At 42.7% G+C, this 72,089-nt stretch overlaps 1 protein-coding gene across 1 annotated transcript; it reads left to right on the top strand.

The window, feature by feature from the left end:
- The first annotated feature begins 6,455 nt into the window (after positions 1-6,455).
- Positions 6,456-49,221, top strand: AGXT2 (alanine--glyoxylate aminotransferase 2). Its single transcript, XM_049648919.1, has 14 exons — positions 6,456-6,525; positions 10,684-10,769; positions 12,479-12,663; positions 15,445-15,568; positions 17,145-17,239; positions 19,065-19,158; positions 19,806-19,899; positions 23,730-23,830; positions 24,661-24,753; positions 25,371-25,503; positions 27,525-27,616; positions 29,626-29,775; positions 40,967-41,065; positions 49,038-49,221. Exons 1-14 carry the CDS (start codon positions 6,456-6,458, stop codon positions 49,152-49,154), a joined length of 1,533 nt encoding a protein of 510 aa, XP_049504876.1. The 3' UTR covers positions 49,155-49,221.
- Positions 49,222-72,089: the final 22,868 nt, after the last annotated feature.

Consider the following 72,089-nt stretch of genomic DNA (forward strand, 5'->3'; position numbering starts at 1 on the left):
AGCTTTCCCAAATGAAGCATGAACCACAAATCTCAGTGCCAAATATCCATATTTTCTTTTGTTTGATTCTTGCTACTTCGAGTTATCCTATGTCTTCACTTAAAACTTCAGTTGCAATTTAATCTTCCGTTTTTCATCTCGTATTTGTTGCATAAAACATTTCACACATGCTTGAGAATTCCAGAGGGTGGAAAGTCTTTGTTATCAAAAAGAGTCTTTGATTTACCAACACCCAAATTTCACAAATACTAACATTTTACCATATCTGTTCCATACCTTAAAAAAAAAGAGGTAAAACATCACAGATGCAGTAGTTCGTATCTTAATAATCAAATTCTCTCCCTCTTTCCAGTGGCAACTACATTCCTACAGATGTCTATCCTATCTGGCATGTTAAAAATGCATTTTCCTTGAATATATGCACCCATAGAAATATATATATAATTATTGTGGGTGCCTATGAATTATTTTACATAGGTAACAACATATGCCATATGCATGTTGATTTTTTTCTTTCAGCATTGGGTTTTTGAAATCCAAATAGCTCCAGTTTATTGGATATATACACGGGGTTTTTTTGTTAATCCCTCTATTAATCAACTTTTCATTTCCACTATTATAAATGGCCATGTAAGAAAGCATAAGAGACTCTTGAAAACTGAGAACAAACTGAGGGTTGATGGAGGTGGGAGGGAGGGGAGGGTGGGTGATGGGTATTGAGGAGGGCACCTTTTGGGATGAGCACTGGGTGTTGTATGGAAACCAATTTGACAATAAACTTCATATATTGAAAAAAAATAATAAATAATAAATAAATAGCCATGTAAGAACATTTTATGCAGGCTTCATTTTTTTAAGTATTTGCCATATTTTCTCTAGGATATACATCTAGGAGTGTCAGTATTGGGTCACATGGAACACACACCTTAACGTTTTCTCACACTTGACAAATTGTTCTCCAAAGCAGCTGTGCCAATAAATATCCCATCAGCAGTGCAGGAGATTCCATTTTTTCCTTAATCATTACCTGAGGTTGTCAGACATTTTAATTTTTGACAACTTGATGGGCAATAAAGGATACATTGTTGCTGTTTTAACTTTCACTGTACTAATGAATTCCCTCAGTATCTGAATAACTCATCCTCTACCTGCTTATCTTTTATGCCATCTTTTGTCATCTGCTCAGTTTCTCCATTTGTCTCTATATATCTGCATCTGGACCTCTACTCTGCGTCGGTGGTCGGTTGATCTATCCCTGCCTTCATGTTCCCTGTTTTATTACTCTAGTTTTATGCAATCCTGTTATCAGGGAAATTAATTCCTACACTTCTCTCTCTTCTTCAGAACTATTCTGGCTATGCTTTTGGCCATTTATTCATTATGTGAACTTTGAGATAAGCCTATCAACTTTTTTTAAAAAATTGTGCTGGGAATTAGATTTTGTTCATTGAATTTATGTGTGAATTCTGGGAGAAATTACATATAATATAATAATATATTATTTAATATATTATAAATATATAATAATATTATATTTATTTATAAATTTTTATAAATATTTATAAATATATAAATATAAAATATATTTTATATATAAAATATAAATATTTATAAATATTTATTTATATTATTTAATATATTATAATTTAATTATAATATAATTTATAATATTGTGTCCTAATGATGAACATGGTTTATAAATTTTTATAAATATTTATAAATATATAAATATAAAATATATTTTATATATAAATATAAATATTTATAAATATTTATTTATATTATTTAATATATTATAATTTAATTATAATTTATAATATTGTGTCCTAATGATGAACATGGTTTATCATTTCATTTACTTTGGTCTTTAGTAACACTTTATCCTATCCTTCATAAATGTCTGCATGTGTTTTAGTTGATCCATTCCTGGATACCATATAACTTTTGTTGCTATTGTAAATGGTATCTTTTTAAAAATTATTGTATTCTGAGAAGTTGTTGTTTATATATAGAAAACACAGATTTTTAAATATTGATTCTGTATCCTGAAACCTCATTGAACTCTAATCTATTAGTTCTGGTAATTTGTACTTTTTCTTGGATTTTCCATTTTTATTTATGTCATCGGAATGTCCCAACTTTGTTTCTTCTTTCCGTCTTTATACCTCTCATATGTTTTTCTTGGTCTGTTTCTTGGAGTTGGATTTCCAGTACAATATTGATTGTAGTGTATATTCTTTCTTATTCCTGACTTTAAAGAGAATTTTACTAAAAGTTTGCCGTTAAGTATAGGGCTCCCTGTGTATTTTTGCAGACACCCTTAGATATATTAAGGAAATTCCTTTCTATTCCTAATTTGCTAATAATTCCATATCTTGAATGGGTGTTAACACATCTACATCTACTGATACCAATTTTTTTCTATATCTGCTGATACAAAAATGTGGCTTTCCTCCTTTACTCAGTTAATATACAAATTATTGCAGAGAATTAATTTGGAGAAAATTCTTTAAAGTCAAATTACTCTCACATTCTTGGAGTGAATTCTACTTCATCATGGTATATTTTTACAAAGCGTGCTTCATTCATTTCATCTCTTTTGCTGCTTGAGATATAATTTTCTGAGGTGATTTATAAGTAAGTCAAAATCTTCTAGGGTTATAGAAATTCCTCTTTCTCCCTAGATGTCCATCCACTGATGAAAGGATAAAGAAGACACACACACACACACACACACACACATACACACACAAAATGGAGTTTTACTCAGACATCAAAGAGAATGAAATCTTGCCATTTGCAGCAACCTGGATGGAACTAGAGTATGTTATGCTAAGTGAAATAAGTTAGAGAAAGACGAATACCATATTATCTCACTCACATGTGGAATTTAAGAAGCAAAACAGATGAAGATAGGGGAAGGAAAGGAAAAATAAAATAAGATAAAAACAGAGAAGGAGATAAACCATAAGAGAGTCTTAACTATGGAGAACAAACTGAGGGTTTCTGGAGGAGGGGAGGGGCATGGAGGATGGGCTAAATAGGTGATGGGCATTAAGGAGGGCACTTGTTATGAGCACTGAGTTCTGTATGTAAGTGATGAATCACTAAATTCTGCTCCTGAAACCAATACTACACTATATGTTAACTAACTTGAATTTAAATAAAATTTTAGAAGAAAATCTTTGTAATTTTATCAGTTTTTGTTTTGAGGGTATATTATTAGGTGTATGTAGACTTAAATATTCAATCTTCCTAATGAATTATCTCTTTCATTGTTAAGAATGATGCCCCTTATCCTGAATGATTCTGTGTCTCCTTTTTTGATATTAATATTGTTCCACTAGCTTTCTTTCCACTGGTTAATTCTCTGGTGGGTTTCTTTTCAATTTTCTTACTTTCATTTGACCTATGTCACTATGTTTTAAGGGCATCTCTATGAACAGCACATAGGTAGATTTTGTTTTCCCATGTTATTTGAGAACTTTTTCCTTTAGGGGATAAGTCAGTTCCTTTCGCTCTTCCAATGCACCCTTCCTTTGTTTTTATTTTGCAATGTGAATCAATTTGCAATTTGCAATTTAATCAGCCAATCAGTAATAATAATTATAAGAACGGGATGTAAATAAAAGGTCTTAGTTAGATAATGCACTGTATCTGAGGGCTTAAGTTTAAGTAGGGGTGGCTCTTCTCCCAGTCAGGAACAACCACTGTCACAGCGAACCAAATTCTAGTGAGCCTCATCCAGCTGCAGCTGGAAAAGACTCTTGGTCTAGTTGTAACTTTCAAGGGAATAAACAATCTGAGAAGTCCAGTTGCTAAGTGGCCTATGCAAAAAAATGAGAAAATAAAAACTGTGTTCCATACATTTTACCAAAAAGAGATTAATTTGGATGCTCAAGAGCCTCCTTTTAAATACGAATCTTCCTCAATCATCTGTCAATCACTTGACCATACCCATTACTGAGCAACGCTTGATGAGCATTGTGCCTGACACTATATCAGGATACAGGAAGTGTTGTAAGTGTTCTCTCTGCCCTCTTGGGCGTTACAGTCTAGACAGGCAGGCTGGGGTAATCACAGTGTGTCCAGCTCTCCAGACTGACTTCTAAAAAATATTAAGCCTCAGGGGGCGTGGGTGGCTTAGCCCGTTAGGTGACTCACTCTTGATTTCAGCTCAGGTCATGATCTCGCAGTTCCTGAGTTTGAGCCCTGTGTTGGGCTCTGTGCTGACAGTGCGGAGCCTCCTTGGGATTCTGTCTTCCACTCTCTCTGCCTCTCTCTCTCTCTCTCTCTCTCTCTCTGTCTCTCTCAAAATAAATAAATAAGCATTAAATAAAAATCAAATAGGGGAGCTTTGGTGGTTCAATTGGCTGAGTGTCTGACTTCAGCTCAGGTCATGATCTCACGGTTTGTGAGTTCAAGCCCCCCGTTGGGCTCTGTGCTACAGCTCAGAGCCTGGAGCCTGCTTTGAATTCTGTGTCTCCTTCTCTCTCACTCTGCCCCTCCCTTGCTTGTACTCTGGCTCTCTCTGTCTCTCAAAAATAAATAAATTTCACATTTTTTAAATTAAAAAAATAAATGATTGAATTTAAAAAAAGACGAAGTCTAATAATTCCAAATGAACTTGGTCCAAAGAGTTCTTCCTCCTAAATAAGTTAAAGACTTGGACTCTGCACCATTTTTCAAGAAAATCAGCGCTGCATGAAACTCTAAGGGTCACAGTATGTGAGCACATCTCCACACAGCTATTCTCCTCGAACACAACCATCTCTTTCCTTCATTCTGAGCATTCTGAACATGCTGTCACCATGAAATGAGACACCTGAAATATGAGATTTCAAGTAAATTGGATTTATCTGAAATCCTTCCAGAATTTTCCCTCCTCTTCAACTCCATGGCTCAAAGATCACTTTGCAAGAGTTGTTATTTATCCTCAGTCATTCTCAGGGACCCTGCTGTGTCATTGGATCAAAGAGCAAAGTTCACTCACAGTTAACTGACAAATTGTTAGTGAACCTGTGCACAAAAAAACAATCCTCTACAATTATTAACTGGACAACCGAATTTGTCAAGTTAATAATTTTCCCCCTTACTTTCCCATGATTTCCTGATTATTTCCATAATTATCAATTATCTTTTTTCAAGAGAGATTCTAATATTTCCCTAGCTGATAATACATATTCTTAAGCTTCAAGGTAATTCATTATCTGAGAAATAGTGATGGCAAAACCCTCTTAACTGACGTCCGGCTCCTCCTATTGACCAGTCATGTAAACTGGGGTCGTTCCTCATCTTTCTGGTCTCATTTATGATGGAGAAAATTATACTAATTTGCGTGAAGGGAAGAGGAGAAACAGACTCAGGGCACAGGTCTCTTAAAGTCCCTGATAAGTCAGAGGCAACATCTGTTGAATACTAATTTTGCCTGTGAACCTCAGGTAAGATCTTAAATTGCTATTTCAAGGGACTCCCGGACAGACGGTGAAGATCTGAGGGAGTCCAAACTTCTCCCTCTCCCTAGCTTTCAGATTCGGTGACATCACTGTAAGTCTAAAGTGATCCAAAGACCCAACATCTTGGAAAACATTCTTGTGCAATGTTAGTTGATGACATCTAACTGGAGTGCATTTAAAATGGACGTACATTATTTTTTTTTCTTTTTTTAATTTTGTTTAAATCCAGGTTAGTTAACATGTAGTGTAATAATGGTTTCAGGAGTAGAATTTAGTGTTTTGTCACTTACACATAACACCCAGTGCTCATCCCCACAAGTGCCCTCCTTGTGCCCATCACCCATGTAGCCCAACCCCCCACCCACCTTCCCTCCAGCAACCCTCAGTCTCTTCTCTGTATTTAAGAATCGCTTGTGCTTTGCCTCCCTCTCTGTTTTTATCTTATTTTTCCTTCCCTTCCTTTCCTTCCCTTCCCCTATGTTCATCTGTTCTGTTTCTTAAATTCCACATGAGTGAAATCCTATGGTATTTATCCTTCTCTGACTGACTTATTTTGCTTAGCATAATGTACATACATTCTGACCTAGAAACCTCTCTTCAAGGATTCATCCCAAGGGAAAAAAACAAAACAGTTTAGAGCACAAGATTCTACACCCCAGGATGATGCAGAAAACACAACTGTCTGTCAATAGGGACTCACTAAGCAAAGTATACAGAGACTTCCAGTTTCCACTTCAACATGTAAAGAGCTTGGAAGTGTCACCACCACCCTGACAACAGGAAGCTGGACAAACTGAAAGCCAATGGCTTTTCTGGAACCCATCGGGGGAGGGAAGTTGCCGAGTGACCTGTCACTGTGAAATCTAGGGATACAGGCAAACCCTGAAAGTCACAGCCTAGACCTTCTTTACCTGGAGCAGCTGCCACTGGAGCCATTACTGGTAGAAACACCTTATGCAGTAACTTTAACAAATTGCTGGGGGCTGAGGGTGGACCAGCATGAGAGTGAGAAACTCGCTGGTTGCCAGAGTCAGAGGACGACCCCAAAGTGCTATGAGCCGTACCTACAGTAGGAATATCGCCAGGCTGTCCTAGTGAAGGTCCCTTCATCGCGCTGGCTGGGGAAGCAGAAGAGTAACCATTGTGAAATATGTCCAGAGACTTCACTTTCCCAAAGATCTAGTCTCTGGGGGAAACGGCTTGGACAGAGCCTTGCATCAGCTGCGAGAAGGGCATCTCTCCAACTCCAGCCGTCTTTCTGCTTCCTACCTCACCTAAGGGAGGAAAAAAAGAACACAGCCAAGGTTTCAGCTGCCTCGAGAGAGTGTTGTTGAGAGCATCTGGGTGGGACACCTGAGACATGGAGATTCTAAGAAAGAATCCAGTGAATCTAGTTAAGGCCCCTATGTAAACTTCCAAGACTCCAGCGGGTAGAGGTAGAGACCTACTGGTCTTGTGGCTGCCACCCAGGACAAGCCTCTTAAGTGACCCCCCTCGCATCAAACATGCCACCTAGAAATCTGGAGCAGCCTGCCTCTTCCATCAGTCTGTCCGCGCCCTCCGCATACAGGGGCTAGTTTGTGAACCAACACCTTTTCCCCACCAAGCTCCACCTGCCCTCGTTGCTGTCCCCACTTGTCACTGCCACGCCCAGGCACGCGGGCTCCTGGGCCACAGCAGTGGAAAACCTGGGAGAGAGATACTTATAGCAGCCCGGATGGGTCTTAAAAAAATAGCTGTGAGCGAAAAAGAAAGCATACATTTAGATAAACTAAAACTGCCTCTGCTGCAAACATTATGGGCATTTCCCAAGAGTACAAAGCAACAGAAAGACATATATTAACCCCATGAAATAGTTGCCCATGGAGATTCAGGGTGGGGTCAGCAGGAGTGTAAGTGGGAATTTTAGAAATTGAAATATAATAAAATTAAAACACCCTAACTCCTCAGCTCTCCCCTTCTTGCCCTATTAAGATGCACAGTTGTCCAGGGCCTTCCTCACTATTGGGTTCCCTTCTCCTTCCCTGAAGAGTACCAACTCCTTTCACTTTTGTCCTCCTTCTCTTCCAGGAGAACCCCAATACCAACACCCATTTCTTTACCCACTCCATGCACATCCTCTTTCTCTCTCTCTCTCTTATTCACACCCCTCATTTCTCAACCTCTATCCCCTTCAACGATACCTTGAGCCTTCCCCACAGCCACCACCACCCTCACAGAGAGACGTGCGTCCTGATGAGAACCTGCTGGAACACAAAACTAACAAAACTAGTCCAGAAGACCTATACTTTGTCTGCCCTCCTTCTTTCTCCTTTCTGTCTCCCACTTCGTTTTCTTTTCTCTGCCCTAAGGCACCGGTGCCTGCCCTGGAAGCTCTGGGGCTTGGCCCAAGTGAAGGCAGCAACCGCTCCAGAAACCCCTCGAGCTCCTCCCCTTCCGTCCTAAACTCAAAGTCCATCCGGCCAGTGAGCAGTTCGAGCCCTTCCCCCGACCTGCTTCCACAGGCACTGGCTCCCTGGCTGGGAGGGAGGACTCCTGCCGGGAGACACTTGCTGTGAGCTTTGCACCTGCAGACCTCCTCTTCCAGGATCCCCAAGATGTGCCCTTCCTTGAGCCGTGAGTGGAAACCAGGGGCACGGGGGTGAGCTGAGGGTTGGCGAGAGGGGCTGGGCTGGGCTCAGAGTCTGTGGCCTGGGATTCTGGGATTAGGTCTGCATGGGGGCTTGGATTCAGGCCATCTGACAGAGCGATCCTTCCCTGAGCAGCCCCATGCCCCCTGTCCATGCCCAGTATTTTTCAGGGCCTGCTCTTGCCCTGAAATGAAACCCATGGATAATAAAACCCAACTATGCACAATTTCAGAATGAAAACAATGCGGTATTTTAGCTGTAATATAAAGAAGAAATGAAAGCAATTCAAAATTAAGCATTAACTGCAATAAGCAGATACTCAAGGATGATGACTTTAAAAGACATAAAGCCTCCTCATGAATGTCCACCATGCCCCAGGAGGTAGTATCATTGCCTCAAGCACCCACCTACAGTGCAGAGCCTGCGGGGAATTCTCTCTCTCCCTCTCTTTCTCTCTCCCTTGCCTGCACATGCTCTCTCTCTCTCTCTCAAAATAAATAAACTTAAAAAATAAATACATAAAGGTTACCTAATACACTATGCAGGAATAAGGCATAGTTAGTACTTTAATAAATCACCTTAATGTTCTATGAACTATGTCCATTGTGTATTTTCAAATATTCCTTCCTTCCTCTTCCCTCCCTCCCTTCCTCCCTTCCTCCCTTCCTTCCTTGCTTCCAACATGATTTTATGTATTCCATTTGGAGCTCTCACTCCACCGTCACAGTCCATTCAGTTAGGTGAACCAATGACTGAATCGACCTGCCTTGACTGTTTAAAATCTAGGCTCTTCTTTACGCAGTCCTTCTTCCCAACTCTGTCCCCACTGCCAGCCTACTATCAGAGTTGCTATAGGTTTGGAGTCAAGAGAGCTTCCAGCCTTCTCAATGGGCTGCTCCAATTGTGCAGGCAGGAAAATATGGGACTGAAGGAGTGAAGGGAATTTGAATTCGTAGAAACACTCGGTCTATTTTGTTGCCGTTTCAGAAGAGTAATTAAGGTAGGTAGACACAATGAAAAGCTTTTCAAAAGGTGAAATTCTCAGAAAACTTAAGGTGTTACTTTTTTCTCATTTCTTTGCTGGCTAGCCGAAAGCCATTTGTTTTTAAAGTAAGAGCAAATTAATGACATTAGTGATTATTTAAGGCAGAAAAGTGAATGGGATCTCTTTGAAATAAAACATATTCAGAGCTTTTCCTTTCCAGCTTCATTTAAAACACAATTGTTCATTGTGTTTCTCAGGACTGTGACTTCACAGCCACACAAAATACCAACATTTCATCTACGGATTCAGACCTTTATGCTGAGTAAGAGACATCATTTTCTCAGCTCTCTCCACATGTAATATCTTGACACTGACCTTAAGTCTTCAAAATTAGCTGTATTCTTTTCCACAAGGTTTCTAGACGTCTCTTCCCACTGTGATATTAACTCTATTGTCCCATCCCACTGCTATACACAGGTCAAGATCTGTGCTGGAAAGGAAGGGTGAAAGTGGCCAATGAATGAGAAGAGAAGTAGGCTGGGAGCCAGAAATTTGGAGTTTCATTCTTGTTCTGCAGCTAGCTAGCTTGGCAAACTTAAGCAAATTAATTTACCACTTGGGTCTGCCTTCCTCGTCTAGAACATAAGCATTTTGACGACAAAAACCTGAGGCCCCTTCCAGCCCCAAATATTAAGTGATTCCTCTGACTGACCTCATCTTTGCTTTGCCACGGTCTGGTCTTGGGTCCTCATGGTCTTTGTGTTGTGTTCGGGAGGAAGGTCTTTGTGTTTTGTTTTGTCTTGCACATCGCTATGCACGCATTTGTTATTATAGGACACTGCCTGGCGCCTGACTCTCCTGATTCTCTACAAGACTAGTCAACAGCCATTTGTTCACTGTTTACGGAGAGCCAACCTGGCGTCAGGAACTGAAATTGGCACCAGGATTCAGGCACCAAGCAGCTCAAAGCTTAGAAAGCACCTCTATTGACACAGACGATATATTCGATCCATGCACCACAGTGGCAGCAGTCTGACCAACTGAAGAGAGAGATTAGTCCACCTGGCAGGGTGTGGGGGGAGATTGTGAGGGACCGCAGTGGGAAAAACGATGGCTTCTTCCAATATCCCCCATGATTTTTTTTTTACTATAGTTGAAAGAAATTCTCCTTTTTTCCTCCAGAAAATGTGTCATTGAGATACCTTAGTTTTTAAGTCCTAACTAAAGGTTGATTTAAAGTATTTTTTAATTTATTTAATTTATTTATTTTTTAACATTTTAATTTATTTTTGAGACAGGGAGAGACAGAGCATGAACAGGGGAGGGTCAGAGAGAGGGAGACACAGAATCTGAAACAGGCTCCAGGCTCTGAGCTGTCAGCACAGAGCCCGACGCAGGGCTCGAACTCACGGACCACAAGATCATGACCTGAGCTGAAGTTGGCCGCTTAACCGACTGAGCCACCCAGGCACCCCTGAAGTATTTTTTTAAACTAAGAAATAAACAAAATTGCCTAAAGGTCTTGATTCAGATTACTTAGTATAGGTGATTTTTACAAGCAGGCTAGTTTGCTGTTCAACTGTGGGCCCTAAGTTCACTTTACCCTTAATAGGTGCTTTCTGGACGTCTGTGACCAAGCTTGGTCTCCACACAAAACCCAGAATGCCTCCATGTGACTTCACACCTGAAAAATACCAGGTAAGAGTCAGAATTTTCGGGAAACCCAAGAGGGTGGTTCTTCTTGAAAGGGCAAAATTGTTTCCTCAAGAAAAACCCGCCAAGGTCCTGCCTGCCGCTTAGCCAGGGCATCCTAGATATTCTACCTACAAGTCACTAGGAGCATCTGAACCCTCTGACTCTGCTCCGTGCTGCTGCATGAATGGGTGTGTGTGTGAGAGACACAGAGCAGAGACTGAGCGACCTAGAGTACGAGAAAGAGGCGATCCATCTGTATCACAAGGATACAGATGTAGACACACACACACAAATACATATATCACATTTGTGGTGCCACAGATTTGCTTTTTAAAATGTCCTAGGGGCACATGTGGGGCTCAGTCGGTTAAGTGCTTGACTCGTGATCTCAGCTCAGGTCACGACCTCACAGTTTGTGAGTTCGAGCCCTGCATGATGCTCTCTGCTGCCAGTGTGGAGCCAGCTCCAGATTCTCTGTCCACAAACCCCTCTCTGCCCCTCCTCACTCGTTCTCTCTCTCGCTCTATCTGTCTCTCTCTCTCTCTCTCTCTCTCACACACACACACACAGACACACAAATAAATAAAAACATTTAAAAACATTTTAAAATATAATTTATTGTCAAATTGGTTTCCATACAACACCCAGTGCTCATCCCAACAGGTGCCCTCCTCAATGCCCATCACCCACTTTCCCCTCTCCTTCACCCCCCTATCTACCCTTAGTTTGTTCTCAGTCCTTAATAGTCTCTTATGGTTTGCCTCCCTCCCTCTCTGTAAAAACATTTTTAAAAATCAAAATAAAATATTGCTCTGGGAGCATCTGGGTGGCTCAGTCATTTAAGCCTACAACTCTTGATTTCGGCTCAGGTCATGATCTCACGGTTTCATGTGTTGGATCTCCACATCAGGCTCTGCACCAACAGAGCACATCTCTCATCCTCCCCCACTCACTCTCTCTGTCTCTCTCTCAAAATAAATAAATAAACTGTAAAAATAAATAAATAAAATGTTCTGATTTTGATTACCTCATATGGCACTACGCGATCTGACCTTCACGAGTCCTTCCCTCCAAACTAGGAAGTTATAATTTTACTCTCAGACTAAGAAATATCAGGCGCTCTCATGCTCTCTCTCCCTCTGTCTATCCCCCCTCCCTTCCTTCCTCCCTTCCTTTCCATACCCTTTATTCTACATGACACTCATAGATTAGAAATTGTAGATTCAGCAGTCGGGACGGGCCCACAAAGAAGAGCAGTATAGGAGAAAATTTTGATAATTAAAGACATGAACACCACCAGCGCCTCATTTGTTTATTCTCAAAAAAAACTGCAGGGAAAAAAAGAAAGAGAGAAAAGACATTACTGCAGACATTTACTTCCAAAGTCTTTTTATTTTATTCTACAGCTAAAAGGAATTCAAAGACAAGACTTTCCATTTAGAGGTAGAATATTTCAGCCTCCTTCTTCCATGTATGATCTAGAAAGGGATCGAAGGAACACATTAATAATGTCCTGTACTTGAGAGAAAGGACCTGGGGCAAAAAGGGGACATGGGGCAAATACAGCCACTTGTGGGCACATCACAGCAGCCTAATGCTCGGTCAGTAGAGAGGCAGGCACACAGCATGTGACCTGCTGTTGATCTTGTAAGAGATGTGGAGCTCTTAAGGAAAAGGGAGATCTTAAACACTGAAATCTTGCCTTTTCACAGTCCCTCGCCTATGACCGCGTCCTGGAGGTCCACAGGCTGCATCTTCCTCCTGTCCCGACTGCATATTTTCCGAAGCCTTTGCTGCTCCACCAGGGTCACATGGAATGGCTATTTGACCATGAGGGAAACAGATACCTGGATTGCTTTTCTGGGATTGTCACCGTCAGTGTTGGTCACTGCCACCCGTGAGTGTCCTCAAATTCCAGTCTTTTTACTCCAGAAGAAAATATGGAGTACAGGCTAATGCTCATGTTCGTGATCCAGAACTCTGGTTAAAAATTCTCTCTCCTTAGGCATATCCCAGTTTCTGGCTGACACGCTCCCTGCTATTTCCTGGGTAACAAAAAAATCTTCGCACCGCACTTTCTGTTTTCTTGACAAGGCAAAGGTTATTCATTCCCAGGCAGCATGGCGTGTACCACGTGATGGGAGCATTGCTGTGTATGTGTGTGTTTGCCCTCGCTAGAAACAGATTCCCAAAGAAAGGCAACACACTGAGGAATAGGCAGAAAGAAGGGAAGGGAGGCAGTTCTCAGAGAGCTGTGGGGCAGGTGTGTGGGGTGTGGGGTGATGAAACGAGAAATCACTTCTAGCCTAAGTCTCTCCATCACCCCGACTGATAGATGAGGCAAGAAAGGATGGTAAGAGAAAGATGGAATCAGAGCTGGAAATTTACATTAGAAACATATGGATGCATCAATCCTAAGATTCTATGGATCTTTGGTCATCAGTGCACCCACACAAATGTTCTCGGCAGGGTCTTCCGTGGTCCTGTTGGTTTTGATGCCATTATCTCATTTTAATGCCTATTTTTCTCTTGTCTTTCATAATCTGACCAACAAAACTCATGTGAAGCGGGACCAAAATAAAGCAGCAAGCCAAAATAAATTGAATAAGTTTGGGTCCTTCTGTCAAAAGTAGGAGCAAAGGGTCTTCTGGAGCCGCTGTCGGGTGGTAGGAGTGAGTTGTAATCCCAGAGTCTGGCCTCACCAATTCCTCCCACAGCCTTCCTATTTCTGTCTCCGGGAGTCACTGGTCCCATGTGAGGTTCTAAGGAGCATGTAAAATAAAATTCTGGTGCAGTCTAAAACATACAATAAACACACATGAAGGAAGGAAAAGATAAACAAAGTAGTGAAACGTTTTACACGTTCTCATGAATAATGTTAGGCATCGTCCCCGTTAGTCCACCACTCACTGCTTTCATGACCTCTGTGCTTCTTCTGATCTCCCTCTGACCCTGAAGCTTGCCCTCTGACCCCCTGACTCAAGGGGCCCCAGCCTCTTCCCTTCGCCCTCTGCTCTTCTCTCTATACCCTCTTCGTGCATTAATACTCTGCCCATAGTCTCAGCTCCACCCCTTTTCCCCATCCTGATCATTTTGTGACATTTTCAGCAGCCTCCCCCAACTCTCTCTTTCATCTTGCTCCCTCGCCAAGCTACTATAATAACTCTAATAAGCCCAGAGTGGGCATTAAGGCACCCCACATTTCCTGCAGCCTCCAGAACACCCCCACACACACACACCCCATGATATTCCACCATCAGCTAAAATCCAACATTAGCGCCAAATCCATCAAACCCTCTACTATAATATTTCTGTTTCCATATTCATGTATTCAAAGTGCACAAGTGAGCCTCCTACCATGTGAAGGAGCTGGGCGGCCACTGGCTGCATGTCTCAACTAATCCATGAGTTTCCCCAGTGTTACAGGCAAGAATGGTGAAGTCATCTTTGACTCTTCCCTGCCCAGAGGCAACCTGATACTGAGATCTAGCTTTCCCTCCACTGAAATGCCTCTCCTACTGGCCCCTACTGGTTCCCACCAAGCCCAGTCTCTAGAACCTCTCTTTCTGGCACACCTGGAAGGCTACCTTGACCTCATGACTGGATTCACCATTACCAGTCTTACCCTTTTCAATCTACCCTCATGGGGCTCACATATTTACTTTACAAAAAAATGCTTTCATCAATTATCTGTTAACTGTAAGAGTTCATTGATTGTCTGCAATTTTCTAAAATGAGTCATAAAACCCAGACCACAGGAGAAGTTAATTGGTAAAGTGCCCCATGAAAAAATAAGTTTTAAAAGCCCTGTAAACTCCATCTCCCTCCTGGGGAGAAATAGTATGTATTTGTCTAATAAAAGCACTGGCAAGTCCTGCAGTAAAGAAATCTGTTTGAACTGGTACTTCTCAAAATCACTTAATCATTATTTATTTAACCACTTCACTGATTCTTTTTTGAGAGAAAATTATTAGTAACAAACAGAACTGGTGTGTACCTTTAGCCATTGATGCCCTTTGGATCAAGTTTAAACATCCTGGCTTATGTTTTCAAGGCATTCCTAGTCAGGTCCTACCTCTCTATGTACCCTAAGTTCTTACTATCCCTCAACGCCAACCTTCTGATCCTTCACAGGATATGGTTTCATAGTTACAAAGCGTTCATCCAAAGTGACCACTATTAGGAAGCAGATATTGGAATCTCCTCTGAAGGAAGAAGGCCTGCTCTTGTATACATGTGTTTGATGTATCTGTAACTCTTTAGAAGAATAAAATGAAAAGACACCTGGGCTTAGATGTAGTCCTCTTTAGTTTGGAAACTGTTCAAAGGGTATTTAATAAGAAATCCTAATCAGAAGAGAATCTATGTCCCAAACTCCCTCCTAAAATAGGACTTTATTTTCTAAAATCTGTAAGGGATAATCATTTGGTCTCCTTTTGAACACTTCCCTTGGTGAAGACCCCATTACCTTTCAAGGCACCCATCCCATTGCCAGACAGCTCTACTGGTCATAGTTCTTCCTCACATGTGGATGAAACCAGCCTCTTGAAACTATTTGAGAACTAGCCATAGATTCAGGGTCAATGGCTGGTGTGTGTGTGTGTGTGTGTGTGTGTGTGTGTTTTGGAGGAACGTGCCCACTGGCTGCATGGGGAACTCAGCTCTTGTGTTTATCCAGGAAGGTGAACGCAGTGGCACAAAAGCAGCTTGGACGCCTGTGGCACACAAGCGCCCTCTTTTTCCACTCTCCAACCCATGAGTTCGCAGAGAAGCTTTTGGCACTTCTTCCAGAGCCTCTAAAGGTATGATGATCCCAGCTTAAAGGAACAGGGGTCTCATGACCCCAGGAGAGCTTCCCGAGGAAGCAGGAATATGAACAGGGAATTTGGTCCACGAATCGAACATCTGAAATAGCGAGCTAATAGCCATTTCTGAGAGCAATCGAGGAGAAAGCGGGAACTATGAATTGCTGGTGAAGCCAGCCAGTGTTCACTCATCACCTCCAAGCCTCTGCCTCTTCTCGAAGTTCTCCTCACTGCCACATCTCTGCAAAATCACTTAGCAGAAGCCCCAGCCCTCCTTTATGGACACTGTCCTCTATGTTCCTCAAGAGGTTTTCATCTCTTTGCTCCAGGGCTCCTCTACGAATTCATTTGTATGTCTCCTGTTATAGAGTGGAGCCAATTTTTTTATGTTTATTTATTGATTTTTGAGAGAGATGAAGAGAGCACTAGGAAGGGAGGGACAGAGAGAGAGGGAGAGAGAGAATCCCTAGCAGGCTCTGGGCTATCAGCGCAGAGCCCGACGTGGGGCTAGATCTCACGAACCACGAGATCGTGACCTGAGCCGAAATCAAGAGTAAGACACTTAACCAACTGAGCCACGCAGGCGCCCCCAAAGTGGAGCCATTTTTTGATAAAATTAATATCCTGTTCAGTTCATTTGCTCTAAGATGCACTTAGACATTTTTTTGCTAAACGAGATGTTTTTCTGCATCAGAAATGACTGGTTTTTAACTGAATTGAGATGTTAAAATGTCGGCCAAGATTTGCACTTCAGGATTCAATAAGTTAGTATATATATATAAGAATATATATAGTACCTGTAGATATATATAATATAGATGTATAACATGTAAATATAGTACTATATATAATTACGTATAGTGCCCAGTACCTGGTATTGGTTTTTCTTACTATAGCTTCTCTATCTACTTCACCCTCTGCAAGAGATGAAGAAAGCTGGGCTAGAGGCAACCTAAGTCCAGCCCAGTCATGCTCACAGAGGCGCAGAAGCAGGGACATCAGCAAGGACACAAGCTCATGCTCCCCAGGCCCCGAGCCCAGAGGACCCAGTTCCCTTCAGTTCTCCCCTTTCTTTTAGCCAAGAGGAGCTTCGTGTTTTGTGTGTTCGCTTGTTCTCTCAACATTCACACACACCAAACAGACAAGCAGAGACATCCTCTGGGGCTACAGGACCAGGGAGCCTGCCTTGTCCAAGCCTTCAGAACCCTGTCGGGTGGTTGTGGTTCAGGAGCTAAGCAACCTGGTCCTCAGATCCACTCACCCACTAACCACTACATACCCTTCAGCGGGTCTCCCCATCTTGGCATTTTGTAGAGCATTGAATAAAGCCAGTGAAAGTCGAGAAGTTTCACAACTGGGACAATCCTTAGCCAGTTTTGTATCTTTAGCACTTAGCAGCTGCTCACTGAAAAGCTGTAGAATTAATATAGTACTTGAGTGATAGAGCTGCTTTTCTGAAAGGAACCCTCCTTCCTAATTAGAGGCTGGGACACAGTCTTAGCAATTTTGCATTAATTGGGGAAGAAGGACATAAATTAATGTATGAGGCCTTGTGTCTTCTGTTTCCCTCCAGGTCATTTTCTTTGTGAACAGTGGCTCCGAAGCCAATGACCTAGCCATGCTGATGGCCAGAGCACACACAAATCGCACAGACCTTATTTCTTTCAGGTAATCACACCTTGGAATATTCAACTTTGATAACATTGACTTACCCCAATACTAAATGCGCGTCTTTAAAATATAGCATGGGGAAGGTGGAGGGGCGCTTTCCCGGGAGTGACATTCTGATTTTAGAGCAGTATCAGTGAAATGAATTTTATGACTGGAAAACCCCATCTAAACTGGCCTCATTCAAGGTAGGGGTCCCTGACTGGGGTCCCTGACAAGGGTAAACAGCTTGGAGTACTACTTATGTCATAGATCATCTGATAAAATTAAATAGATGGTCATTTGACAGTTTTTGGACTCTGAAGGTGTGGTATTGACCACGATATATGCCAAGTGGTGAATAACTGGTCTATATGCGTAGATGCTCACGGCTCTACCATATGACAGTGGACACATTTTCATCTCTGCTTATGATCAGGAGCCCTCTACTTACTTCCTAGTGCCAGTGGCACCAAATTTTCACCTCTTCTCCTCCCTAAGTTCAGAGGATACATATTGAACCTGTATATTTCTACTTCTCTGGGTGACTTTTGAAAATTGACAATGTAACAGATTAATTATAAACCCTTGGTAGCTATATTAGCATTAAAAACAATAGAAAACTTAGCATTTTGTTTGCAGTTTCTTCCTTTGGGTAATTTTATATAACACCTTTTTTAATGTTTATTTATTTTTGAGACAGAGAGAGAGCATGAGATGGGGAGCGGCAGAGAGGGAGACAGAGGATCTGAAGTGGGCTTTGTACTGACAGCGGACAACTGATGTGGGGCTCAAACTCACGAACCATAAGATCACGTACTGAGCCAAAGTCTGATGCTTAACTACCTGAGCCACCCAGGTGCCCCTGTATAGCACTTTCAAGCATTATCTTTTAATAAGGTTTATGTCAGAGGGTGACTTATAGTAAAAGTACATGGAATGAAGAGATAGTCCCATTCTTTTACCTGTCTGGCCATAGATTCTGTCTCATTTCCAAAGAAGATCTGATGACCACAGCACATCCAATACTGCACATTCCATATAATATGCCCCACAGTAACTATAGGCATAAGGAAACATTTACTGTCAAAGAAATATGGCAATAAAAAATGTGACTGATGTTTTACCCAAATAAACCTCCCAGAATATACATATCCAGATAAGTATTGATCTATTCAAAGTGGACATGTGTTGCTAGGGTTCAACACACAGTTGTGTTTTCTCTTTCAAGATAGATGACCATCCTTTTGAATAGCCTTAATAATCCTAAATCCTCATTTAAGGGTGATTTTGATTTGAGAATTATCAAAACCCATTTGAAGCCAAGATGGGTGATCAGAATGATTTATACTAACTGTGGTAGTTTCAGGTTCAAAAAGAAACAAAACCTGTGTTGTTGTTTTTTTATACACCAGATAAAGTGGCTCATGAGGCATTTGCATGACAGCGACATCACAGAACAAATATTTGGTTTCTCAAGGTGACTGCTTAAAAGAATAATACTCATTGAATATAATTCCAGACGTGTTGCTAAAAGATGAGTCTCTTTGCTTAAGAGTGACTAAGTAGGGCAGGTGCCAAGGTCAGAGTTCTTGCCCAGATACTCTCCAGATCTTCCTTTCACAATTTCATGTCTATGACACCATCAGAAAAGACAAATAAGTAAATTCTCCTGGCATAGGCTCAGAAGGTTTCTTAGAAATCATTGGAGTTACACATTAATGGTGTTCTATGTTGTCTCCATAGGCTTCACGGATCTTCTCTTTTGTCCTACACAATAGTCCACAGGCCAGCAATCAAAGAAAACTGAACCTGACCCCATCTTCTCACTGTTTCTTCTCTGCAGAGGTGCCTACCATGGGTGCAGTCCATACACACTTGGCTTGACAAACGTAGGGCCCTTCAGGATGGAGCTCCCCAGTGGGCTGGGCTGCCAATCAGTGAGTTTTGAGATTTTGGTCTGGTTTCTCTAAAGTCTGCTCTGCACGTGGTATGACTGATCAGATTTTCCCAGTATCAGGATCAGAAACGCATATGAAGAATATCATTCATCAGGGGCCAAATTTTACTTACTTGAACCAAAGCCCCCTTGGAGGAAACCTTTAGTAGAAAGGCCTTCAGACTCTGAGCAATTAATTACAGGGATTTTTACAACTCGCTTTGCTTGAAAATAAAATCAGGTAAACCGCAAATAAATGCATTGAGATTAGTTCTCAGAGCCTCGAATGCATAAGATTTCTACAGACCCATCCTTGTACTCACCTTTTGTTCTCACTTGCTGTACCCACCTGAACATCAAATCAGATACCTAATTATTCCTATTCTTTCAGATGCCCTTACCCATATAACTCTTGAGCAAGTTGTTTCCAGGCTGGCACTGAAGTCAGTTTCCTTTGTAAAGTGCCCACATAACTGGTTTCTAAGAAAAAATTATCTTTTCAAACCAAAGTATTAGGTTTTTGTCCTAAGTGGGAGAGGAGTATGGGAGGAATCTCAATATCAAATTAAGAAGCCCTCCTATCCTGACTGGTATCATATGTGTCTTGTCCTCACAGTTTTGCCAAATGCCTTCTTTTGTCATTTGCAGACAATGTGCCCAGATGTTTTCCGGGGCCCCTGGGGAGGAAGCCACTGCCGAGATTCTCCAGTGCAAACAATTAGAAAATGCAGCTGTGCACCAGGTTCAACTGGGCAGGGAGGGGGGTGCGGGGTGGCCGGGAGGGTGGGTGACGAAACCAAGAAAGGCCGAACCGTTACTCAGTGAACAGATTTGACCCAATGGAAAAGGGAAGAGCCAAAGGAAACAAAACTGGAAAGCAAGGCCTCGTAGCGTCAACATGCATCATGCCTACTACCGCTGTGCTCTCTGGCTGTGAGGGGAGCATCTCTGGCCATCAGAGCCAAGCTAAACAAACTCCCACTTGATACTTCATTAAAGGAGTTCCGTCAGCTCTGTTAGCAATAGCTCTGCTATCAGCTTGAAAAGAGAACAAGGTTGGTGGGATTGTTTACCAATTCCCAAAGGAGGAGGGGGAGAGGGAAAAGAATACTTTCAGCCGTTTCAAAACTCCTGTCAGGAAGTTCCCCCAAGGGACTCAGAATGCCAGCCAAAATGAGGGCATCTGTCAAAACTTAAAGCCATTGCCAAAGTCTGTAGACATCTCTGGCAAATGTTTTAAAGGCATTCTCAAAAGGAGAGTTCCCATTTACCAACCGCATTTATATTTGCATTCTCTACCTATTCTTACCAGAGGGGAGGGATGGAAGCAGCAATTCTCTGCTAATCAGCAGTCTCCCCTGTGCTTGTTGGCACAGTTCAGGACCTCGGAATAGCTGCTTCTAAGTAGTGCTGAAAGAAAGAGCTCAATACTTCTGCCCAAGACGCTTAATGGAACAGTTTTGAGTCACTCGGGTTGAAAAAATGCAAATGGAAGTCTTAGAAATCAGCTTTGAAAGGAAGAAAGAAGATTCACAGTCACCTTAAAATTCAGATAGGATAATGGCAAAATGGAGACAGGGGGATAAAAGAATGAGCATTGAAATAGGATGCCATGGTCACAGAACTTAAAACTCTAAGGAAATTTAAAGCTATATTAAAAAAAAAACCCTCCCCTCTCCACTTTAAAAAATCGGGAAACCAAGGTCCACACCTGAGAGGCAGCAGAGGTAGGACTTGACCCCAAGCCTTCTGACTCCAAACCACTGCTCCCTACCTATGGCCACCCCTGTTCACACTGGCTTGCCAGCAGGATTAACCCAGGCTTAAAAATAATTCCTGTTCTGGCCAGGATCGAGGGGACCCACGAAGTCAGGAGACCTGGATTCCACTCCCAGCCCCAGCTGGTTCAGCTGCAAGCAAAGGCTCCATCTGTCACCTCGGCTTTCTCATTTGTAAGATACAGATGGCAGCAGCTGCCCCCAACCCCTCACTACAAGGCTTCATGAGATCAAGAGAGGAGAGTTTTGGGTACAGAAAGGCAGATAATAGCAATACCAAGGGTACCTGTAGAGCCGGACCCACATATCCTACCTGGATGGCATCGAGAACTAAACTCGGTTTCATGCACCTCATCGACCTCAATCTGACCACAACGCGGGCAGCAGAGAGCCTAGCAAGCAGAAGCACTCAAGAGCTGGCCATCTCCTTCCGTCCCTACTCTGTGTCCCTGCCTTTCTCCATCCTCTCTGCCTCCTCCCTCTTCGAGGCTTTCTCTGCTTAGGCCAATTTGAAAATACTAGAACCCCATGGTCATCTCTCCAGTGGCCTCCGGAGGCTTAATGATAGTGACAGACATACCCTTCTGCTCCTCTGAACTGTTGTCTTTGGCATATCTGAAGTCAGCTGTTTTCTTAACTCACATCCTCAAGAGACACAACTGATACATGTATTCAAACAGAATTGCAATACGAAAAGAGACTTCACACTCCTCCAGCACTTTGGGGAACTGCGCAGTGTTTGGTCTTTGTTGCAAAAAGGTGTAGTCACATGTTTGCAAATGCAACCCAGCTCGTAAAGTACTTTGAGTGTAGAAGATTCCGGTTCTCCGTTCCTCTTAGGGTGCGTTCACTGGGCGCTTACGGGTACCAATCTTGGTGGAAGTCCTTTCAGTTCAGGATTAGGTCATCATTGCCCACATGGGCATAAGCAGGAGTCCAGGTTGTGAAGCTGATGTAGATGTTTCTGTGGTAGATTACATCACCTTCCTCTATCCTTTTGCCGGGATTTTGTCTTGCCAAGTGTTCATTCCGGGCCCTGAATTTAGGACGGAAGCTGTGATGACATCCACCTCCCAAAGCCCACCGCCCCACAATGCCCCAGACCTCGTCCTCGTCATGTCATTGTTCTTCACCTTTTGCAAGATGAGCTTCCTTTTCCTGAAACATTGTTCTTCCTTGGCTCTTCACTCTATTTAACTGTTTCTATACCACCAGCTAAAATAAAAACTCTCCATCTCCACTCAGTTGTTTGAATGGTATACAGGGGAACATCCACTCATTACACCCTCATTGTCATGGTGATGCCACCGCACCATGTCTCTCTCCAGAGGCAGCCTGACCTGGAGTTACATCAATGAGCTCAGGAAGTAAATGTGAAATGAAGTAAACAGCTGATTACAGGAGGTGACCCCTCTCATCACTGAACTCGTGGGCAAGCGGGGGACAAATCATGAAAGGTCTATCACAGGTTCACGCAAAGCCTGCTCTCAGTTTGGTTTTGGCCAGATGTCAGCCATCGGGGTTGACTTTGCTTCATGCTCCCCCCTCTCTCCTTACAGATGGGCGTGCTAAATTTCCAAATTATTTCTTTTCATATGTGATCCATCCTTTAGAGTCATCCCAGGCTCTCTGCCTTAATAAAAACTAAAAAATGGACTCTCTACAAGCGTGGGTTTACTTGTCCAGTATATCCTCTCCTCAAGCAACATAAGCGATGCTAAAAATATGCTTTCTGGATTTGGTGTCCTTTTCCTTCCTTCTTTCTTCACACTTCCAGCCCCTAATTCCAACTAACCTAGCCACGCGAGTTTTCCCAAACATCACATGTACCTTAAAACATGTTTGGGGCCAGGTAGTGTTTTTTCCAGTTTTAAATGAAAAGCTGAAGTATAAAATATATTTATGCTTCAGTTTTGATGACGATGACGGATATTTTCTGTCCCTAATCTCTCCACTTCAGGAGACAGGTCTGTGTCCATGCGTCTAAGCAAGCACTAGGATGGTGTGTGGTGACTCACCTCTCAAATTGCTCTCATGGTTACTGGGCCCAGGGCGTCCGTCACATCCACATCTCCCTCTGTGCTTCTCCTGCTGTTCAAGGATACGAGTTTAAGTTCAGAAACTGTGTGGTGCTGTTTAGAATCAAATTAGAGGTGTGGGTAAAAATTCTGAAGTTTCAGTCACGTATGGATGCCATAGATCTGGGACCCTTAGTATTCCAGAGAAGGCTTCCTCTCCTTTGCTACCATGGATGGAATTTATCCGGCTCCAGTGCATTCCTCTTTAGACTGGATTCTAATTCTTCTGTAACCATATTTATTATCTCGAAAGATTGAGACGCTTTGTAGCTTTAAAATTGTACATCAGATTAAGTGGCAATAAAAGGTAGAGTTATTATCAAATAGATTAAATCCACTCCCCAATTACAACTGAATTAAATCTACCCCTTTGAGAAGATGGTATCCTTAGGTGAAACAGCTGTGTATATCAGACTCAATGACACTTTGGGGCATTTTTCCCCCAGATGGACATGACTGAAGTGGTTCATTTATGCCTTACAACTATCCTCGTCTCTCTGCTCAAACCAAAGTACAGGTTGTTCTGAAAGAAAGTTCACCCTTCAGAAATTTATACCCTCATATCCTGTTTACTGTATTGTAAAGATTCTAGTCAATTTACTCATCGGATATTCTTTTTTTCTGTGCTCTTCCCATTCTTCTGAATGTCATTCTTACGTCTTCAAATGCTATGTTTTGCTTGTTTGTTTGTTTGTGGTTTTTATTGTTCTTCGCAGACTGCTGCCAAGCAAGAGACCAGTATATTGAACAGTTCAAAGATACTCTGAACACTTCTGTGGCCAAATCAATTGCTGGATTTTTTGCAGAGCCAATTCAAGTGGGTATATTGACCTTAGACGTTAATTGGGCTTAAATTATCAGAGAATTTTAATTCATACATTCATACATTCTAGAGAATTCCAAAATATTTAGGTGACCATTGCCATGTCTCTCTCCAAATTCAATTAATTCTCTCAGTCCCCTTGAAAGAGAAGGGCCCTGATTTTCTTTTTTTTTTTTTAATTTTTTTTTTAACATTTATTTATTTTTGAGACAGAGAGAGACAGAGCATGAACGGGGGAGGGGCAGAGAGAGAGGGAGACACAGAATCGGAAGCAGGCTCCAGGCTCTGAGCCATCGGCCCAGAGCCCGACGTGGGGCTCGAACTCACGGACCGTGAGATCGTGACCTGAGCTGAAGTCAGATGCTTAACCGACTGAGCCACCCAGGTGCCCCGAAGGGCCCTGATTTTCAACTGACCTTCAAAAACTGTCTCCTGCATTGCCCAGCTGAAAAGATAGATGAAACTATTGAATTCCTAAAATTCTAAACAAAAGGAAACCCCACCAATGTTTAGTTGCTTTAATACCCACACTGCCCTGGGGTGATTTTCTTCAGTGTTACCAAATCCCTTTAATCTACTTTGTTTCCAATCTCAGAAGAGAATAAACATTTGCATCCTTTTCCCAAAAGGCTTGGCATAAGAGTAATGGCCCCTCTCTTCACACATTGTTGGAACAGTTCTAAAGACCATTTTAAAAATTGCTAGTATTACTAATGCTAATGATGATAATGATCTTTCTTTCTTTCTTTTTTTCTTTCTTTCTTTCAACTCTTTTCAAAGGGCTATGCTGTTGTTATAGGACTCCTTGGTTTGGTCTTTTGCAGGGGGTGAATGGAGTTGTTCAGTACCCAAAGGGGTTTCTAAAGGAAGCCTTCAAGTTGGTGCGAGAGCGGGAAGGTGTGTGCATCGCGGATGAGGTGAGTGGCTGTGGAATAAGTGTGGTGTAGGGCAGCCAGGACAGGAAAGGCATAGGGAGAAAACTTTTTAAACCTTCCTCTGCAACCCAAGATAATGAAGCTTTTGCTAATTGACTGGTTGGTTAGTAGATTAACAAGTATAGAACTTTAACAAGCACAGAACTCAAATATCCAAAATGAAGCCTATCAAATAAGTGGCTAACAGGCACAGCTGATGCTGTCATCACAGGTGACATGCTATCAGTCAACACACTTTTTAAATTCCCATTACGGATTGCATCAGGGACAGTTCAAAACCCACATAGAGAACTTCACCTCATAACCAAGTTTTCAACTTCGATTTGCCAAAATAGTATAAACCAGCCTAACAGCATTCATCTTAATAACGAAACGTGTAGCACTGGGGATCCAAAATCCAAAAACCTAGTAAACAGTTTCTGGTAACTAAAAGCTCAGACCCAGATTAAGTGCTGTGTCCATGTTTGTACAAAGATGGTGAAGATGATGGCCGGCAATGATGATACTTAAGAAGAAGCGGAGGAAAGGGAAGAGACCAGAGTCAGAAAAGCCAGCATTACTTGAAACGTTTCAAATGATTTTGGATCTGTTTCTATCAGGTGCAGACGGGATTTGGAAGGCTGGGCTCTCACTTCTGGGGCTTCCAAACCCACGACATCCTGCCGGATATTGTCACCATGGCTAAAGGGATTGGAAATGGCTTTCCCATGGCAGCAGTTGTGACAACTCCAGGTAGAGCCTATGGGCAGGCTGCATTTGCTTCTGGGTTTCCTGTAACAGTGACGGCAGAAAACACGTGGTTGGGAATTTCTGTGGGTTGAAGACAGCGATGGGAACTACACATGCATTTCCCTAGCAATGATCATGAGAAACAGCCTGTCAGACTGTGGAAGAGATGGAAGAATGCCATCCCTTTGTGATCTTGCTGTAGGGAAGATGAATTCTCCTACCCCCACAATGAAGCGCAAGGTTCTTGCGCACTGACAAGGTATCAGCAACCGTACCACAAAAACAAATCCCACACAAGAGATCCTTTTTAACCAACCTGGAGCTAACTGAAATTTCCAGAGGAGTCTTATTCTGAAGGAGACTCTTACTTGGCCTAACTACGCCAATATGTTATAAACTCAAGGTCCAGAGTGACAGGTTTCTGTTTACGTCTCATCAACAAAACAGACAAATGCAGTACACTCTCACTTAGCCAGAATATTCTATAAAGCGAATACAAGAATGAGCCATATTTTCAATGTTGGTGAGGTTTTACAGAAAATGGTTTTTATGAATTGTTTATTGTTAAAAATCTTTAAATTTTTCCGTTTTTCCACCAGTAGTATCCGCTTCAGCGATACTAAAGGATAATTAAGTACCCTGTGATATCTCGCTGTTTTATTGAATGAATAAAGGTATGATACTGAGTCCAAGTTGGTATGCTCGCTGCCTGGCAAACCAGTCATTTGAGTGGCCAGATGTTGGGGTCAGAAAAGCCAACAAACTGAGAGGATGGTGGCTTATCATCCTAAAGAAACTTCTCCACTCGGGTCAATGTTCAGACTTCTTGTTTGTTAGCAAAAGGGGGAAGACAAAGGTGACTGATGTCTATAGACATCTGAAGAGGTCTTATAACTCTTTGTCTTTGATCATTTGATCTTTGCCTACAGGAATCTGGTCATGCCATTCCTGTAAATCTTGAACATAGCATAGTCATTTCTGTCTGCACTTCCTTATCTCCTCAAGTGATGTAGGTTTCCAGTGAAAAAACAAAAAAGGAGTCTTTGCAAATCTCAGCTATAAGCAAAATTCCTTCTATGATTAACATGCCTACTGGCAGAGTGAAGCAGAAATTTCTAAGATACAGGTTACAGCAGCAAGGGGAATAGAAACAACATGGAGTCAGACATGCTAAGTTTCTCCCTGTTCTAGGTACTAAAATGTGGATGTAGAAAGGGAAATGTAATGAACCAAATATATGCTCACCCTGAAACAATCCAGGAATTATGTTACTAAAACCTCGATGCGAGGTTTTTTAAAGATTGAAACCAAGACTATAATACAGAAAAGAGGGTAACCAAGTGAAGGTCCCATGTAAATTCCCATAAATCAAGTGTTAAAGTACTTTTGAATTCACACAACACATTAAAGATTTTGTTATCACACTTCTAATTCAGTAAATAAGCAATTTTTCCTTATCCACGGAGTAAGTGGATTGGTCATCTGGGGCTACCATAACATAACACCACACGCTGAGGGAATTAAACAGCAGATATTTATTTTCTCATAGTTATGGAAGCTCAAGTCCAAGATCAAGGTGCCAGCAAAGTTGGCTTCTGGTGAAATCTCTCTTGCAGATGGCCAACTTCTTGCTGTGTACTTGCAAGTCCTTTTCCTCTGAGAGAGAGAGAGCGCTCTGGTGTCTCTTTTTCTTCTTATAAAGACACCAGTATTATGAGGGCCCCACCCTTATGATTTCATTTAACCTTGATTACTTCCCTAAAGGCCCTATCTCCAAATACATTCACAATGGGAGTAGGGCTTTCACATAGGAAGAGGAGTTTGGGGGGGGGGGGGGGGGCAAGGACACACACATAATCCCATTCATAACATCCACTATCTGGTGAATGAAGAATGAATTGGATTCGATGCCATGAAACATATTATTAATATGACATGATAGTAAATATAATTCAAGTGATGTGGTGGGAGATTGTAGATAGGAATGTGTCACTCTTTGTCCACTTTTCATTCTCCCCCTCTAGAGATAGCCAAGTCTCTGGCTAAATGCATGTATCATTTCAACACCTTTGGAGGGAGCCCCATGGCCTGTGCCATTGGATCAGCCGTGCTTGAGGTATGTTCCAGCAGCCACGTCATTCCTCTCATTTCACAAAATGACTACTTCAGCACCAGAGACACATTATCCAAACTCTATGACATCCCATTATTAACGTGAAGAGTTCATTACCACTCCACAAATTTAGATTTCCACTGTTTATTCTGCCCCTTCACCCCCTTTTTAAGATCTATTTGGGATGCTTGAAGTATTAGATACAAAATAATACATAATACATCTCACATGCCTAGGAAATATAAGAAAAGCTAGCTAGCTGGTAACACTGGCATTTCCTTTTTATATTTCTGTTATTTGATGGATAGTTACCAACTGCCATCTTTGACTTCAGGTTAATTTTGGTCCTTTTCTTTATATGTTCTTCCTTCCTTTTTTTGTACAGTTATCAGCTGAAAGACTAACAAGAAACTGAGTTTTATGGGACAAACTACGTAATTTAGCTGTTGTTCAGCCCTACTCCATTGATTTTCCCTGGTATCTTATCTGTTAAGTGCCCTTGCTGATATGCACAACAGCACTTGTTTAAGAAAGTGTCAGGTATTACTGAAAGAATGTCCAAGAAATGGGTAACAGTGGTTGTTTGTGGGTAGAGAAATTTGGTGGCTGGGGGACAGGGGTCAATGAGAATTATTCTACTGATTTTTTTAAATTTTTTTAATGTTTATTTTTCAGAGAGAGACAGAGAGACAAGTGCGAGTGGGGAAGGGGCAGTGAGACAGAGAGGGAGACACAGAATCTAAAACAGGCTCCAGGCTCTGAGCAGTCAGCACAGAGCCGGACACGGGGCTCGAACTCACAGACCGTGAGATCATGACCTGAGCTGAAGTCGGCAGCTTAACCGACTGAGCCACCCAGGCGCCCCTCTACTGATTTTTGAACTAGGCACATGATTCACCTATTCAAAAAATTTTTAAGTATTTTTATTTTGTTTAAGTATTTTTAAATAAAAATAAGTAAGTAAAAGCTTCCCTTGCTAATTAAAAAGTATCTTCAAATACAATAAAATCACAAAATGAAAAAGTGCAGTCAGGAATGTGTCATTGACTTTGTTTTGTAGACATTGCCAACTTTTTAAAAGTGTTGTGTCACCTTGACCAGGTAGAGAGGGTATAGGTGAACAAATAGGTTAAAAACACCGAGAGTCATGGATTCATGCAATTATTATCAGCTAAATCTAGATGTAGTATATCGTGGGTAGTCAAGAATCACGGTCTCTGCCATGAGTGGAAGTAGGTGAAAATATTTTTATATCTTCAGGGCCCTCACAGAGCTCCCCTCAGCTCACAAGGCCTAGGCCCTGTGGCAGGACAATTGGGTAATGACAGCCTGTGTCTGACTGAGGGCTGACGAAGCAAAGGTCAGTAATCTCCCAGTGGGGCAAGAACCTGTGACATATCTTTCCTCAGAGAGTTTGTCTTCTTAATCACTGTATCCCAGTTCTCAGCGAAGCTGGCAATAATGAGCCTCAGGATTATGGAATCTGTGTTATACACTGCATTGAGAAATGTCTTTTATCTTTCCTAAATTTATAAAATTTAAAAAAATTGTTTAATTGAGAGAGAGAGTGCAAGAAGAACTCAAAGTGACAGGGAGAGAAAGAGAGAGAGACAGAGACAGAGACAGAAAGAGAGAATCTTAAGCAGGCTCCACACTCAGTGCAAAGCCCGATGTGGGACTTGATCCCATGACCCCAGAACTTTGACCTGAGCCGAAATCAAGAGTCAGACCCTCAAGACTGAGCCACCCAGGCACCCTATTCTTTCCTAAATTTTTAACCACCCCTGAAGATGAGAAGGGTTTGGGGAAAGTATTCCCCATACCAAGACTCTTTTACACCTTACAGCAAATCGTTTTGTAGTACATGGCATGGTCACACTAGACTTTGGGTTCCATTTGTCTGGTCAAGTTTCCATAAAGAAAGTCATGCACATCTACTGTTCTGTGTTTCTCAGTCAATTTAAAACTTTTTTTTTTTAATGCAAGGCCACTTGGGACTTTTCTCTAAACAGGTGATTAAAGAAGAAAATCTACAGGAAAACAGTCAAGAAGTTGGCACCTACATGCTACAGAAGCTTGCTGAGCTGCGGGATGAATTTGAGATTGTTGGAGATGTCCGAGGCAAAGGCCTCATGATAGGAATAGAAATGGTGAAGGATAAGGTAGGTTTTGATCTGCTGTGCTCTCTGTGACTTCTTGGGGACAGCAAGAGTTAAAGTCGGAAGCATGGTCACTACAAGGTCACTTCATTCATTCTCAGGGAGAGAACACACAAGGCCAGGGACGCTCAGCAAAGCCCATCAGAGATAAGTAGGGAGTACAATATGCTAGCACGTCATCAAGAGTTCTAGGGGAGTGAGGGAGGGCATTTGGAACAGGGAGCTGATATTTTTCCTGCCAGAGTAGGCAGAGAGCATTGGTGATGACTGAATATTTAGAATTAGACATATGGGGAAGGGAGGAAGCTATCTGGAGAGGGGCAGGTGACCCAGAGAGTTCATGGAAGTAAAGGAGAAGGCCAGGAGTGGGTTGTGGTGATGGTTTGGGGTGAGGATGTTAAGGATCTATAAGGTTTTGTGTTTGTCTGTTTGTGAATATTTTTCAATCTCCCAAGTAACCAGGCAGGGTGTGACTTTCCGATGACATTCCCCACTGTGACCTCAAACTCAATATAGCAACAACTGTACTTAGCATTTTCCCCCAAACCAGTTATTCCTCCAAGTTCACTGTTTCTGTTTCTCACCCTCCACTCTTCTCCCAGTTCCCCAGCCTCCATGCCAGAAAATAGCCTGGGACTCCTTCTCTCCCTTGTTTCTAGTGCCAAGTCCTGTTGATCCTTTCTTGACCATGTTTCTCAAATACTTCCCTGTGTCTCCGTTGCTTCCCCTACAACCCAAGTCCCTCCCCTCCATAAACACAAAGTCTAGACTCACTGAGGCAAGCAACAGGGAGAGAATCTTAGCACTAAGCTGAAGAGTCAGACTAACCCCTTTTCTAGCCTTCTCCTAAGTGGCTTCTTGCTATTTGGTCTTAACACAGCATCCTAGTTTAGGATGGTTGATGCTCAATTATTTTAGGGCTTACACCAGACCATGGATATAAGACTCTTCCATTAATGCCACACAGTGGGGCCAATACAAGGCTGGAATGTTTAAACAAGATTTTAAAGCTAAGGGAAGACAACAGCAAAATGAGAGTAAAATGAGACTCAGCCCTCTGGCTCCCAGGTCACAGCATCCTTAACTTCACCTTGTGTCCCAGTCAAGGTCTGTGTTAAGGCTCAGGGGAATCCATCCCAGGCCCCAACCCAGGACTCCCCTCAAAGCTATCTATGCTCCAAAGTCCAGACTCCACAGAGGAAAACCCAACAAGAGGGGAAGAGTTCTTCTCTTTCCCACTGTTCCAAATCTAGCTTCTGTGTGCTCAGAGACTCATGAACAAAAAAGTTCATCAGGACTTCACTTGTCATTGTAAAACATAGGGATCCTCCTAAATGGCCATTGATACAGTCCAAGCTAAATTATGGTACATCCATCCCACAATAGTGATATATGTGTGACATGGAAAAATGTGCAAACTCTATTATGGAAAGAATAAAATAGGCTATACGATACTATCTATTGAATGAGTTATTTTTCTCTTCCTCTGCCACTTGGTAGTTTTAAGCATGGACTCTGAAGGCAGACCACCCAGATTTACATCCCAGCTAGTCCATTCCTTAGTTCCGTTCAACGCCCGCTCAATGCCATTCACTTCCCTACATCCAATGTCACCCAAACTGTTCTCCAAGCGTGGACTGCAAGACTCTCCTCTCTATATCTACCTATGGAAATCTTAGCCTTATTCAAGATCCAGTTCTTCATCACACCTCCTCCCTAAAGCTTGCCTTTGATTCTCCCCTAGACAGGGGCTCCAGGCCTCAGAGAATCCCTGTAGCATCCACTGCTTAAAAATCTCATTTGAAAAGATCTTGCAAACCATGTATTTGTTGATTTGGTTTTCATGTAGAGATAACTTCTTCTCCTAAGTTATACACTTTGAGTCCAGAAATCATGTGGATGATAAGTATTTTCAAAGTGTTTATTGAGTGAATTCTGGTCCTGCAACACTTCAGACCGTATTCATGTAATTAAGTAGCTCAGAACTTGCCTTAACGCTGTCCACTGTCCACCAAAACTAAAACCCCCATTTCCTGTTGGTGAGGACATAAATTAGTAGAGCCTTTAGACAGAAATTTGTGTCAATCAGCATTATACACACACACACACACACACACACACACACACACACAAGTTAGCCAACATACAATGTAGTCTTAGCTTCAGGAGATTTCCATGATTCATCACTTACATACATCACCCAGTACTCATCCCAAGAAGTGTCTTCCTCAATGCCCATCACCCATTTTCTCCAACCCTCCAAACTCCTCCCCCACCACATCAACCCTCAGTTTGTTATCTGTATTTAAGAGTCTTCTATGGTTTGCCTCCCTCCCTGTTTGTTACTTTTCCTTCTCTTCCCTTATAGTCTTCTGTTAAGACTTTCTCAAATTCCACATATGAGTGAATCATATGATATCTTTCTCTGAATGACTTATTTCACTTAGTATAATACCCTCCAGTTCCACCCATGTTGTTGCAAATGACAAGATTTCACTCTGCAAATGATAAGATTTCACTCTTTTTCACTGCCAGTAGTGTTCCATTTATACATTTACCACCTCTTCTTTATCCATTCATCAGTTGATGGATATTTGGGCTCTTTTCATAATTTGGCTATTGTTGATAGCACTGCTATAAACACTGGGGTACATGTGCCTCTACAAATCAGCATTCCTTTATCCTTTGGATAAATTCCTAGTAGTACTATTGCTGGGTCGTAGGGTAGTTCTATTTTTAATATTTTGAGGAACCTCCACACTGTTTTCCAGAGTGGCTGCCCAGTTTGAATTCCTACTAACAATGCAAGAGGGTTCCCCTTTCTCTACATCCTTGCCAACATCTTTTGTTTCCTTAGTTGTTAATTTTAGCCACTCTGACTGGTGTGAGGTGGTATCTCAATGTGGTTTTGATTTGTATTTCCCTCATGATGAGCAGTGTTGAGCATATTTTCGTGTGTCTGTTAGCTATCTGGGTATGTTCTTTGGAAAAATGTCTGTTCATGTCTTCTGCCCATTTCTTCACTGGATTTGTTTTTCGGGTGTTGAGTTTGGTAAGCTCTTTATTGATTTTTGATACCCAATGTGTCATTTGCAAATATCTTCTCCCACTCCATTGGTTGCCTTTCAGTTTTGTTGTTTGCTTTGCTGTGCAGAAGCTTTTTATCCTGATGAGGTCCCAATAGTTCATTTTTGCTTTTATTTCCCATGCCTCTAGAGACATGTCAAGTAAGTTGCTGTGACTGAAGTCGAAGAGATTGCTCCCTGTTTTCTCCTGTAGGATTTTGATGGTTTCCTGTCTCACATTTAGGTCTTTCATCCATTTTGAATTTATTTTTGTCTATGGTGTAAGCAAGTGATCCAGTTTTATTTTTCTGTATGTCGCTGTCCAGTTCTCCCAGCACCATTGCTGAAGAGACTCTCTTTCTTCCACTGGATACTCTTTCCTGCTTTGTTAGAGTTTAGTTGGCCATATATTTATAGTCCATTTCTGGATTCTCTATTCTATTCCATTGGTCTATGTGTCTCTTTTTGTGCCAATAATTTACTGTCTTGATGATTACAGCTTTGTAATACAGGCTAAAGTCCGGGATTGTGATGTCTCCAGCTTTGGGGGTTTTTTTCAACATTACTTTGGTTTAGGGTCTTTTCTCTTTCCATATAAATTTTAGGATTGTTCGTTCTAGCTCTGTGAGGAATGCTGGTGCTATTTTGATTGGGATTGCATTGAATTTGTAGATTTCTTTGGGTAGTATCGACATTTTAACAATATTTGATCTTCCAATCCATGAGCATGAAATATTTTTCCATTTCTTTGTGTTTTCTTCAATTTCTTTCATAAGCTTTTTATGGTTTTCAGCATATTTTTCACCTCTTTGGTTAGGTATATTCCTAGGTAGGTATCTTGTGGTTTTTGGTACAATTGTAAATGGGATTGATTCCTTCATACCACTTTCTGTTGTTTCATTATTGGTGTATAGAAATGCAACCAATTTCTGTAAATTGATTTTATATCCTGCAGCTTTGCTGAATTCATGTATCAGTACTAGCAGTTTTTTTGGTGGAGGTTTTCAGGTTTTCCATGTAAAGTATCTGCCATCTGTAAAGAAAATTAACTTCTTCTTTGCAATTTGGATGCCTTTTATTTCATTTTGTTATATGATTGGTGAGGCTAGAACTTCCAACTCTATGTTAAACAACAGTGGTAAGAGTGGACATCCCTGTTGTGTTTCCAACCTCAGGGGGATAGCTCTCAGTTTTTCCCCATTGAGGATGATATTAGCTGTGGGCTTTTGATATATGGCTTTTGTAGTGTTAATGTATGTTCCTTCTATCCCGACTTTCTTGAGGGCTTTTATTAAGAAAGGATGCTGTATTTTCCAAAATGCTTTTTCTGCATCTATTTACAAGATCATATCATTTTTATGTTTTCTTCTATTGATGTGATGTATCACATTGATTGATTTGCAAATATTGAGCCGGCCCTGGAGCCCAGGAATGGATCCCACTTGATCATGGTGAATAATTCTTTTAATATACTGTTGAATTTGATTTTCCAGTACCTTGTTGAGAATTTTTCTGTCCATGTTCATCAGGGATATTAGCCTGTACTTCCCCTTTTTTAGTGGGGTATGTGTCTGGTTTGGGAATCAAGGTAATGCTGGTTTCATAGAATGAGTCTGGAAGTTTTCCTTCCATTTCTATTTTTTTGCAACAACTTGAGGGAAATAGGTATTAACTCTGCTTTAAATGGCTCATAGAATTCCCCTGGGAAGCCATCTGGCCCAGGACTCCTATTTGTTGGGAGATTTTTGATAACTAATTCAATTTATTCACTGATTATGGGTCTGTTCAAATTTTCTATTTCTTCCCTGTTTAAAGTTTTGGTAGTGTGTGGATGTCTAGGAGTTTGTCCATTTCTTCCAGATTGTCCAGTTTGTTGGCATATAGTTTTTCATAGTATTCTCTAATAATTTTTGTATTTCTGTGGTGTTGGTTGTGATCTTTACTCTTTCATTTGTGATTTTATCTACTTGGGTCCTCTTTCTTTCTTTTCTTGTTGTGACCTCTGGCTAGGGGTTTATAAATTTTGTTTATTCTTCCAAAAAACCAGCTCTTAGATTCATTGATCTCTTCTGTCTTTTCAGATTCTATATAGTTTATTTCTGCTCTAATCTTTGTTATTTCTCTTCTTCTTCTGCCCTTTGGACTTTCTTTGCTGCTGGCTCTCTAGTTCCTTTAGGTGTGAGGTTAAGTTCTGTATTTTATACTTTTCTTTCTTCTTAAGATAGCCCTGGATTGCAATGTATTTTCCTCTTAAGACTGCCTTTGCTGCATCCCAAAGGATTTGGACGGTCGTGTTTTCATTTTCATTGGCTTCCACATATTTTTAAATTTCTTCTTTAATTTCCTGGTTGATTCACTCATTCTTTGTAGGATTTTATTTAAGTTCCATGTATTTGGGGGCTTTCCACATTTTTTCTTGTGGTTGACTTCAAGTTTCATAGAGTAGTGATATGAATATATGCATGGTATGATCTCAATCCTTTTTTGTTGAGGCCTAGTATGTGATCTATTCTGGAGAATGTTCCATGTGCGCTCGAGAAGAATGTATATTCTGATGCATTTGGATGAGAAGTTCTGAATATATGTGTTAAGACCATTTGGTCCAATGTGTCATTCAGAGCTATTGTTTCCTTATTGATTTTCTGCCTGGATGATTTGTCCATTGTTGTAAGTGAAGTATTAAAGTCACCTACAATCATGGTATTATATCTAATTATGTATTTATGTTTGTGATTGTTTTATATATTTGGATACTTCCACATTAGGGGCATAAATATTTATAATTGTTAGCTCTTCTTGATGGATAGACCCCTTAATTATGATATCATGCCCTTCTTCATCTCTTGTTACAGTATTTGTTTTAAAATCTAATTTGTCTGATATAAGTATGGCTACTGCAGCTTTCTTTTGACATCCAGTAGCATGATAGATGGTCTCCATCTGCTCACTTTCAATCTGCAGATGTCCTCATGTCTAAAATTAGTTTCTTGTAAGCAGCCTATAGATGGATCTTCTTTCTTTATCCATTCTGATACCCTATGCCTTTTGATTGGGGCATTTAGTCCATTTAAATTCAGAGTGATTATTGAAAGATATGATTTAGTGTCATTGTGTTATCTGTAGATTTTGTGTTTGTGGTGATGTCTCTGGTCCTTTGTGGTCTTTGATGCTTTCCACTCACAGATTCCCCCTTAGGATCTCCTGCAGGGCTGGCTTAGTTCTTGTTTGTCTGGGATAGTCTTTATCTCTCCTTCCATTCTGAATGACAGCCTTGCTGGATAAAGGATTCTTGGCTGCATATTTTTCCTATTCAGCACATTGAACATTTCCTTCCACTCTTTTCTGGCCTGTCAAGTTCAGTGGACAGGTATGCTACTACTCTTATGTGACTACCCTTGTAGGTTAAGAAACTATGACCCTTGTAAGTTAAGGCCTGTTTGTCCCTAGCTGCCTTCAAAATTCTCTCTTTATCTTTGTATTTTGCCAGTTTCACGATAATATGTCATGAAGTTGACCTGTTTTGTTGATTTTGAAAGGAGTTTTCAGTGCCTCTTCAACTTGGATGTCTCTTTCCTTTCCAAATTAGGGGAGAGCTCATCTACAATTTGTTCAAATAAACCTTCTGCCCCTTTCTCTCTTCTTCTTCTGGAACTCCTGTGATAGGGATATTATTTTTTCATTGAATCATTAGGTCTCTAATTCTCTCCTTGGGGTCCAGTAATTCATTTTCCGTCTTTTTCAGCTTCATCATTTTACATAATTTTATCTTCTATTTCACCTATTCTCTCCTCTGCTTCTTTCATCCTTGCTGTCACTGAGTCTACTTTATTTTTCAACTTGTTTACAACATTTCTTAATCCATCATGACTATTTTATTAGGTCTTTGATCTATGCAGCAATAGATTCTCTGCCATCTTCTATGCTTTATTCAAGCCCAGCTACTAGTCCTATGACTGTTATTCTGAATTCTTGTGCAGATATATTGTTTATATCTGTTTTGAGCAATTCTCTGGCTGTCATTTCTTCCTGGAATTTCTTTTGAGGAGAATTCTTCCATTTCAAGATTTTGGCTAGGTTTCTGTATTTTACGTGTTTTAATAGCTTGTTATACATCCTGCACCTGTGAGTACTACTATATTAAAAAGGGGTCATATATTTTCCAAGGTCTGGCACTTTAGGAAGTGTTTTTGGAGTGTGTTGTATGCACTCTCTTGTTGTGACTTTGGCTGCTCTATCCCACTGCTTGTGATGGTGGATTGTTTGCATCTTCCATCATGTGTTCTTTGCTTTGTTCATTGAAATAACCCTGGAAAAAAGGAAAGGGGAGTGAGGGGACCTTATCCCATAACAAAGAGAAAAATGAAAGGGGGAAAAAAGACCAGGCAGAGAATCAAAGAAACTGTAAAGCTTGACCCAGAGAGAGAGAGAGAGAGAGAGGAAAATAAAGGAGACACAGAAAAGGTGTAATAATAATAGAGTAAAAATGCCTGATTAAATAAAAAACCAGAACAGAGAAAGAAAGAAAGAAAGAAAGAAAGAAAGAAAGAAAGAAATAGGTAGATATTAAGAATTGGCCAAAAAGGGGGCGCCTGGGTGGCGCAGTCGGTTAAGCGTCCGACTTCAGCCAGGTCACGATCTCGCGGTCTGTGAGTTCGAGCCCCGCGTCAGGCTCTGGGCTGATGGCTCGGAGCCTGGACCCTGTTTCCGATTCTGTGTCTCCCTCTCTCTCTGCCCCTCCCCTGTTCATGCTCTGTCTTTCTCTGTCCCAAAAATAAATAAAAAACGTTGAAAAAAAATTTTTTTTAAAAGAATTGGCCAAAAATCAAATCAGAAAGTATGAGCCTGATTCCAATGGGAGGAAAGAAAAAAAAAGAGGAGGGTAGAAAGAAAAAGAAGGGAAAAGAGAAGAGAAGGAAAGAAAAGAAAAGAGAAAAAAAACAATCAGACTAACATGCAAAACCACAGGACAATTGTCTGTTGGTGCCTGGAACCAGTGGCTGTGCTGGTCTGGAGGAGAGGCCATCTGGTTTGGTCAGCACCAGTCCTGCTCTAGTAGATAAGTGGTTACCAGGCACGGAAGGGTGGGGTTTCATGTAACCAGGTCCCACCTCCACTGAGGGCCGCTGTCCTGTTCCCTGAAGCCCCCTGTGTTGGTGATGAGGAGAAAGACGGCAACACCCCAGTCTCTTCTCCCCAGACCAGGTGTCTCAAGCCATGTCGTTCAGGCAGCCCTCACAGAATCGTGCAGGCAGGGGCTGGCCTTGCTCCACAATCTATAGCACCTCCCAGGCACTTGGCTGGGATTGAAAACCCAATGTTTTAAAGGATCCTGCTCCACAAGGACCTGTTTCTGGGGTAGTGCGACTCTGCCCATCTGATAAATAGTCTCCAGTCCCACAGTACTCAAGGGAAGGGACTGCTCTCTCCCTGGGCACTCTGAGTTTGCTATTCCCCTCCCCGCCCCAGGCCCCCACACATGGTGGTGGCTCTGGTCCAGAGAAAGTCAGGCACCCCTGAAAACTCTGATCTTCAGCTCCTATGGTGGTTTGCAAAGTAGAGCAATACAGAGAAGGCTCCCTCTGTATTTCTTGTTCCCCGGTCCATGGTGTGGAGAGGTTTTTCTCTCGTCTTAACAAAACCACAGAACCACAATCCACAGCTTCTCTTTCTCTCCCTTTTGTCACTCCACAGAAGGCGTCACCTCCCCTCCATTCCTACCCCACCTGTTTTATCTCTTCCAATCCACATACGTGCACCTCTGCCCCGCCAAGCTGTCTCCGTCCACCTGGGGAGATGTTTCTGTCACTCTGCAGACTGTATTCCTGGGTATTCCAAGTGTTCTGACCTCAACACAGCTGTGTCTGAGGGAAGCAGGAAGCCCAGGTCCCCCTACGTCTCTGCCATCTTAACTCCTGCCCCTAAAAATCTATCAAGATTTTAAATGTATGCCTTTTGAGCTGGCAATTCCTCACCTAGAAATATGTCCTGAACAAATATTCACGGAAGTGTGTGAAGATATAGACGAGCAGGGTTGTTTGCAGGACTGTTTACAATCATAAAAAAAATGGAAATGACATAACTGTCCAATGTTAGACGATGAAACAAATTACTCTACCAAAGAACTGAAATACTAGGTAACCTTTAAGCTGAGGTCCAAATAAGATGACATGGAAAGATGTCCATGATATATTGTAAATTGTAAAAAGCAAATTGAAAGACATTATAAAGTATGACTTCTTTTTTTTTTTTTTAATATGCATAGGGATGTATTTGTGCAGAGAGAAAAAGAGTCTGGTTCACATGAAATTACCAACAGGAGGTGAACCTAGGAGGACGATTGGGGGAGTGGAACTTCCATTTTTCCTTTATGTACTTCCATTCTGGTATAAGGCTTTATTCTCCATAACCATGGATTACTTTTATAATTACTTAAATGCTGATTAACAACAACAGCAACAAAGATAAACATGAAGCTACATTCCACACCCAACGAGAGGTCCGTTACTAACATTCCCACTTGGTTATCAAGCAGCTGGGACATAGGCTTGAGCACAGCGCCTGGGCAGGCTGTCCTGGGCTTTGCCGCAGAGTTTCCAGCCCTGCTTTTCTCTGCGGCATGCGTACAAGATGTTCAGTCATAGCAGCTGAGGCCAGGGGATGAGAAAATGGGCAAGGGAGCAGGGAGGGGGCTGGCCCAGTCCAGAGGCTAAATGTCACCTATCCAGATCCTCACTAGCCACCAAGGCCCCAGCTTCCCCGCAGCTTCCCTGCAGGAAACCTTTCCAGAGGGTGCTGAGCACCCTCTGACCTCTCATTATTCCCACACCACGTCTGCCCACTTTATGGCTCTCACAGTTTACCTCCATTATTTTGTCATATTTTAGTCTTCCCTGTCTACTAGATGAGAACATCAGCAACAGGCAGGAGTGTGTGATGACATTTCAGGATCAATGAGAAGATCCTGGCCTTGTCCCTGATCCCAGGTCCTCATTACTAGCACTCTGCAAGTTTAAATATGATTTTCCTTATCTTAAAGCTTTGAGTCAGGCAAAAATGTGAGCATCTCCAGGAGGTGTGGCCTTACTCTATGCTGGGACACTGAGACTTAAGCAAGAATGAAGGTTTGGGGGACAGTGCGGGGAGGGGATGTGTACCAAATTTAGAGGTAGGGTGGGTAGGAAGCCCCGAGGAGCACAAAGCTGGGACCCCTGGAGGGAGCTCTCCTCTGCCTCACAAGGATGGCAGGAGCTGGTCCACTAGCCAGGATCAAGCCTCATGCATCTGAAACCAGAGAACCAGACCCCTGCTGATGTCTCACCACAGCCGTGCCGCAGAAGAGAGACCCGCGGCGGTGGCCGTGCTCAGCACCCAAGACAGGATCGCAGCAGTAATTCCCAGGGTGGGCACCTGCTGGGCATTTTACAAGCCCAGATGCCTAGGCCTGCCCCAAGTCTCCTCATCCCATAGGCTGAGCCTGAGCCCCGAATGTCTGCGGTTTGAAAAGACCTCCAGGTCAGGCAGATAGGAAGGTCAGGCTCGGAAGACAGACACATAGAAAGGGCACCGGCCCCCAGCCCAGTGCCACCAAAGCAGTACTGGCCTGTCTGGACCCCCAGGGAGAGACCAACTTCAGATACCTGGTAACCTGAAAGAGCTTCTTGCCCCCCACCCCCACCCCGAAGTGCTTACCTTTCCTAACCCTGGAGGATTAAGTGTTGGGGGAGAAAGAGCAAATTCCACAAGCCAGGGAGATGAGACAGTCTTCCCACCCCAGCCGCCCAGGCCAAGCTGTGGCCCAGGGAAGGCCTGGATTGTTCCTGCCCCAGTATAACTTTGGAGCCATCTCCCGGACTTTGAAATGAGCCCTTTACATGAGCAAAACAAAGTGAAGAGTTGAGAATAAAGCCCCCTCCAAATCTGGCTAGGAAAGAACCAAGCTCCCGGGATAACTGTTAGCAGAGCTAAGAGTCACTGGCCATCTGCATTCGCCTTCAGTTTTATTTTTGAGAATTTGGGATGAATTGGAATAAAAACTAATATTTATTGCTTGAGTTGCTTTTTTCTCTCTCTCTCTGATAGATGATGTCTTTAACAATTCAAATCCAAATAAGAGATATTTTTGTTTGCAGATGGGTCGCCAACCACTTCCCCAGGAAGAAGTAAATCAAATCCATGAGGACTGCAAACGCATGGGGCTTATAATTGGCAGAGGTGGCATTTTTGCCCAGGTAAGAGTAAGACCGGTCTTTACCTACCCCTTTAGTTAGGCGTCTCCCTGATGTCCCAGTGCTGGTCACTTTGCTTCACCACCCGGCCCCACTTCCTCTGGGCACAAAGCTCAGGTATTTTCAAGAGAAAAGTGCAGGGAGGCCTTCAGACCACTAGAGGGCGCTGTGTCCAAGAGGTTTCATTATGGCAGCTCTCCGAGGAGGGTCTTACAAGGCACAAAAAGATGCACCCGCAAAGCAGAGGATTTCCAGTATAGGTCACAGTACAGTCATCACAATCATGCAATAACTAGTTTGTCTCCTGTATGAATTGGTTCTAATCCTGTAAAAGCAATGCTAGTCCTTCTTAACCCAGCCTTGGGCTCTGACTTTGAGGACCCTAAACCTGCTGGGACATAGTGGCCACTGTGCCCAGGAGCAACCTGAACGTGCTGGCCCAGGTGACCCTGCTAGACAGGTGGGGGACCACACTGGTTGGGTCCCTAATGAGAACCCAGAACCTGCCACTCACAGTGCCCTTCACCCTGAAGCTGGAGATGCAGAGACCAGCTCTCCCTGCTTGCTTCCTGGAAAGGCCAAGTACAGCCCCAGTCAGGTGTGGGCCCTGGTGTGACCCTGCCCTGTGGGCATGCCCTGCTGCTGTCACTGGAGCCCTCTCCCAAATCTCTTATACCAGAGGGGCCCTCCCCCTGACGTGGTTCCAGGGCAGAAATTTAAGATTTAGGGTAGCTCTTCCTCCTCCCTTAATTTTTTTTGTCCTTTGTCTTCTTTCTTTCCCATTTTCAACGTCAATCATTCTTCCCAGTTTCCCTGCTCCATTTCTACTTCTCTCTTTAGTTCAGTGAACACTCTTGCCTCCTACTTCTCTGAGAAAATGGAAGCTCTTAAAGAAGGTCTCTGTAAACTCATCTGTCCCCACCTCCATTTTTTAAATTTTTTATTTATTTTTGAGAGAGAGAGAGAGAGTGTGTGTGTGTGTGTGTGAGAGAGAGAGAGAGAGAGAGAGCAGGGGAGGGGCAGAGAGAGAGTGAGACACAGAATCCAAAGCAGGCTCCAGGCTCTGAGCTGTCTGAGTGGGACTCGAACCCATGAACCATTAGATCATGACCTGAGCACAAGTCGGAAGCTCAACCGACTGAGCCACCCAGGCGCCCCAGCCCACATCCATTGTTTACTTCCTTTCTGGAAGATTCGGGGAATGAGGAGTCTCTCCTGTTCAGATTTAGATCTTCTACCTGTGCTCTTGACCCTTGACACTCTCTACCTTTGTTCAAGGGGACAGCACTGTGTTCTTTTGTGTCTATAAGTTTTCCTCAACTTCCCCTGAAGCCTGTTAAGAAATAGCCCCCCAAAAAAGGCCATCAAGCAAAACCAGAATGAGCACTTTTGCTGGGAGAGTCTTGATACTTTTTTTTCCTTGACCTGGTCACAAATATTTTTCTGTACAGATCAGAGCAATTTAATGATTAAAAATCCTAAGACCTGTAACTTATCAACATGAAACAACTCTTTACCTACTTAGTTATTTCTTAGTTATATGGAAAACAATTAAGTGCTAGACAGCAGTTGCTACGCTGGATACGAAAGTTATAATGATAAATAAAATCCAGTCACTGGAGCTGGCAGGAGAGAAAGACATAGAAAGAGCAAATTACAGTACAATGTAGCAAACTCATGGACAGCTATAGAAAGGGGTATTACAGGAGGAAAGAGAAGGGACTCCCAGCCCAGACTTTCTAGCTAAGCTGAGCCTGTGTTACACAATGAGATAAACACTCAAAACATGTATAGAAACGTTACAGAGGGCAAAGAGCTACGAGGGCACTAGTGTGATTGAAGCAGAAGGGAGGCAGTGAAAGGTAATAACACAAAGCCTTAATGCTTGTCACTCTTGAAAACACTTTGCATTGACACAGCAAATGCTCTCAACCAGCCTATGAAAGAAATACTATTATTCTAATGTGACAGATGAAGCAAAAGGAGCACAGAGAGGTCAGGTAAATTACCCCAGTCACACAGCCAGTGAGTGGCAGAACCAGGATCCAGACTCAGGCGGTCTGATCTCTGAATCTTTGCTCTGAAGAGAAGAACCCAAGGGGGCAAGCCTGGGGGCCTTGAGGGGGGGGGGGGGGGGCTGATGGTGTAGTGGAGCTGTGGTTTTAAGGTGGCAAGAATGAGTGCAGCTTTGAACATGCTGCCTTAAGACAGGAGGGCCTTCTGGAGAGACCTTTTACTCTGCCTGCCTCAAGTATTTGTCAGTGGGCTGCAGGTTATAAGGAAATTTAATTTCATCTGCCATTTTCTCCTGCCTTTGTTTCCCATATCACATGACCCTCCCCTCCATAGCGAGGTGGGGGACGAAAGCAAGAAGGAAATGGTAGATAAAATCAAATTTCCTTATGACGTGCAGCCCCCTGACAAATATTTGAGGCAAATACAGAGTATTCTCCAGGAACTCCTTAACGTCTTAATGCTAATGATTTGCTAGAAGGAAAAACAACCTTAGCTTGACAATAGCAAGGCCCCTGGCATCTTAAGAGTCCTCTTTAGCATATGAAAGTCTTCTTGGAAACCTCCTTGTTTTGCCTTTACCTCCCCCAACTCCATAGTATGTAACCAGTCACTCCTCACAAGCCCAGCGCAGCTCTTTCTGCCCACGGTCCTGTCCCCGTGCTTTAATAAAATCACCTTTTTTGCACCGAAGACATCGCAAGGATTGTTTCTTGGCTGTCAGCTCCAGACCCCCACCAACACTTCAAAACCCCATCAGCTCTGGCTGGAGTGCTGTCAGAAGGTTGACAGAGGCAGAGGCCAGACTGCAGTGGGTTGGGATGGAGGGCAGAGTGAAAAATAGTGCCCAATAAGCATTAACCAGTCTTTTTAGTAAGTTTGGATGAAAAGAGACAATAGCATTCGTATGGTAGCTAGAAGTGGGGGTGGAGGGGTCGACAGATTTGTATCTGGTGTGGTTTGAATTTGTGTTAGCAGAGCTTTACGTCTGCTTGTTTATAAGCTGAGGAGGATTGAGAAACTGGAGATTTAAGAGAACGGGATGCTTGAGACATCGTTGATGCGGGAGCATAAGGCAAGCTAAAGGAAAAGCACAAGCTAGCACACACCCCACCCCCACCCCTCAACCCCACCCGGCATGTGGGGTACGTGTAATATTCCTCAGGAGCTCCTGGCTGCCAGAGAACAAAGGAAAGGACAGAAAACAAATGGTTAAAATGATAGGGTCTCCATCAGTACTAATATCTTAGTACAATTACAAAAAAGGGGGGCAATCTTATCAATACCCTAAAGTCCAGGACCCCCCCCCCCACTGTCTTAATGCTTTGCAGGAGGAAAAACAACCTTAACTTGACAATGGCTAGGCTTCCAGAAATCTATGAGCCTTTAGCATATGGAAAATCCCTTTAAGAAACTTCCTCTTGACTTTACCTCCCCCAACTTCACAGTATGTAACTGGTCATTCTTCACTCTTCACCTTTTTGCACCAAAGATGTCTTCAAGAATTCTTTCTTGGCCGTCAGCTCCAAACCCCACCATCACCCAAAACCCCATCATCTTCAATGCAAGACGAGTGGTTTTATTAAAGCACAGGGAAAGGACCCATGGGCAGAAAGAGCTGCACTGGGGTTGTATAAGATTTTCTATCCTGTGGAGAGGAGGGTGATGTTAGGGCTCCAGGGAATTGAGTGTATAGGCTTCTAGAGTTTGCTTTTTTTCTTGTAAATCATTAAGACAGTTGCAGACTGAGGGAGACTCACGTGCTGCCAGACTGTGATATCTATCAGTTAACCACTTGGTTTTCCTTTTCTTTTGTTCTTGCCCAGTCAGGAGTGCCTGAGGAAAGTCACACATTGTGCTTTGCCCTCAGCTTGACTTTTGCTCCCTCAGCATTTCCCCCTGAACAATTCTGACCCTTAAATCTTTACGGTTGTTGAAGGCGGAAGGTCTTATCTTCTGTAACTTCTTCCTACTGAGTGGGAGCATAGAGACATTTCTATCTACAGGTCAACATTGGTCAGTCAGAGAATGTATAGGAAAGTTATGAAGGACAGAGGCAGCTGAATCCAACATGGGCAACATACATGAACCTCCTTGAGTAGAAAGGATCATCTGTTGGCTTGAAGATATTGTAGCGATGGAGTCTTGGCACCAGGAAGGGAGACATGGGAGAAAATAGCAAAACATAATTAAATAACAAAAAGCACAAATAAGAGTCCTTTGGTAGTGGACAAAAATCCTCTTCCAGTCCAGGAGTATAACCAATCATGAAAGGCAAGAGAGGGATCATTTAAAATGCTAATTTGAGTATTCATGTCAGTTAGAAACCCAGAAATATTTTTGTGACAATCTGGAATGTATACAGAGCTTTCTGTAGCTATGAGAGCACGAGCTCCCCCTTGTGCAGCAGTTAGAACATCTAATGCCATTCTGTTTCGTAGAACTGTTTTATGCATTTGGGTTATTTCAGTGTGTAATAATGTAATGCTATTTTGAGAGTCACTTAAGGCTTTAATTGTATAACAGTTCATGTTAGCCATCATATAGTCTCTGTTTTGTTTAGTAAGCAATCAGGTAATTAATAAGAGGTGCATTTTATAGAAACAAAAGAAAAATATAGGTTAATGGTTGGAGCAAATTACAAGCCCAGTGTCAAAGTCCCGAGCGCTGCCAGTGAGATGTTTAGATGTAGGCTTGAAGCATCCTCACATGGAGCCTGATGTAGGGCTGGAACCCATGAACTGTGGGATTGTGACCTGAGCCAAATCCAAGGGTCACACACTTAACCCACTGAGCCACCCAGGCACCCCATGAATTGTTCTTTTAGTTGTATGGCCCTGGGGGGGTACATAATACGACCCAGTAGGGGCCTTCCCATTTCAGATTTAAGTCTCCTGCTGTATTAGATTTCCACTCTTTTAAATAAACCATGTCCCCTGGGTTTATATGGGGTCAGTTGCTCATTACTGTCAGATCAGGTTTAGGGAGGATATGGTTTGCATATTCATTTAGAGCTTTATTCATTAACCTGGCTTCAAGCGACTAATTTAATAAAGCACTATGGTCTTTATCTACTTATAGGTCTATAGTGAAAAAAGGCCTTTCATATACAACTGTTGGGGGAATCCATCCCATTTTCCAGTTGTTCAAACAATCCTATGCCCATGGGGTCTTGTTATTATCCTCAGAGAGTGACAAGCAAGAAAATTGTCTGTCTGTGAGCTATTGTGGCAGTTTCTTTGAAATTTACCTCAAGTTGTCCAGCATCAATTCTTAGGGCTTTTAGGAAAAAGATAGTTTTAGTGTTTAATGACTTTAAGTCAAGAGAATAGAAGATTAGAAATCTTAGTTGGAGAGCCATAGCCAAATACGTGAGGAAACCAGAAGAATTCAGGATCTAGTCTAGTTTACAATAAATAGTGTTAAAATTTAATATCTACGGAGATGTGTTATTGAAACATAATTTTTCTCTATAATTACCCTCATTTTCATAGATAGCAAAATTAAGACTAATTTGTTTGTAAAATGATATACACAAGCTCAGCAAGTACAGTGATGGATCATAAGGATCTTTTAAAATTTGCTTTGCTGGAACTTTTCGTAAGGAATCTCGACTGAACTTTTAGTAGCCCCTCTAGGCAGAAGCCAAGCCAAATACAGGCCATCAGACAGGACTGCAGTACCTGCAGATGTGGGCAAATTCCTCTTCTCGAGGTCCCCAAATATCCTGAGGTTCCTGCACCTGCCAGGAAGTGACCTTCTTTACTCACCTGGTGAGGCTGCTGTAAACAAAGTATCAGGCCAACATTTCAAGGGGATTTATGGCTCCTTGTTTCATGAAGTCAACCTTGGTTCCTTAAAGCTGTCTGGTCATAGCTGAGTCTATGCATGTCTCTCAAACATGACATTCCAGTCAAAGTCTGGATAAAATGACCAATGTATCCAGTGGTGTCCTGTTACAAGGAGAACAGATGCTTATTGAACTTAATGCAAATAACTGTGATTTTGCCACGGAAGAAAGAATACTCACTGAGACTTTTTGAATTTCAGAGGGTTCAGGTAGAAAGAAAAGTTAAATGCTTCAATTTGTTTACAAAGGAATACTTGATCACATTTCTGTATTTCATGGATATCTTAAGAGAAAGTTTCCTTAATCTGGAAGAGCAAACGTTAGAGAACCAGCAATGTTTAAAACCAGAGTCACAAAAACCTATCAATCACCATCTTCTTCAGTTCATTTAGTTCCATGTTACTAATTCTTAGTCAGTTTGAATGCAGCTTTTCATTAGTTCTGGAAATTCTTACCCATTTTAGTTTTATGATCTTAAAGATATCAATATCACACCAAATACGTAAATCAGCAAATTAACACAACAAATAAAGTAAGCCTAATTGGGCAAAAAGACTTCCTTTACAATTTAAATCTTGGGGAAGTTTGTTTAAAAAGCTCAGAAAGAAAAATAAATAAATAAATAAAAAATAAAATGAAAAGCTCAGAAAGAGGTTTTTTGGGTTTTTGTTGTTGTTGTTTCAGTTCAGAGCCCACTTTAGATCCTCTGTCCCTTTCTCTCTGCCCTTTCCCTGCCTGCACTCTCTCAAAAAAAAAAAAAAATGAAAACATTAAAAAGAAAAAAAAAAAAGAATTTCTATCCTGTGGAGGGGAGGGTGATGTTAAGGCTCCAGGAAATTGAGTCTATAGGCTTCTGGAGATTGTCATTTTTCTTTGAAATCATTAAGATGGTTGCAGACTGACGAGACTATCATCAGTTAACTGATCTCTATCAGTTAACCATGTTTTCCCTTTCCTTTATTCTTGGGCAGCCAGGAGTGCGTGAGAAATGACACATATATCACACCTGGGGAGAGAGGGTTACAGGGTGTTAGTTTGTGCCTTTCCCTCAGCTTGCCTTTTGCTCCTTCATCAGGAGTATCCAGGGCCAAGGGCACAGGCAGAAATTTTGGAGTTAAATAGTAAAGACACCTAGTTCTGTTCACCTTCAGGCGGGGATGGAAGAATGGATGTGGGAGCAAACAAGTTTATAGAAAGATCTTTCCTGACAGCTTCTGAGAAGCATGAGGCAAGGTTGTCTATGAAACAGAGTGAGAGGCGTAGGAGTTGGAGAAAATTGAGAAGGATGATAAAAGTTTAGAATGGGGAAGGAAGCTGACAGAAGACCAGAGAAATTTCTGAACCAGCAGAAGTTGGAGACTGAAAATCTAATGGTGTCAGTCTCCCCAGCAGTAAGGTTTTCTCCAACACTTCCCGCCTGCCATGTTGGAGCCGTGTGGTTCAATCACAGCTTTGACCAAGGTTGGAACCTGTGTGTGTGGGTGCAGCAGCAGAAGGTGGGGTGCACACGAAATGAGGGGGCAAGTGAGAAAGTAGTTCCAACAATCAATGACACTGGCTGGGCAGGAAAAGGGAAGACACTGAGTGGGGCAAAGACCTGAAGCTATGGAGGATTGAGGAGACTGAAGTTTTCATGAAAAGGGTAGATGTCATGGGAGTCAGAAATTGGGTTATCCCTGGCAAAGAGGAAGCTCGCAGCACTGGCCTTGGGTGGGAACCGATGCAGAGATGAAGTTTCTGGGAGTTGTGGCCATCAAGAAACTGAGATGCTAGTTTGTAGGGCTGTATCCGGGACATGGAGGTCACCCTCAGTGCCTGCAGAAATGGAGTGTAGATCAGTGCCTAAGACCTCAGTGAAGAAGGTAGAAAAACCAGGAGGTGAGCAGATGACAAAAAACGGAAGAGGGGCAGAGCCAGATGGTACCAGAATTTTTATGAGACTAAAAGATGAATGGCTTGGGTATGGCATTGGGAAGGAAGGAGACCAACCCAGGAGGGAAACGCAAGAAATGTCATAAAAATAAGGTTTTAGATTCTTAGCTTAGTGCATTTTCTCAGAGTTATATTTGATTCTAGGATGATCTGCTGCTCTATTTTCCTTTGTCTCCCCAGACCTTCCGCATCGCGCCCTCGATGTGCATCACTAAACCAGATGTTCATTTTGCAGTGGAAGTATTTCGGTCTGCCTTAATCCAACACATGGAGAGAAGAGCTCAACAAAATTCTTAAAGATAAAAAACCATAAGCTTCAAGAACTTCCCACTTATGTTCAAGGGTTAATTTGAGGAATTCAATTATATAATTGGTATATGTTGTCCAAGACATGGTTGACTGACTACCAACCACATTTGTTACCAAAGCCCCTATTATCTAGAGACATCTGTCCTTCAGGAAGAGATCTCTATCCCTAGCTCAGAGAATGAATCTTAATTAGTTTAGGTTAGTAATGGTAATTTAATTTCATTTTGCCAGCAGTTGGTTTATGCATGACATCTGACATATTTGGGGACAATAAATCCTGAAGAAAAGTATTTTGATGGACATGACTTCAGGCAAAGGTTTCTTTATCCTTCATTCTTCATCATCAGAAGACACGTCTTCTTGAACTGGGCATCTTATGTCATGATGGAACTGCTCAAATCATGTCAGCCATTTTCAGGCCATGAAGACAAAACTTCTTTGCTAGGGTTGGAAGGTAGAAACAAGCCGAGTCTAGGGGCGCCAACATTGGCTCAGGTCATGATCTCCCAGTCCATGGGTTCAAGCCCCACATCGGGCTCTGTGCTGACAGCTCAGAGCCTGGAGCCTGCTTCAAATTCTGTATTGCCCTCTCTCTGCCCCTCCCTTGCTCATGCTCTCTCTCTCTCTCTCTCTCTCTCTTTCAAAAAAATAAACATTAAAAAAATTTTTTTAAGAGAAAGAAGCTGAGCTTTTAGTAATGTCAATGAGCCACTGACTTAGCCAAACCTAGATTCTTACCTTGGACCTTCTTGCTATATGAGATAATAAATTCTTTGTATTACACATTTTTGATTTAAGCTTTCTATTATTGTAGCCATAAGCATCCCAAGAAATGATGCAGAAGATATCCTAGGAAGATAGCCATCCCCTTCGTTTTTAACTCCATTAAAATATTTATCAGAGCCTTCTTCTCAATTTCCACTTCCATCCCCTCACCCTGAACTAAACCCTTGTTACTCCTATTGCAATAGTCTCCAAGACCAGAATTTCCCAAACTTTAGTCATTAGAAAATGCACATTCATCATGTTTTTCCTCCATATGTGTAAAACACCTGACTTAGAACTGATAGTAACCTTTCTATAATAAGAACAAATGAGAAATCAGTACTACTTGTCATAACTGGAAAATAATCCTACAAATAGAACGAACACAAAGCAATGTAATTCAGTTTTAGCAAAATGCAATTGCTTGCAGATGTTCTCAGTCTGAGGCTTGTTCTCTCTTTGTTCAAAAGGGAGATTCAAGAGTATTTGAGGGCTGTCAAAAACTGCTGGCAAACTGATATCCTTTCCTTAACACAAACAGGAGAGGATCTGCAGAACTGAAAGGAAATAACTTTCTCAGCATGCATAGATGTTTATCTGAGCTGTGTCCAGTTGGATGCCATGTTCTAGTAACCTACCCCCTGAGGTATCTGTTCTGCTAACGCATCCTATACCTCGCTGCCAAATTTTTCTCCCTTGGTTATTGATTTAAACATGGCATCCCCTTGCACAGAAACTTCCAGTTGCTCCCCATTGTTTCCTGGATAAGATCAAAACCTCTTTAACAAGGAGTTCAATTCCTTCCTGTATCCAATTTCCAAACAGAGCAAACGTTTTAGAAATGCTCTGTTTTGAAAGTGGAAAGGTCATTGAATTGAGAGCCAAATGATCTGAATTCTAAACTCAGTTCTTCCACCACTTATTTATTCTAGATGACCTTGGGTTAGCCTTCTAGCCACTTTTTGAACCTCATTCTGTTCCCAGGCGTATCAATACTTGCCCTTCCTACCTCCTGAGTTGTGTTGTGGATCAAGTAAGCTAATGAATTAAAAGCACTTTATAAACCCATGAACTATGCAAATAGAAATTCTTCCCTTCAAGCTACATTTCTCTTCTTCCTTTTACTACAATATCTCCCAAGAGCAGTTTTTGTGCTTCTGTTATGCTTCCTTGCCTCCTGGCCATGTCTCAACAACTAGGATCTCACTCCTGCCTCTCATTCCTTGGAAACTGCCTCTCAAAAGGCCATCAATGACTTCCTTATGACCAAAATGTAACGTTTCCTTTCAATGTTCTTCCTAAACAACTGCTCTTTTATTTATTTATTTTTGTAAGTAGGCTCCACACCCAATGTGGGGCTTGAACTCACAACACTGAGATCAAAAGTCATATGTTCTAGTGACCGAGCCAGCCAAGCACCCCACAACTGCTCCTTTTTGAATAGGATTTTCCTTGGTTTCTGCAGTGTGGTCCTTCTGTCTCTGATGGCTCCTTCTCAGTCTCTTTCCTGGCAACTCCTCAACTTCAAGGTTCTATCCCAGGCCATCTCTTCTTCCATGCTATGCTCTCTTCCTCCGAGTACCTCATCTGCTTCAGGAATTTCACCTGTCCTGACTATGCTGATGACTTCCAAATATTCATCCTCAGTGTCAACCTTTTTTCTGAGCCCCAGCCCAAAGATTCTAGCTGTCTGGATCTTCATTCGGATGTCACAAGGACCCTTAAAATATATCAGACATAAAATACATTGAATATCTCTCCTCCACTGAAACCCTGGATTAATTGTACCATTTTGTCTAGGGCTCACAATTCAGGGCATTATTTTCCACCAAGTAATTTTTTTTTCCCTTCATATGACTGAGTTTAATGAATACATTCTCCAACAGCTTTTTCAATATGTCCACTTCAACCAAAACTACCTTAATTTGGGCCATCATCGTTATCTCCTCTAAACTAAACTACCTCCTAACTGGTATTCTGGACTCCTTCCCAATCCATTCTCTATACTGACACCAGAGTTACTTACTTAAAAGATAAATATGTTCACATCTTTCACCTCTTGAAGACTTTGAGGGTTCCTTATTGTCCATGGAACAAAGTCCAAACTCCAACTATTATGACATTAAAAGGCCTTCATAATTTGTCCCCCAACCACCTTTATGCACTTTACTTCTGTTCTTTCCATGCTATGCACATCAGTTCTTTGCTCCTATAGTTCACTCTACCTGGTAGGTTCTTCCTCTCTTCATTGTCAATGGAAATTATGGGGTCAAAGAGTTTAGACAAAGAAGCCAAGACTTACTTCTTTGTTCCTCTTCAAAGCCTTCTCATTTTCAATATTCCTTTCCTTTAAAATAAAGTAAAAGGGAAAAACACTGAAAATAAATTTATAATAACCATTTGGGAATTTAGCAAAACATGAAGAGGAAACAATAAAACACAAATCCAAAACAAAGCAAACAAGAAAACAAAATGTTTCATGCTCAAGCCCAGGTCCCTGCCAATGCCAAAACATCCTCTCCTGAAAGGAATGGGCTAGAGAGATTTCGTCGTTCAGATAAATTCATAGAACACATTCCTTGTGGCTTCCTGAGTCCTATAGGACCTTGTGTACACTGTTACTTTCTCACCTCCAGGGATCACTATAGAGTAAAAGCCGGCTGTGGAATTCTGCCAGGGAGCAGGGTTCTGGGTCTCGCTTCCTAATATTGAGAGTTTCATGGCTCTATCTGAATGCTTATTGATCAGGAGAAACTGCTCCTCTTTTTTTTTTTAAGTTTATTTTTTTATTGAGAGAGAGAGAGAGAGAGAGCACATGCAAGTGAGGGAGGGGCAGAGAAAGAGTGAGAGAGAGAAAATCCCAAGCAGGCTCCAAACTGTCAGCGCACAGCCTAATTTGGAGCTCAAACTCAGGAACCGTGAGATCATAACCTGAGCTGAAGTCAGGCTGTTAACCAACTGAGCCACCAGGGCATCCCAGGTCCTCTTTTTTGAGGAGCAGGTGGGGATTTAAGATGTATAAGCCATCAAAGGAATGGAGCCAAAAGGGCAAAAATTATGCCCTTACAGCACGTATGGTCATTCATCCCTTTCACTAGTTCATAAACATGATGGATTTCTACTTCTTTCCATTTGGAGCCGTGGGCAGGAGTTTAGCACCACCATTTTCCTCCCTTCCATTTTCTGCTCTACCCACAGGAGGTGGGAGGCAAGCCAGCTTATATAAGGCAAGGAACCCACATTCTTGCCAAGCTCTTTTTTACTTCTTTACTTGTTAAAATGGTCTAAAGTGAAGATAATGAACACTCAGCTCAAGTAAACTTTTTTCCACACAAGGAACATATTGACAGTTAATCATGTGATCAGAATATAAAAGTAAAAGGCTGGCAGCTGTTTAAAAATTCTTGAAATGCCAATCCACTCAGAAGAGAGTAATTAAAATTAAAAAAAAGACCACGTTACATCAAGCTTTGGTTATGCCACTAATAATAATTATAAAGTGATATAAAACAACACTTATAAAGAGACAATACAGTCACAAACTATGCTCTTGGTTTCCTTATAAAACTCCATTGTTTTACATCAGTGTAGTTTTTAACTTCCAAGTAATTCAAGCTCACCTCAGAAGGTGTCTCTAAACCACAGGAGGACTGAATTCTTCTTCTACCTTTTCAATCCCACTTTCTTGTAGAGAACAACAAAAGCATAACAGAGAACATCACAACATTTGCTACTTTGTCATCAGAATGTCAATGCCAGAACATCTTAGTCATCATTAGAAGCAGGTTGAAGGCTACTGAGCCCTGCATCCATCCTTGCTCTGGGTTACTTAAAGCAGAAGGCTCACTTCCAACACGGCACAAGCAGTAAAAATGGGCCATAGCTTTGTCCCTTTAAAAATGGGCACAGTACAATCCAACTCCACAAAATACCTCAACAAAAGCGAAAGGTCCACCGAATTTCTTAAGAGTGAAAACACAGAAACAAAGTCTTCATTATACCAATTCGGACGTAGGGAGCATTTGGTAGAATTGGAAGTGTCCGCATTACATGACGAAGAGCAGCCATACAAAGAGATGTCAAGAAAACCATCTAATTAAGAACTGGTTTGGGAGGGTCATTGCGGACAGCAACTTGAAAACAGAAACTTTTAATTAGTCGGAACATGATGCAATGGAGTGAGTCTGCGTACTCTCTGCTTGATTTGTTTCCAGCAAATTCACCTCTCTAAGCGGAAGCTTCCTGTCTCCAAAGAGAATAATATAACGTCGTGGAACCCTTAAGAGGAATAAATAAGAAAATACACCAGCATCTGCTCAACTAATATTAACTCTTTCCTTGGCATCTCTTTCCTTTTGACACTGAACTTCCTTAGCTGGTGCTTGGGCTAATGTCTATTCTTGTGTATACAACTCATGTCCCTTACTGGACTCTAAACTACTGGCAGACTGACCTTGTCTTCTCCATCCTCGTATATCTGCCTAACAGCTCACCTTACGGAAAGGCAAAAACCAACTCCCCTTGGTGATGTGTGCATTTTACCCATAGATGTTACAATGTCACCAACAGTTTAAGGCAGCAAGGCCGCATCTGAAATAAACGATGAGTCATGTGATATGGGGTTTTGTGTGTGTGTGTGTATATGTGTGTGTGTGTGTGTATTAAGAAACCTATATATTTAGGTTTATCTTCTTAAACATGTGGAATATATAATTGGAAACATATATAACATAGAGAAATACGTATTTGGAAATATATTATGTCAGTGTAGAATTTCAAGTAATAAAGTACCTGCGAGTATTTTAGAAAGAAAGTCGCCCTGGGGTGCCTGAGTGGCTCAGCGGTTAAGCATCCGACTTCGGCTCAGGTCACGATCTCGCTGTCCGTGAGTTCAAGCCCTGCGTCGGGCTCTGTGCTGACTGCTCAGAGCCTGGAGCCTGTTTCAGATTCTGTGTCTCCCTCTCTCTCTGACCCTCCCCCGTTCATGCTCTGTCTCTCTCTGTCTCAAAAACAAATAAACGTTAAAAAAATTAATAAAAAATAAAAAATAAAAAATAAAAAAAGAAAGAAAGAAAGTCGCCCTTTGATGATTGGGAGAAGACCATAGTTTGCACAGGAGGAATCAAGATGGTTCCCGGATACCTTCCCTTCTTTGTTTAAGGGGTGTCCCAATTCCTAGCCTTCTCAGGTCCCCAACTCACACCACGGAGTTCACACTAGTCTCCCCACTCCCAGGGCCTGTGCTCACCCTCCTGTCCTCCACCTGCAGTGCTGCCCTCCTCCTGAGCCCCGAGGCCTCACTACCTACCACCTACTCATCCATCACAGAGACCACATGCACGTTGATGGTGGGTTGTTATTTCACAGAAACCTTCACCCTGCCCCCCCCCCCCCCACACCTCAAGCATCCATGTCCTCTAGGATTTTGCTGCATGAATTGTTTATTCTCTGCTGGATTTTCCCCTTCTACATTCTTCTCCTTCCTTCCCCTCAACCTTTAAGTGTGCTTCTCTCTCCTATTAAAAAAAAAAACAACCTTTCTGCAAACACTCTTCCTAAAATTATGCTGCCAGGGTGCTGCTCCGTCCCTTCCTCACCTCCCACCTCCACTTCCTCAGTGCCCTGCAGGCTGGCTCCCAGATACCTGTTCTTATAAAAGTTGCCGGTAACCCCTGTGATGATTATTCTTATGTGGGAACTTGACTGGCCATGAAATTTCCAGATATCTTATAAACCCTTATTTCTGGGTGTCTGTCAGAGTGATTTCAAAGAGGTTAGCCTTTAGACTGGTGGACTGAGGAAAGCAGATGGACCTCCCAAGCCTGGGTGAGCATCATGCCATTTGCTGAGGGTCAGAATAGAACAAAAAGGTGGAGGAAGACTGGATGTGCCCTGTCTCTGTCTGACCACTAGAGCTGAGACATTGATCTCCTCCTGCCCAGCATTCTTGCTTCTCAGGCCCTCAGACCCAGACTGGAAAGTGCAGCTTTGGCTCCTCTCCTGGGTTCTTGGGCCTTCGAAATACAGCTGGCTTCTCTGGGTCTCCGGCCTGCACATGACAGACTGTGGGACTTCCCAGCCTCCCTGATCATGTGATCCAATAACTTATAATGAGTCTCTTTCTAGATTTAGCTATATATCTATCTGTGTAGATATATGTATACATATAGAAAATCTGTCTACATAGATACATTTATATCAGCATATATAAATATACACATATATCTATATAGATGGATATATGGTTAACTAGCTAGATCCTATTGGTTCTGTTTCTCTGGAAAACCCTAATACAACCCCTTACCTGCTAAATTCCACAGAATGTCTTCAGCCCTCACCTTACTTGGAAGCTCTGTGGCAGCTGAGACTGTTGGTCACATTCTTCTTCTAAAAATTCTCTTCTTCCAATTTTTTTTTTAATGGCTCCACACTCTCCCATCCTCTTACTACCTCTTGAGTCTTTAGTATTCCCATGCACTGGTTTTTGTCTAGTTTGCTTCCAAATGCTGCTATATCCCAGGGATTTTTACCTTAAACTCTTATTTCCCCCCCTCTGTATACTTTATCTGAGTGATTTCATCCAAGATCCATGATCCATGATGTCAGGCTTTTTACTATCTAGATGCCAAGACTCCCAAACATGCCTCCAGGGAAGACTTCCCCTGGCTTGCAGCCTCTTGCTGTCAGGGGCTCTGTGCACTTTTCTCCCTGGGTGGGTTCCTCCTACATTCTCTTCCTCCTCCCTGGCGTGTGGGCTCTCCGGGCCCCAGGGGGTGTAAGTTGATCCAGCTGGCTTCTCAAGTGCTTGGTGCCTGTAATTCCCTGCCTACCCCAGCCAGTCCCAACCAAACTTTTGATTCTGGCTTGCCTCCTTGCCATCCCTTTGTGCTGCCCCCTGCACCTGCTGGCTACATCTTCTTCACTTCCTCCAACTGCCCTGGCTCTGGCTGTCACAGCTGGTTGGGAGTTTCATCACTAGCCCTTGGTACACTTTGGGCCTTCTTTGTTTTGCTGTCTGTTCCCTTCCTTGTCATCTTGCCCAGCCTGCCAGCCATTCTCATCCTCCCCCATGCAAGAGTTAAACCATTGGTTGTTCCTGTTATCTAACTCTTTCTCTGCTCTAGCTAAAAGTCCCAGTTTGCAGGCATCATTGATTGCCACTTGAAGCAAATTTTTAAAAAGCAAAAGGTAGGAGGAGAGCATGGAAATTATGCCAGAAATAAAATATTTTTAGGGTTTTTTTTTTCTTCCTGTGATGGTGCTAGGGGTACATCAGTATAGTAAGTGAACTTTAGCAGAGGTGTCATTAAAAACCACCATTCCAGCTAGTTCCATTCGGCACTGCTACCCACCAGGACCTGGCACAGGGGCTTGATCCATGCGCTCTGGGTGGTTCTGAGTCAGTTTCCCCAACATGGGCCTCAGGGCCCTCTTTATTCTTGGGAACATCTCTGGAGTCAACCCCTACACCCTCGGAGCTGCCTCCAGTAACCCCCCTTCTTCCTTCTTTGTAGCAATGTTCTACCCTCCACCTTCTTTTGAGCAGGGAGCTTTTTCCCTTCCCAGGAGCACTTCCTTCCTCTACCTGTACACCTCTTTTTGTATTTCTTTAAGCAGCATCTTTACACCCAGAATCAACTCCTCCCTTACTCTTCTAACCCTTCTAGAGGGATTGCAGGGAGAGCTGGTAGGTTGGGGTACAAGGAAGCGAGACGTATTTTCTTTCAATCCTTTTTTTAAAATGTTTATTTATTTTTGAGACAGAGAGAGAGAAAGAGAGAGAGAGCACAAGCATGCCCAAGCAGGGGAGGGGCAGAAAGAGGAAGAGACAGAATCCCAAGAAGGCTCCACAGACCTGTCAGCAGGGAGCTGACCCGGCATGGAGGTCCATGTTACGATCTCCCAAACCCTGAGATCATGACCTGAGCCAAAACCAAGAGTCAGATGCTTAACTGGCTGAGCCACCCAGGAGCACCTCATTCAATCCTTTTAGTGCAACAAGGGAACCACAGAAACAGTTTAGTTTCTGTATTAAAGTTTTGAAGACTCAGATTTTGCCACTCTTGAAAATATCTTTCAGAAATGTATGCTCTCTAGGTGCACGATTTTAAAGGAATATATTTGAAGAAGAACAAAGTTGAAGAATTCACATTTCTTGTTTTCTGCACAACTTATTACTAGCATGAAGACACATTTTTGGACCAATAGAATAGAATAGAGAGCCCAGAGAGAAACCTTCACATATATGGTCAATTAATTCTTGACAAGGGTGCCAGGACCATTCAATGGAGAAAGGATAATTTTTTCAACAAATGGCGTTGGAGAAACTGGATACCCACATGCAAAAGAATAAAGCTGGACCCTTTCCGTACAACATATACAAAAATCAACCCAAAATGGATTAAAGACTTAAACATTGAGCTAAAACACTAAAGATCTTAGAAGAAAAAACAGATAAAAGCCTTTATGACATTGTATTTGGCAACAATTTCTTAGTTGTGGTAACAAAAGAAAAAATAAATTGGGTTTATTCTAAATGCAAAGCTTTTGTGCATCAACAGCACTATCAAGAGAGTGAAAAGATAGACCACAGAATGGGATAATATGTTTGCATATAAGATATCTGATAAGGACTAGGTATCAAGAGTATATAAATAACTTCTACAACTCAACAACAACAAAACAAACCAATTCAAAAATGGGCAAAAGGGTGTGCCTGGGCGGCTCAGTCGGTTGAGCGTCCGACTTCAACTCAGGTCATGATCTCGCGGTTCGTGAATTTGAGCCCCACGTCGGGCTTGCTGATATCAGCCTGGAGCCCACTTCAGATAATCTGTCCCCTCTCCTTAGGCCCCTCCCCGACTTGTGCTCTCTCAAAAAAAATAAACATTAAAGAAAGGTTTTTAATGGGAAAAAGACTTACCTAGACATTTCTCTAAAGATTATATATAAGTGGCCAATAAGCACATGAAAAAAAAAAAAAGCTCAAGATCACTAGTCATTAGGGAAATGCAAATCAAAACCACAATGAGATACCACTTATACCTGTAGAGATGGCTATTACTTAAAACACACACACACACACACACACGCACGCACAAAGAAAAAAGAGAAAGTATTGGGGAGGATATGTAAAAATCGGGAACCTTGTACATTACTGGTGGGAATGTTTTCCATTATGCAACCAGTGTGGTAGCTCCCCAAAAAGTGAAACACAGAATTACCATAGGATCCAGCAATTCCACTTCTGAGTATATACCCAAGTGAATTGAAAGAATTGTGGAGCCATGTTTATAGCAGCATAATTCGTAATAGCCAGAAGGTGGAAACAACCCAAGTGTTTTTTGGATGAATGGATACACAAAACGTGGCATATGCATACAGTGGAATAGTGTTCAGTCTTAAAAAGGAAGGAGATCCTGTCACCTGCCACCACCTGGAGGAAGCGTGAAAACATTATGCTGAGTGAAATCAGCCAGTCACAAATGGACAAATATTGCATGGTTCCGCATATGTGAGGAACCTAGACCAGGCACATTCACAGAGCTAGCAAGTGTAAAAGAGGTTACCAAGGGTTGGGGGAGGAAGGAATGGGAAATGACTGGTTGGCAGGTACAGAGTTTCCATGTGGGATGATGAAAACGGATACATGGAGAGCAGGGGTGGTTGCACAACACTGTGAAGGTGCTTAACGCCACCGACCTGTGCACTTGGAGGTGATTAAAATGGTAAATGCTATGAGTTTAAACATTTTTGAAAAGAATATGCTTGTGCATAGGGGACATTTCTTCCAGCAGGCACAGAGTCAAGGATTAATACAGAGATTTGTATTACATAAAGGAAGGCAATGACACAGGGATTCGGCTGCTTTAAAGCGAACAGGACTCACTTCTCCATATCTGGGTGAGAGATAAACATTCACTGAAGCACAGGAAATCCATGTCTTCTCTTCATGTATGGGTTTCTCAGTACCACACATTTGGTCTCCAATGCCTCTTGGAGCAAGGAAAGGTACCAAGACACATATAAGTAAATGGAAATACCAGCAGTGATGCCGGATCACTGTCCACGGAGCGCCATTGCCAAAGTAGGGGACAGTCTTTTCCCTGAAGCAAGTTCTCTCATCTGTAAAATGAGCAGGTTGAACTAGATAGATAAACTTGAAGATCTCTATCAGCTCTAGCATTTTTCGGCTCCCTGAAACTTTTAAGAAGCAGCAGATACATTGAGAGGGCTTTGGTATAGCTTTTCCTGGAAACAGAGATAAACGAGTGTTTTTGAAGTGTCTGAGCTCTCTGACTTCGGGGCATTGTTGCAGACTTGCTCAGCCCCAATGTCTAAGGTCTTCTGGAGAACAGGCAGGTTTCTAAGTGGCTGTAAGGATGATGATGTGGGCAGTTGGAAAGTGAGTCTCACAGACCTGGGAACATGGAAGACTTTCTTTCCTCGAAGGTATCAGTAAATGCCTTAGACTTCCCTTAGCCACTTGAAGACCAGACCTAGGCTTGCCTCAGAGCAATCCTCAATAAATCCGTACTGATTATGGTTTTTCCGCATTCTACCAGCCAGTCTGCTCTTAGATTACGTCGTTTTCCATCCCGTGATGAAGTTCTGATGGCACATAAGGAAAGTGTCAGGTGCAAATGATAAATGGTTAGGAGATGGGGAGATTTTGCTTAACAAGGTTGCCAGGCATTAGAAAAATAACAGTGAAGTTTTAGATATTAAGGCTTCCACAGGAGAAATAAACCAACTCCTAAAATCCCAAAATAGACTATTTAAAAATCTATAATGCTATTATCAGACCCTCCCCCACACATACACCCCGAAAGGGTGATAACGGGGAGAGGGTATTACTTCATTTGTTCATGAGTTGATGCTGTTGTAATACTGACAATGACTAAGAATTACACTTAAGGTTAATTAAATTTTAAAGAAAATAAGACCTGAGTCTGAGAAGCTGAAGTATCCATTTGGAAATGGATGAGGGGATCAAAAGAGGCAACACCCCCTCACTAAGTATTTCTGCTGCCTTGGGTTGTGCAGTATAGACTGACTTCAGGAGCAGGCTCCTTGGCAGTGGTGAATGGAGTGTACCCTTCCAAAAGTTCCCTTGTTTGGCTTTGGGGGAAGAATGTAAGTATCAAATGGTAGAGGAGCTCAAAGGAAGAAAAACTTACTCTGACTGAGGAGATAGTAGGAAACCTTCATGGAAGAGGAGTCACTTAACATTGCTCTGAAGCAATGTGAGGGGAACCAGGGGCTCCTGCTCTGGGCCCTCAGCCGCAGAGGGGTCCCGGTCTGGCCTTCCTTTGGCCATGTTCCTCCCTGGAGATCAAGGGATCCACAAGGCTCTGAAGTTCTAGGCTATAATCCACATACCCAGTTCCCCAGAACCCCGACATCCCCTGCACAAATAGCTCCAAGCTCATGTGCGGGGTCTACATGGGTCTTCTCCTAGGGCAACTGGTTGCAGGAGTTTAGATGGAACATGGACATTAGCGCTGGGATATCTGCACGAAGCAGGACGGAGCTAAGGGTGGGGAGAGATGGGGATGAGAGGTTGGGGGTCAGGTCTCCCAGGCCACCAATCTCTGGTAGGGAATGCAGGAATGAGGAACCTGAGAACTCAAAATTTGACCCCAAGGAGCACGTGGGGGGCTCAGTTGGTTGAGCGTTCAACTTTGGCTCTGTTCATGACCTGGCCGTTCATGAGTTAGAGCCCCACATCAGGCTCACTGTCGTCTGCCCAGAGCCTCCTTCAAATCCTCTGTTCCCCTCTCTCTGCCCCTCCCCTGCTTGCACTCTCTCAAAAATAAACAAACATTAAAAAAAATTTTGAACCCGACCTTTTAGGTCACTATAAAGTTATAACAGGGTAGGAGGATAAACCATATTTAACTTAATAGTTTGTTAGCTTGATTTATAACTTTGAGACCTATGGCGTGTGGGGCCCCATTTGTTCTCCTCTCTCAGGTGCCATAAATTCTAGGGTGTGCCTAATTATAAGTGCAAAAGGCACCCTTGGACTTCTGAGCCTTAGGGGGAACCCACTATATAGCATTCTTTTTTCCAACTGGGTTCTAAACCAATTGAGAGAAAATGGACCAAAGCCAATGAGCATCAAAATATCAGGTTTGTTATCCATCAGTTGAAGGTGCATGGCAACAATGGCTCCTCATTGACGAACTCCAGAGTGAGTTAGAGACCATCTATCACAGCGGCACTGCACGGCCACCCCTGCTGTGTGAGCAGAGGCTTCACCCATTTGCTCCCCTCACCGTGGGACTGGAAGACCGGACCACTCACACTGCACAGGTACACTGGCCAACCCAGAGAAGAAGAACAGAGGGCCAAGGTGCCAACGCCCGGGTCCTCTGCCAAACCCTCCAATCAAAGAACCACACATTCTCCTCCAGGGTGAGGACAGGGGCAGAGAGAGGCTGGACAGTTTCACTCAGCAGGACTGGGAGATTAGTGAATCCCCTACACTTGCCCTAGTATAATGCTGCTTTGAATCTGTCTCCTACAAAGAACAGGAGGGTCTGAAAAAAATATTAGGAAGCTGGTAAATTTCAAATTTCTTAAAAAAAAAAAAATTGGATGCTTCCCTAATCCCAAAGCTGCATGTGATTTCACATTAGAAGGGCCATGTCAATACTGACAGAGGAAAGGCATTCGATCCCGAGCCTGATGGAGGACACTAGGCTAGCACAATGCTCCTGGTTTGGATATTCAGGTTTTAATGGATCAACTTCTCATCACGTGCATATAGGGCAAGTGAGGGTCTGTGCTCTGCTGATGGAGAACAGAGCAGTCTCCTTAGATGGTTTTGTGTTGTGTGAACTCAGCCAAGCTTGGCTCTACTGAGAAAGAGTACGTACAGGAATCATCCCATCAGTACAGCCTTGAGTGAAACCACACGAGGACTCAGCATGTGCTACATCCAGAAAACGCTCTGCTGATGCCCATCCGTCTTCCACAGACTGTAACACAGTGAGTGGCCAGGGCACTGTTACCACGTTCCGCTTTCTCTATGTGTGCTCTGCATTTGCTTGGAATCCAGTTCGGGAAGTATTTCTGAAGCAGGTCCTGTGGTTCCAGCGCTATGTCAGGTACAACGGAAGACAGAAAAGGAGGACAGAGCCCCTACCTGCCCTCAAGGAGTCTACAGTCTAGTTGAAGCCCAAGACTCAGCAGCCCAGGGCAATCGGGCTTGGGCTGAGTGCCTGGGGCTTCCTGCCTCGCAGACATTATCAATGGGCTCAGTCTCTGCAACGGCGCCTTGAGTCAGGTGCCTGTGGTAGGCAGGTAACGCGCCTGCTGCCCCAAAGGTATCTGTATCCTCATCCCCGAGCCCCGTGAATATGTTTCCTCATACGAGAAAAGGGAGTTTGCAGAGGTGATCGAGAGGATCTTGAGATGGGAAATCATCCCGGGTGATCCAGGCAGGTCCATCATTACAAGGGTCCTTGTAAGTGGAAGAAGAAGATCAGAGTCGGGGGGTGACAGCTTGCTGCTGCTGCCTCTGAAAATGGTAAGGGCCGCGAGCCAAGAACGCGGGCGGCCTCTAGAAGCCGGAAAACGCACACTTCTTTGGGGCCTCGTGAAGGAACCAGCCCTGCCGATCGATGCCTTGACCCCAACCGATGAGACCCCCTGAAGACTTCTGGCTTCCAGAACTGTAAGAGAAGAAATTTGGGTCGTTTGCAGTCACCAAGTCTGTGGTCATTCATTACAGCAGAAGAGGAAAGTAATAAAATACCATTACCCTCGTTTTACAGGAGGAGAAGCTAGAGCACAGTGAGCTTAGGTACTTGACTCAAGGTCACACAGCTGGTGAGAGGCAGTGCTGGGATTCAAGTCCACGTTCCCTGAAGCACACGGGCCTCCACGCAGTAGAGAGCAGTGCAGTGAATTACAGAGTGGCACGAGGGCAGCAAGGGTCAAACTAAAACAGACATTCCTTGGCTTTTGCACATGCCTGTTCTCGCTGAGGATCCCAGGGAGTTGGTGGATATTTCCAAAGCAAAAGGGCTTCCGAGTCTCCAGTAGGAGGAGAGGGCCCCGGTTTTCTATGTTTCTGGGATGCTCAGCCCTCGCGCAGGGCCACTAAGGACGCGGAGCTGGAGTCCCAGGGCTGGAGGTCACCATAACTGCCCCTTGCAGTGGCCCCAGGACGAGAGAACTCAGGTCACACTTCTGCTTCCTCATAAAATGGCAAAGAAATCGAGATCCATGGGGCGCCTGGGTGGCGCAGTCGGTTAAGCGTCCGACTTCAGCCAGGTCACGATCTCGCGGTCCGTGAGTTCGAGCCCCGCGTCAGGCTCTGGGCTGATGGCTCGGAGCCTGAAGCCTGTTTCCGATTCTGTGTCTCCCTCTCTCTCTGCCCCTCCCCCATTCATGCTCTGTCTCTCTCTGTCCCAAAAATAAATAAAACAAAAACAACAAAAAAAAGAAATCGAGATCCAGAGAAGAATGCGTGCTTTGAGGGAGATCTGGGGAAACATTGATTGGTGAGTAAATCCATGCTCCTTAGGGCACCGCAGGGGGAAGGGAACCAGAATGGAAACCGGGATTTAATAAGCATCTCTGCCAAGCACTCTGCTAGGCCATTTGTATATGAGATTTCATGAGGTTCTTTTAGTTTATTTCTTTATTTTGGGAGAGAGTGTGTAAGAGTGGGAGGAGGGACAGAGAGAGGGAGAGAGAGAATCCCAAGCAGGCTCCGTGCTGCTAGCACAGGGACGGTTGCAGGGCTCGAACTCAAGAACCAGGAGATCATGACCTGAACGGAAATGAGGAGTTGGAGGCTTTACCTACTAAGCCACCCAGGCGCCCTGAGATTTCATGGTTTTAACCACTAAGCCATGACGTAACATTAGTCACTTCTATTTTACTCTAAAGGAAACAGGCTTAAAGCTCTGAACTAATGTTCCATGGTTAACAAACCTCATAAATGAAATTCTAGAGCTGAGATTTGAACCCATGTGGATCTAACACCTCCACCCTCAACCCTGATCGTAAGTGGAGGGAAGAGCTATCCCTACCTCTTGGTTTTGAGGTATCTCAAAAGGCTCCTCACATACCTGCTTTCTCAAATGGCCACCATGTCTGAGGATTTACTCACTGTTCTCCAGGAAATGAGGAGGGCGGGATCCCTGGGCAACAGGATGAGGAGGGACCCAGGAGGGAGATTCCAGGATTTGGGGGCGGACACCGGATCCTGCCTGAGGGTGTTGAACACTGGAACCAAGGGGGCCCAAGTTAACGGTACCTGCAGAGGATGGAGAGGAGAGCCCCATGGACATGTCTCCCCAGCCGCACAAGCTTCTGTCGGGGTGACCAGATTGCAGAACACACTCATCTCAGCCAGTAAGTAGCTGCGGCTGGGCGTCCCCACCTTGCATGAGGGGATTTCTCCTCAAAACTCCTTGTAGTGGTTTGCAATCCTCATCTGTGCTACCTTTTCAACACACAGTTCGTGTCTGGGGAGAAAGCAGATGCACTCAGTACCGAGCTTTTTTTCAGCTGTTGAGTGAGCGAGGACTTTGAGATCACCTGGCCCCTCCCCGGAGGACCCAGGGGGCATCTCCGGCTCCTTTGGCGGCAAAGCTTCCTGAGAAGTGAGACGGCTCCACTTTGCACAGACTGATGAAAGCAAAACCACCAGGACCTCAAAAGACGTTTTCAACATTGGCTGCCGTGGGCTTGCTTTTTGTTCAGGGAAGGTAACCAAGAAAGACCAGGAAGAAACAGGTCAAAGCGGGACACGATCAAAATATCTCATCATCCGCAAACCATTAAGAGACTCTTAAATACTGAGAACAAACTGAGGGTTGATGGGGGGTGGCGGGGAGGGGGAAAGTGGGTGATGGGCATTGAGGAGGGCTCCTGTTGGGATGAGCACTGGGTGTTGTATGCAAACCAATTTGACAATAAATTATATTTAATATTAAAAAAATAAACCCCCCAAATATCTCATCATCCATGTTGGTATCCTGGAATTACACTGAAGCCTAAATATTTGGTGTTGGATGTGAACATGGTGGGAGGCTGTTGTGAGGTTCCAATGCTGCCCTGTCACAGTTTGCTGGTCACACTGTGTCACTCACTCACCCTGTTCCCAAAGGCCAACTGCGGCTGTCATGGTGCATCCTGATGTCACTAGCAGAAAGCAAGGACAAGCCTATTTGATATACAGAAGAAAATGATGTCTCTCAAAACAATTTTCAACTCTTTCGGCTCAGTTTATGTTGAAGATGTATTGTGACAGTTTTAGGGTTTGACCTTGCCATATTGACGAAAGTTATTCATTCTCTCATGCACTATGAGTAGAATATAGGCAGATTCAATTTTTGGAGAAGGCAGTCGGGCAGTGCTGATCAATGCTTTAAATGGGTAATCCCTTGGGGCACCTGGGTGGCTCAGTCAGTTAAGCCTCCGACTGTGGCTCCGGTCATGATCTTGCCCTCTGTGAGTTCGAGCCCTGTTTTGGGCTCTGTGCTGACTGCTCAAAGCCTGGAGCCTGCTTCCAATCCTGTCTGCCTTGGTCTCTGCCCCTCCCTTACTCGTACTCTTTCTTTCTCTCTCAAAAATAAACATTAAAAAAAAAAATTAAAACCTAAATGATCAATTATATCAACCATATATAATCATATATCATTCAGTCTTGAAAGTGATAAGGATATATAATAGTTGACATAGAGCATGTGCACAAGCAGAAGGGAAGTTATAAAACAGTATCTAGGGGACAAGTTCAGTTGGTTTATTTTTCCTAAGTATCTCTACGTGCTTAGAAATAGTCTTGGGAGGATATATTACAATGTTGGTATGTGTGGGACCTCAGGGGACATTTGTCTTCCTTTTCGTATTCTGGACCTTCCGCAAACAGCATTTCATAATTCTGTTGTTCAAACACACAAGTTTCAAACAAACACAGAGTCAATGTTTGAGAAACCGTTGCTCCTTACTGAAAACTGAAGGTCAAGCTCCACAACAGAAATAGGCCAAATCGGCCCTGACAGTCTTGGCCGCAACATGAACGCAGGACTAAGACACTCAGCAAGTGCTTCCCACCTGCTCCCAGCACATCGGAACAGAAGGATCGTTTCGGGAATGAAGGACAAACAGAGATGTCCTCCACACTAGGTTGCTGGGAAACAGAGCTTTGGAGTGAGCCCGGAGTGGGGACAGGTGGAGTGGTGCCAGCTTGCTCTGGCCTTCTCTGGAAGTGCAGGTAGAGAGGCCCAGCCCAGGCCCCCGCTGTCACTCAGGGTCACTCCCGCGCCCCGCCACAGGCATCCTCCTCTGGCACTTCTGACAAGCAACTCTGTTGGAAATTCCGCTTCAGGACACGCCGAGAATATGGTTACCTTTGGATTCACAAAACTAGGAGTTCTTATTAAATTTGAATAGAGGTACCTGAAGAGAGGGGAGCCTGGGTGGCTCAGTCAGTTAAGCGTCAGACTTTGGCTCAGGTCACAATCTCGCGGTCCGTGAGTTTGAGCCCTGTATCGGGCCCTGTGCTGATAGCTCAGAGCCTGGAGCCTGCTTCGGATTCTGTCTTCCTCTCTGTCTACCCCTCTCCTGCTCATGCTCTATCTCTGTCTCTCAAAAATAAATTAAAAAATGTTAAAAAAAAAAAAAAAAGCCCCTGAAGAGATGTATAGATACCATGTCACCCAAATGCTAAGAGGATATTTCCAATTTTAGAAATCGTTAGAAGCTTTCTCTAAGTGACATCCAAATGATTTGTAGTGCAAAGGATAATTTGAGCCTTTTCTATTTTCAGAAGGCACCCTGTATCTGAAAGGACATTCATGATGTTGGGGCCCTGAGTGGCTTTAATGGCAAAGTAATTATCTGTATACAAATGTGCTGAGCCTTCCAACGTAATTAAATCACTGATCCTCAGGACAGTTTCCACTGATGTCACACAACAGCACTGAAATAGCAAATTGTCAGCTTCAGCCTGTACAGATTTTTTCCCCATTAGGCCAGAAAGTTTTAACATATACAGTAGTACTTTTCTTTTTTAATACACTAGAGGATCGATATAATCATGGACTTCTCTCCACATTACCACTTCATTGTTTGGATTATTTCAGAAATTAAAGACAACAGTTAAAGCAAGAAAACAATTTTTTTAATGTTTATTTACTTGGGGGGGGGGCAGAGAGAGAGGGAGACAGAGAATCCAAAGCAGGCTCTCTGCTGACAGCAGAAAGCCCAATGTGGGGCTTGAGCTCACGAACCATGAGATCATGACCTGAGCCAAAGTCAGATGCTTAACTGACTGAGCCACCCAGGTGACGCTAAAGCAAGAAAACTTAAAGCAGAAGAGGTCATTGGAAAGAAGTAATGGTTAGCAGATACTGAATGCCTAGGATGTGCAAGCGTGGTATTCACCCCTAAAGCTTTAACCTTTGTAGTTCTGCAAGGTTGGTCTCATCCCTAGTTTACGGATTAAAAAAAAAAAAAAAAAAAAAGCCTTAAAAGTGTTTGAATAGTCGACTTGCCCAAGGTCATCTAGTTAATGCTGGCATTGGAATTTGATCTAAGCCCTTCCAGAGTTAAGAGCCCATGTCCTGGCCACTGTTGAAGTCATACCTCTCATTTAGGTGACCGTGCACATGCCGAATCAGTCAGGGCTTGAGTCACCTGTGACCCAAAGCCTCAAACAACAGAGGCTTCTGTAACGTGGGAGATTTCTCTGGGGTGCAGAGGTAGGTAGTCTGGGGCTTGGAGAGTCCCTCTGAGGCGTCAAGCTCCTGTGCTTTAGTTGCTCTGCCCCGGAAGGACTCATGGTCCCAGACTGGGCTTAGAGCTCCGGCTGCTACCTCTTCCTGTAAGCCCGCAAGAGGAAGGAATAAAGACATCCCACGCCTTGAAGGGCACGTCCCAAGAGTTGCTCAAATCACTGGCCAGAACTTACTGATATCTAGCTGTTGGGAGGCTGGGAAGATGATCGTTATGTGCTGGGTGGCTTTGTGCCAACAAGATATCAGAGTTTGAGGGAAGAAGGGGACTGAGAGGCTGTAAAAGCCTCTTCCACCATGTGCTTACAAAACATGCCAGGAGTAAAATGGAGATCTTAAACCCTTCCTCTCCCCTTTCGTGAGGGTGTATTTTCTGCTGGCCAGAAGGGAAACATTAACTCAGAGTTCTGTTTGAAGTATTTCATGAAAATCGGCTTAACCCTCACTACCCACCATCCAGAAATAACAAATGCGAATATTTTCCTCCAGATCTGAGAAAAAAAGGACTCAGATGAGGTCCCTCCTGCTGCCGCACCGATTCCGTTACTCTCCCTTTTCTGGAGGCGATTACTTTTCTCATCAGTGCTTCCCAGCGAGGTTTCTCTACTTTCTCTTCATAGACAACAACAGTATTTTTAAAAACTTTATAAATGGCATACGTTTCATCTTCTGATTGGCTTATTCTCACCCAACATTTTTTCAACAGCTATCCACTGGTATTACAGATCAAGTTCCCTCATTTTAACTGCTCAATTGTTTGCCCACTTATAAATAGGCCTCAGTTGTCTTGTTCATGGACATACCCATTGTCTTGTTCATGGACATTTAAGTATTTTAAAACAATTTAGCTGTGAGCGTCCATGTAGTAATAATGTGCCCTGTACACACACGCAAGGGTCTCTGAGTACTGCTCCTCAAGCTTCAAGGAGCGTAGGAATCCCCTGAGAAATCTTGTTAACAACAGATGGTCACACGGCAAGTCCCGGGCGGAACCGGAGAGCTGCACTCCAGAGAGAGTTCCCAGGTGAAGTCCACACTGCAGCTCTGTGGACTCTGAGAAGGGAGACTCTAGTTATGTGCCCAGGGTCACAGAGCCAAGGGTCACAGGCTATCCATATCTTCAACTTTCACAGACATCATCGAACTGAATCAATTTTACTTCAGAAGAAATCAATTTTCATTTCTTCATCCTAACATTCAATCTTGATCTTGTGAGACTTTTTGCCTTCTGCCGGTCTGAAAGCATGAAACAAAAATTAAGTCATAGTCCCCTGGTTATCAGTAACGATGATCATCTTTTCATATTTTTAAACTATTCAAGTTTTTTCTGTTCAAATTTTTATTCACTTTTCTAATGTGGTCTCGGTGTCATGTGAGGACCCTGGGGATTCCAAACTGGCCCCCAAGGTCCTTCCTTTTCCAATTTCCGACCCATGTGAAGCTCCATTTTCTTCATATATTTTAACCAAACACAGAGCAACAGACCGACTGCAGAAGCCAATTTGAGAATCTGGCTATCTTTCATTAAGCTAGACAAAGAAGTTTTCAGAAATGTTAAGCCAATTCCTCTCATTAAACTTTGAAAGTTCTTTTTCATAACTGTGTAATTTCATAACCTGTACTATTTTTAATACTTTAAAAATTCTTCTATTTTAATTTCTAGGAGAGTAAGTATCAATAGATAGAACCTAAACACACACACACACTCTGTGGAGTTCTCAATTTTTAAGTGTGTGAAGAGGTCTTGAGACCAAAAAAGTTTGAGAACTGAGGTATTAATTAATACATGGTTGTCATTTGCTCACTGATTTGTAGGAGGGACTTTTTCATGTATTCTGGATACTAATCCTGTCACTTATACATATTGCAAACAACTTCTCCCAGTCTGAGACTTGTCTTTTTACTCGTGCCGCCTACCATCCTACAAAGAGCTTTTATTTTGATGCAGTTCTATTTTCCCATCGTGTACTTTTGCTAAGTAAGGATACTGCTCCTATTCTGAAACAGAAAAAGTCTCACTGGGCTTTCTAGAGAACCCCAGCTTTGGCGCCACTCAGTGAATTACGGAGAGAATATGGGATCTGCCCTAACCCTCTCCTCACAGAACCCACATTCCATCCATCTTCCATACCTCAACTTATTTCAGTCAAGGTGATGGTTACCACTGACCTTTAATGAGATCAATGTAAGGTACGTGCTCGTGTATTTTAGACTATTCTGTTTTCCTTCAGACAAATGAAATAGAATGTCTATGATTCACCAAAAATAACCTTTTACCTTCAGCATAATACATGTTGCTGTTTTCCTCTTCAGAAGTAGATTAGTATATAGGAAGGACATTCCCAAAAAACTTAATACACATTTAATTCAACTAAATTTAACTAAAAAAGATTTAACGCATTTAAATTCAACATTCTATATAAAGCTTTTGTATTTAGAAAGCACTTTCATAATACTATCTTATCTGCCCTTTGTAATAATCCTGTAAGATAAAGGGAGACAATACTATGCTAAGAACTGTTAGAGATGAGGAGAAAGAAATTCGGAGAAGTTAAACAACTGGTCAGCATTACATGCACAGGACTACAAATGAGCTCTAACTTTTAATCACAGCTGATGAAGATCCCTTCAAAATCTGGTTAAGTTTTGCCAATCAGAATAAAAGTGACAAGTAAGCCCTACCAACCCTCACATGAAGCAGAAACTGAACACCTGCATGGTGGTTACAAGCGAAAGCAAAAAGTCTGAAGGGCATTTATAGGGCATTTCAAGAGGACTTCACATTTTTAGTGTACATGCAATCAGTATGTCCTCCTGCTCATCAATATTCCTATTCATAATTACAGCCAATCCACCTCGTTCTGTTAGAGGAGGGGGGCACGTTTTCAGATCAAGCCTGGGAGGAAGAGCCCTGTGACCTGGCTGCTATTCTCCCTGAAGGGACAAGAAAAGGACAAGAAACGTCAATTAGGAGAAGTTAGTGATAGAAGTTAGAAACAAAAAGGAAAAAAGATAAAGAGAATCTACTTATATCTCTAAATGAAGAAGGAAACAATTAAAAATTAAAATACAAATGCATATTTTCAAGTCAAGCACACAGAATGATTGAGCTCAATACTATCCCATGAGACTTTCAGGAAAGTCCTTGCCATCGGAGATTCAGGTTCTAGAGCTCATGCATAATTGAAGATTCCTTCATTTGAGGATTCAAGGACATAAGGAGAGAACTTTGCTCAACAGAAAGTATATATTTTAAGCTAGTGAGTTCAGAGTTACTCTCAAGGCCAACTAGAAGAACTGCCTACTTAATCCATCCTCATCCTAAAATCTGGCTCATCACTGGTCCATATACTTGACCACACTCACTTTCAACAATTCTCCAGATTTCCTTTGAGTC

The sequence above is a fragment of the Panthera uncia genome (assembly GCF_023721935.1).
Source record: "Panthera uncia isolate 11264 chromosome A1 unlocalized genomic scaffold, Puncia_PCG_1.0 HiC_scaffold_17, whole genome shotgun sequence".
Classification (NCBI taxonomy): Eukaryota; Metazoa; Chordata; class Mammalia; order Carnivora; family Felidae; genus Panthera; species Panthera uncia.

Bases quoted from the DNA above. Each gene is read 5' to 3' on its own strand.
- AGXT2 (XM_049648919.1), top strand. From the start codon at position 6,456: ATGAGAGTGAGAAACTCGCTGGTTGCCAGAGTCAGAGGACGACCCCAA. The intron at 17,240-19,064 runs GTAATCACACCT...TCTTCTCTGCAG, and splicing joins ACAGACCTTATTTCTTTCAG to AGGTGCCTACCATGGGTGCA. The intron at 24,754-25,370 runs GTGAGTGGCTGT...TGTTTCTATCAG, and splicing joins GTGTGTGCATCGCGGATGAG to GTGCAGACGGGATTTGGAAG.